Here is a 72089-nt window from a genome sequence, read left to right on the forward strand (position 1 = left end):
TTCCTTGGTCCCCTGCTAAGTCTACTATTTCTACTTACCGTAGGACCTTGTGTTGTTAACAAAATTTTACGATTTATTAGAGAGAGATTTGACACCGTACAACTCATGGTCCTCAGAGCCCAATACCAACCTGTAAATGCTGAAACAGAATCAGACTTATAAGACCCAAGATTGGCTCTAGAGACACCTAAAAAGAAGGGGGGAATGAAAGGAGCTGGGCGCATTCCTCAGCCCTGGGCTCAAGACTCCCTGAGCCTAGTACAAACACATTCCATCCTCCCATCCCACCACATATCGCCATATATCTCTCAAACTCCCTGAGCCCAGTATAAACACCACCTGGAAAGCCTCCGATAAGGAGACAGCCGTTCAAGGTTCCACTGAAATCACGGGAACGAAAAGAATTTCTTTGTTCCCCTGTAACTTTCGGGCTATAAAAAGCAAACGCTCTCATTGTTCGAGGCCCTCTCTTGTATGCTGTAGAATGGAGGGACCAGGTTCGAACTTGTAATAAAGATCCTTGCCGCTTGGCTTTGACATTGGACTCTGGTGGTCTTCTTTGGGGAACAAACGGTCTGGGCACAACAGTGGGAGGGTTCGGTTACGATGTTCCCTCCCAAAGCCCATGTGACGGAGGCACTCTCAAAGGAAGGACTCAGGGTTCTAGCGGGGACGATCGTGAACCCGATGTCAACAACACAGCCCAACCTGGCTACACAGGATTCTGAGTGGAAAGGGAGGTTGCTCCCAAGAGTCTCTCAAGGGACCTATCGGGCCGGGGAGGAGGTCCCAAGCCAGACCCACCTTGGATGGAAAAAGCAACCCGGGTGGCGGTGACATAACTCTTTGGAATCCAACCCAGTCTCTGAGGACCGTGTGACACCCGCCCCCTCCTCCCCCTCGATACCCAAAAGATTCCAGGGCTAGACATACCTTGGGATCTTCTTCATCGGGTAGGGGAGCCCTTGGCCCAACTGGGGCCCTCTGCTGCTTCTGGAGGGTCTGGTCTCTCACGAGTCTGTTTGCCCCACCTTTGGGGTCACGACGTGCCATCATCTTCGTCTCCTGGGCGTTTTATGGCCGCCTTTTTCAGGGGTTGATGGTTGGGTCACCTGAATCACACACAAACACACACAAAGCAATGGTTAAAGACATTGGATATTCACACACCCACAAGAAACCCTCAGCTAATTCCTTGACGGTGTGGTCCTGAGGGGACTTCACCACCCATCGGTCAAATCTGTGGATCACAATGTGGTGTGTGCATCCTCAGATATTGTATGTTCCTCTGCCGTGACTACCTGGTCCAAGAGTAAACCTCGCCTGCCACACGGCCCATGGCCTAGGTATGTGGAGTTGAGATTTCAACCCCAAGCAAACAACTGATTCTGGAGACCGGACTTAGGTCTATCACCATTCACTCCAGTAGAAGACACAATGATTCTCTCTCCCCTGAGGGACAAAAGAATCGAAGCTACAGGGCACGGCCTATGTCACCCCTTGGCAGGTCTGCTTGAAGTCAGATAAGGGATGCTTGCTATCAGGACTTGAATCGCTACTCTTGCCGTTTCACTAGGCAACTTCTAAACACAAATTCATCGAGAGACGTTATCTCCCTCTCTACCACACTAGCAAGTGATGATCCTTCCTGCTGTGTCTTTCTGGCTTTAGCTCCAGCCCCTCTTTATTTATTTTTCTGGTATTTTACACATGCCATATAAATTCATCTAAACAAATGCTGAACAAGTGGCATAGGAATTTCTTACATGGCTAAAGGGCAAACCACCCCTTTTCCAGAGTTCTTTTTCCTTTTACCCACCCATTCAGCATGCTGGAGTAAATTTCTTTTTGCATTTCCATCTGGTTCTTATCCCAGCCACAGAGACGGAAATGTTTTCTCGCTTTCTGTTCCAAGAATTACCGATAAGGAGAACACGTCGTACCCCATCAGTGAGCCCCAGTGTGGTCTGTTTCTTTCAGTCTCCTTTGTCTCTTTCCCCCCGAACCCTCAGGGATTACATGAAACAAACAGTCGTTCAGGGAAACTAACCTGAAATTACAGGCCTACTTTCTTTCCTCGGCTGGCGCTTAGATGGACAGGTGCGCTGGCGCTCAGATGGGCAGGTGCTGGAGCAGCCCTGTTGGAAGCGATGCAGCCTTCAGGAAGCCGGAGGCAGGGGCGGAGAGGGACCTTTGCTTTCCAGGCTGCATTTTGTACTGCCTCTGGACCCCTGACGGGAAATGGACCTAACCTAATCAACTTAATCCAATTACATCACCCGGAAAGGTCTATTTGCCCAGCCCACTCTAAGACAATGTTCACTATGGACAGATGTAGAGGACTGTGTGCTCGCAAACCAGATGTTCCCGATAAGCCCTGCTCTTGAAACAAAGCACGACATTCTTTCTCTGCAAACAGGAAGGACAAAGGAGCCAGCTGTAAACAGCGGGCTCTAGGAACTGATCAATGTTTCTTGATCTTGCGAGTCAACGAAAGGTCAGAGAAGCAACACATGTCCCGTGACTTGGCAACATTCCACAAAGGCTGGACAAAATAGAGTAGAGTGTGCCGTTCGGGGCAGCCGCCATGTATGTCTTGTCCTGTGTTGTCTTGTGTGTTCATTCCTTTGTTTACAAAACACGCGGATCCCAACAGACAGACATTCTGAAACCTACGTGTACAGCTGCAAGCTTTGAAGAATAGATGCTTCCCGTCAGCTATGTAGCACTGGTGCATGTACCCCTGTCTTCTTTTACATCTTTTTTTTTTTTTTTTAAATAAGGTACTAAAATAGACACAGTGTAATTGTACCTTATTTACCCTATTTCAACGTAGGCCTCAGTGTCATCAAGGAGGTTCACCTTGACATGCAATCTCGGCCGTTATCCATCTTCAGAGCTTCTCCTTCTTCCCCACGGTAAGTGTGTCAGTAGAAAACCCTGACCACACCCTCACGGGTTTTCTCCTCCAGGAGGCCCTTGGAAACCACCGTGACTTGGACTGCACTGGGAAACCGAGATGAAGAAAGTCAACACCGCTTTGTCCTTCGGTGCTTGGCTCCTTTTTCAGCTCGTCCTGCGGCTCCAGGCATTATGCCTGAAGAGTCTCCAGGACACCGGTGGGGCTCTATTTCCTTCCCACAGATGAGGACCCAAGCTTTGGGGAGGAAGCTGTCAGAGACACCCAGTGAGCTGTTCAGAGCTGGAGCCACAGAGCAGGTGAGGAGCCCTGGCCACATCCCCGTGTGCACTGAGAAGCTGGGGTGTGGTCATACCCCCAGAGGCCAATGCAAACAGTGTACTGCAGGCCCTCCTTCTGCCTAGAGGATGCTCAGCTCCCAAGGGACCACTAAGGCCTGGAACCCAGGGACGCATGACCTGACCATCATGCCCAGGCCCCCTGGACCAGGCAATGTCCAGTAAAGGCAGGCAGTCTGGGCTTGGGGCCAGGACAGGAGTGGATGGTCCTGCTAGGCAGGCCTTCTTCTCCCTACCAGCTGGGCTGGTTGCACTGTAGTTTTGGTTCTGGCAACATATTGTTGCCCACTTTGGCCACACCAGTCCCCGGCTCCCTGGCTAGGCCCAGTGCTGCCCAACCTACCTACACAGGCCCCACATACCCAGTGCCCACTAGGCTCTGTCAGCCAGGAGGACCCATGCTCATCCCCTGAAGTTTCCGTGGGAGCCTGCATCCCACAGGGACCCACAGCTTAGGGCCAACCTCCATGGGGTCTTGGTTGTGGTGGCAGTTGTGGGGGGTAGTTGACCTCCAGCCCTCCCGTCCTGGCCACTGTATTTTGTGGTGATTGTTCAGTCCTGGAAGCTTCCTGGGGACCCCAGAAGGAAGAGAACAGGGTGGTCATGGCAGCCTCAGCCCCAGGCTCTGGGCCAGAAGTTGATAACAACCAATTGAGAGCAACCGCTGAATTCGATCCTCTTACGGATACACAAGAAGTTGGCAAAGAACTGAATGTCAGCCATTCTATGGTCATCCAGCATTTGAAGTCAATTGGAAAGCTGAAAAATCTTGATAAGTGGGTGCCTCATGAGCTGACCAAATATTTTAAAAATCATCCTTTTGAAGTGTCATCTTCTCTTATTCTATGAAACAACATTGAACCATTTCTTGATCAGATTATGACATGCCCCAAAAAGTGGATTTCATACAATAGCCAGCTCACTGGTTGGACTCAGAAGAAGCTCCAAAGCACTTCCCAAAGTCAAACTTGTACCAAAAAAAGGTCACGATCACTGTTTGGTCATCAGCTGCCGGTCTTCTGATCCACTACAGTTTTTGAATCCTGGTGAAATCATTACATCTGAGAAGTATGCCAAGTTAATCGATGAGACGCATGGAAAACTGCAGCACCTGGAACCGGCACTGGTCAACATGAAGATCCCAGTTCTCCACAATGTGTGACCACATGTCATACAACTAGGGCTTCAAAAGTTGAATAAACTGGGCTATGAAGTTTTGTCTCATCTGCCATATTCATCTGACCTCTCACCAACGAACTACCACTTCTTTAAGCATCTTGACAACTTTTTACAGAGAAAACACTTACACAACCAGCAGGATGCAGAAAATGCTTTCCAAGAGTTCATCGAACCCTGAAAGCATGGAATAAACACGTTTATTTCTCATTGGCAAAAATGTGTTCAATGTAATAGTTTCCTTTTTCTTTTTTTTTAAGACCGAGTCTCACTCTGTCGCCCAGGCCAGAGTGCAAAGGTGCAATCTCGGCTCACTGCAACCTCTGCCTCCTGGGTTCAAGAGATTCTCCTGCCTCAGCCTCTTGAGTAGCTGGGATTACAGGCACATGCTACCACACCCGGCTGCTTTTTGTATTTTTAGTAGAGATGCGATTTCACCATGTTGGTCAGGCTGGTCTCAAACTCCTGACCTCCTGATTCACCCGCCTCAGCCTCCCAAAGTGCTGAGATTACAAGTGTGAGCTACTGTGCCCAGTCCATTGTAATGGGTTCTATTTTGATTAATAAAGATGTGTTGCAGCCTAATTATAAAAATTTAAATTTCACAGTCCAAAACCACAATTACTTTGGCACCAACCTAATAATAGAAGAATTAAAAGAGGCCTTTATATTAGAGAGCCCGTGGATGATAAAATAATAAAGAATATTACAATCTCCATAACCCATAAACTTGGTAACTTAGACCAACTGGATGAATTAAAAGACACAATCTATTAATACTAAAACAGGAGAAATAGGTAATCTAAATACATTGATATCTATTTCAAAAATGAAATCAATACCTAATAACCTTACAGAAAACCTATATATTCCAAAAATCTGACATTCTGTCATGTTATTCTAACTGGTGGGATTCAGGGATTTCCATTTTGATGAGAACATAGGTGAGTCGCACACACTTACTTTTAGTGCTCATTCATCTGGAAACCTATGTCCACTATAGGATATTGCAGAGCGATGCGTCTTGGAGAATGTAGGCAAGATAATATTATTTTCAGATTTAAAGGAAGACAACCTGTTTTATATACAGTAATTCCTCATAATATCACAGGGGATACCATATTTAAACTTTGGGGTATCCCTAGATACAATTCTTATTTGAGCCACATGTGGATTTCAGACACGGAGGCTGCCAAACTTTGGTGGCTTTCAACAGATGTGGAAGGTAATACACAACCTACTTTGTAAAGGCATAAAATTCAATGAGCCCTCATTTAGCATTTTATTTTAAATATTATTTTTGTAAACTTTGCATTTCCAATTAGGTGAAATTTTAAACCTGTTTTAGTTCTTGTCCACTTTTTTTTTTTTCCCCTGAGACGGAGTCTTGCCCTGTCACCCAGGCTGGAGTGCAGTGGCATGGTCTTGACTCACTTCAACCTCCGCCTCCCAGGTTCAAGCAATTCTCCTGCCTCAGCCTCCCAAGTGGCTGGGATTACAGGTGCCCACCACCATGCCCGGCTAATTTTTGTATTTTTAGTAGAGATGTGGCTTCCCCAGGCTGGTCTTATGATCTGCCTACCTCGGCCTCCCAGAGTGCTCAGATTACAGGCCTGAGCCACCGTGCCTGCCCTCTCCACTCTTTTTAGGCAGAAGGGAGTAAGGGTTGCTTTAAGTTAGGAGGGACTCCCGTGTACCCAACCCATCTGTGTAAATTTCTTCCTTCAGAGTTCTTCAAATCAGCATCACCATTGTTAAAGGCCTCCCACATGGTAATAATTGTGCTACAGGGTTTTACGCACATGAAGTTTATGTTTGGCTGAATGAACCTCCTTGCTGTGGCACAAGGGGGGCATAGGTGTTTTCACCAATTATGAAGCGGGTTCACTGTGCAATGGCTACCAACATTTCTGAGTACAATGAGACCAAACACATTCATACATCAATTCCATGAAGTGAATTTATTACTTACAAATGGCAAACGAAAGACAACAGAAGTCTAGGATTCAATATGAACCACTACCACAAGATCAGGAAGGCTACCCAGAGCAGATGGATGGAGTTTTGATGTAAACACTTCACTTGCACTACAACTGAGGGACCCCAGAAAGCAGCCCACCTTGGGTTTTCTCCCATGATGTGGTTGCTGGACACAAGCGTTAAAGGCCATTCTGTTTCGAGCAGGGACTCTAACAGAGCCTGGGCTGTTCTGACCAATGTCACCTGATTATCAGGATGTCGCCTTCCCAGCATATCATACAGTTATCTTGAGAACTACCAGTAAGAAAGGGAGGAAAATGGCCCTGCACCCTTAAAATTGAAGGATCAGGATATTTGTTGTGACAGAAGCACAGACAGTAGCGACAGAGTATTCTTGTGAGCCATCCACTAGTTCTCTTGACCGGAGCATGGCACCTAACTGCTTTTCTCTTTCCTTTCAATGGAAACTGTTTCAGAATATTTTGAATATTTTCAGTTTCTACATCTACAGAGTTGAGGCACATGATCGCTGGCAGTGTAGACTCTCTGCGTGGTTACAGGAAAGAGTTCAGGAGCCCATCAAGCCACATTGGAGGAGACCACCTAATCCTCCGGAGACTGTCACTCCATCTTCCTGGAGTTAGCTCCACATGCAGTAAGGCCATTATGTCTAAGGCCAGCAAGACTTGCAGTCGGAAGATTCGACTTTTGGCATGCTGATAAGCAGCAGTGATAAGAAAAGCCCACACACTCGCTAGGAATTTTTCAATGAAAGCAGCTGAGACTCTTCTTCATATGCTTCGATAGGGGCTAATATCAAACTCTTTCTTCCCATTTTCTTTACTCATCCGTGACTGAACCATGAGGCACCATAGATGTACACCTCATCAGGAGGGTGTATGGTACAGCGGCAAGGGGAGCAGCAGCACAAGAAACAAACAAGGCCACTACTTCTGCCTACATAATAACTATTGTCTTGGAGTGTACAATAATTAATAATGTTCACATGGCTGCCCTAAGCATACAGAGATGGTGACCAGAGTAGATGCAGGGACTACAGAGATACAGCCTGATCCTTGCTAATTAGGACTTAAGTGTCGGCTTATATGCTGCGCTTTTGTGCATTAATAAGCCAGGGCCTCAAAACTGCCTGCTAAGCACAGGCCAAATGTCATGCTGGGGTGCAAGTAAACATTCATGTCTAGGAGATGAGAGCAGTTTAGTGTGGGAGAAGGTGACAACACCTGAAGACCACAAAATGCTGTGCAGACCAAAAGGAAGGCCCATCATCAGCTCACGGTTCTGACTCAGGCGGCTGCTGATGTGTTACGGAACAATCAGCCGACAGCAGGCAAATCAAGTTGAGCAGGTGTCCTTCATGAGGGCTGATCCATTCCATTTGTGTTGCCAATTATTTCAATAGCATCTCATGCACCCCACTGGTAAGGAAGGAATGAGCACCCTACATTTACAGGCACCGTTAAACACATAACATCTATTACTGAACAGATAAGCCAGACATCAGTTATTAATTACATATAGGAGGATGGTGTAAGCTCCCACAGGCCCAAACAGTGATTAACTTAGGAGCAGAGAGTGGTATAGCATGAAAAAAGTGAGGGTGTTTCTTTTTTTTTTTTTTCTTTGAGACAGAATCTCTCTCTGTCACCCTTGCTGGAGTGCAGTGGTGTGATCTCAGCTCACTGTAAGCTCCGTCTCCCGGGTTCACACCATTTTCCTGCCTCAGCCTCTCTAGAAGCTGGGACTACAGACACCCACCACCACACACGGCTAATTTGTTGTATTTTTAGTAGAGGCAGGGTTTCACCGTGTTAGCCAGGATGGTCTTGATCTCCTGACCTCATGATTCACCGGCCTCAGCCTCCCTAAGTGCTGGGATTACAGGCGTGATCCACCGCACCCCGCCGAGGATGTTCCTTTGTTCCTACAGGAGTATATGATTGGTTTGTCTATTGCCTGGTAGGGAACTGAATCTTGTGACACTGACTGGTAAGACTGTAATACTCTAAAATACAGTATATAAACTATCATATCATAATGGTGCAATACTATCTACTACAGTACGAAAGGCATCGATGAGAAGTCCAATGCTATCATATGTGACTGAGAGATTGACTGCTTCCTCCCTTAGATTAGTTATAACATCTTGTCCTATCACAGTCCTCTCTCCTTCATTCAAAGTGAATGATCCAAATAATAGACAGAAATAATAAAGAATAAAGGACAACAAATGCAAAGAACTCAGAAGATGATATTCTATGGTAAAATTTATGTACTTAGGAATTAATACCAACTCATTATTAGCAAAAAATAAACATCTTTACATCAAGAGTAGTTTTTCCTTTAATAAAGAAAGGTGGAATGTGTATAATGAACAAGGGATAATGAAAATTTGCCAAATGAGGCTAGTAAGACAATCCCAACAATTCACAATCATTATTCACTGGTCCATTAATCACAGGACAATACATACAAATGAAACTTACCTGACCGGGTGCAGTGGCTCATGTCTTTAATCCCAGCACGTTGGGAGGCCGAGGTGGGCAAATCATGAGGCCAGGAGTTCAAGACCAGCCTAGCCAATATGGTGAAACCCTGTCGCTACTAAAAATACAAAGAATTAGCTGGACATAGTGGCGGGCACCTGTAGTCCCAGCTACTCGGGAGGCTGAGGCAGGAGAATCACTTAAACCCAGGAGGCGGAGGTTGCAGTGAGCCGAGATTGCACCACTGCACTCCAGGCTGGGCAACAGAGTGAGACTCCATCTCAAAAAAAGATAATAATGAAATAAAAAAAATTAAACTTACCTTCATATTAGAAAAACATAAAAATTCAATCATGAATCCAGCACATTATCAAATGAATAGACAAACATTCTACCAACAAACTTAATATCATTATCTATGAAACTCAAGTACTACTGCTTAAAGAGCATTTACAGAACTCTCACCACAAGGTTTCCCTGGGAAACAAGGTGAAATGCATACTCAAGACTCTTTAAGAATGAGCCACTGATAAAAACAATATACTTGTAACTTGTGTAACATTTCATACATTTTTTCAAGCACTGCACCATAATTAATTTGCATCAGGCTTTCCAAATTAGAAAAGCTTCACTTATAGAACATCTTTCCTGTGGGAGTTTTCACGTGACTTTTCAAGTAAATGTTAAAATTGAAAATATTCTTGCAGTTTCTAAACTATTAGAGTTTTAATCCTCTGTATGTTCTTGTATTTACAAGGTCCAGGGAGCTACAGTGTGCATTTTCATATGTCCTTGAGTGGGTATGAGAGAAATGAAACATTCCCACATTCTGGACATTCATAGGGTTTTTCTCAGGAATGAGCTGATGTCTTATAACGGAACTAACACAACTGAAGGCCTTACCACAAATTTAGATTCAAAAGGCTTTTCTCCACACTGAGTCCTCCCAAATCTTCAAAAACAGGAAAATCTGAAGGCCTGACCACATTTCCTACATTCTTAAGGTTTCTATGCAGTGTGAGCCTTTTCATGTTTATGAGGGAATGGGAAAGAGTAAATGTTTTACCACATTTCTTACATTCAAGGGGCTTTATTTATTTATTTATTTATTTATTTTCTTTAATTTTGAGATGGGGTCTCACTCTGTCACCAGGCTGAAGTGCAGTGGCACAATCTCAGCTCCCTGCAACCTCCGCCTCCTGGGTTCAAGCAATTCTCTTGCCTCAGCCTCCTGAGTAGCTGGGATTACAACCATATGCTACCACACCCAGCTAATTTTTGTATTTTTAGTAGAGACGAGGTTTCACCATGTTGGCCAGGATGGTCTTGATCTCCTGACCTCGTGATCCGAATGCACAGGGCTTTCCCCCAACCCCCCGTGGCTTTTTATGTCCTTGAAAAAGAACTAAGACAACTGAAATGTGCCACCATGCCCAGTTAATTATTTTTTATTTTTATTTTTTTTTTTGAGGTGGAGTCTCACTCTGTCGCCCAGGCTGGTGTGCAGTGGTGCGATCTCGGCTCACTACAAGCTCCACCTCCCAGGTTCAAACCCTTCTCCTGTCTCAGCCTCCCGAGTAGCTGGCTTGAGCCAGCGTGCCTGGCATTATTTTATTTTTTGTAGATACAGGGTTTCACCATGTTGCCCAGGTTGTTTCACATTGTTTTAATCCGGGCTGGTTATGAACTCCTGGGCTCAAGCAATACACACACCTTGGCTTCCCAAAGTGCTGGGATTATAGGCTGAGTCACTACACCCAGCCTCTATATCATGACTTCTTTCATGGTGAGTAAGAGGACTGGAACGAGTGTAGCCTTTACCGCATCTCTTACATTCATAGGGTTTTTCTAGAGTATGAATTCTTTCGTGGAGGTGAAGGGAATTGAGACGACTGAAGGCTTGGTTACATTGTTTACATTCATAGGCTTTCTCTCCAGTGTGAGTACTTGTATGGTTACAAAGGGAACTCAAATGACTAAAGGTTTTGCCACATTGTTTACATTCATAGGGTCTCTCTCCAGTATGAATGCTTCCATGACAAGGAAGGGAAGTGGAACAGCTGAAGGCTTTATCACATTTGGTACATTTATAGGGTCTTTCTCCAGTGTGAGTCCTTTCACGTATCTTAAAATAACAAGAAAATCTGAATGTTTTCCCACATTCCTTACATTCCTAGGGTTTCTCTCCAGTGTGAGTTCGTTCATGTATTAGACAACAACCGGAAACAGTGAACGCTTTACCACATTGTTTATATTTATAGGGTTTTTCTCCTGTGTAAATTCTCTGATGTCTTTCAAATGAATTGAGAAAATAAAACGCTTTCCCACATATCGTACATTTATAACTGGATTTCCACTGTGCATTATCATGTGTCTTCTAACAGCTGGAACAGAAATGAAGAATTTCCCACACTGTTCACATTTATATTGCTTCTCTCCATATGGTTTGTATCCTGAGTGAGCTAGGATGTGCCTATTAAGGAGGGAATGATGTATAAAGACTTTTCCACAAACACTGCATTCACACTGTTTTAATCCAGTAGAAATGTTCTCATTCAGACCAGCACATGGAATTTGGCTGACAACTTGTCCATACTGTGTACCTTCTTTACTTTCACAGTCTCTGTAGCACATGATTTCTGTAAAAAAATGACAAGCACATTATTATTGGTTGGTTTAATAACTTTCAACTTATTAATAGGTCTTGGCCTTACGCTGCTACCAATACCAAGGAAAATGCATTATTATTATTATTATTATTTGCCATGATTGAATTATTTGAAACTAAATGAGTTACTATTGAAAACACAGCTACCACCTGCATGGCTATGACCAAATTAGTAACATTCATATACACAATTTTGTAGTGCTATTTTCAAGTAAACTGTTTTCCAAACACTGACTGCTACACTGAAGTATGTTACATTTTGGGTGAAATTTTTCTGAAAAAAAATAAATTTTGAGTGACTCTTATTTGCTTTGATTGCTTGTTTTTAAGTTCATGACTTGCTAAGATTCCTTCAGAGGACTTTATTTCCTCTTCTCTGTGAAAATTATCTTATCTCTTTCCCAGGTTTTTCAAAGTGATCTTCAATATTCTGGTCTTTCCATTTGTTTCCTAAAATGCAGACCCACAAAATTATCATGAATTATTATGAACTACAGAAACATTACTAGATTTAATGTTCATTGTGCACAGTGCCCATGCCTGATTTCTTCACCAAATCATTCCCTTGCCCCATTCCAAATCACAAATAGCACTGATGATAGGGAAATACTTCTGTAATTAAGCGATATGTGTTGTCATTCTCACCTACAGAAGCCAGGTTCCTGCAGGTTTTCTGCATCACTTCTCTGCAGAGATTCTTCTGAGAAGAATCTAGCAAAGCCCATTCCTCCTGGGTAAAATTCACAGCCACATCCTCAAAAGCCATGGAGTCCTAGAACATTCCACACATGTGGATAGAAGGACGGGTGAGACTGACAGCACTGGGAATCTATACTCAATCCATAAGCTGTTTACATGATTCTAAAATTTCCAAGCATTTATTCTATGACTTGATTGTCACAACTCTTACTCTGTTCACACATACTCCCTCCCACACAGCAGTACTAATGCTGGAATTGAACTGTTCAAAAAAGACAACAGCAAAGTAGAAACACCCATCTCATTAGAGAATCCAGGGAGTAAGATGTGCTGCTAGGAGTTACCTTTTAACTTCACTTTGTACATTGCTAGTATCTGTCATAATAAAGTCCTACCTGATGTGCATAAGGGAGTTTATATTATCAGTCCTGAGACTACTTATTCTTAAAAATGCATGCTCACAAAGTTCCATCTTTGTTTGTACTTGTAACTTACATTTTGAAAGGGATTCCACCAACCCAAGTAAAAAGAGTGACCCACTGCATCTAAATGGTTTATGCAATGTATTTGCCAAAACTTTTTCTGCCGAAGGTCTATTATTTTCACTGCAGTGGTGCTTAGGGAACCAGACACCAAAACACAGTCTGAACACTAAGTGTTCAATGAGTTTCCCTTGTAGACAATATTTTACATGTGCTGTCACTTGTTAACTGGGGAGTTGAGCCCATTCCATGTGATTATACCAAGAGAGAGTAGGCTTATTAAAATTAATTGAGTAGTAAATAAAACCAATAATTGATATTTAACAATACTAATACAACAATTTTTAAAATTTCTATTGCACAATGTCAAGGCAGAAAAGAATAAGAGCAAATACGACACATGGTTTTTAAAATGAGATTAATGTCACCACTTCCAGATGCTATTTCTATGAAATCACATAAATTCCCAAATCATTTTTTTTTAGGTAGGAAAAATTACTTTTTCATGCGTAGTAAAAATGACAAATGTCTAATGCTTTTTCATCATCTAAAAAAAGAGTGATGGCTTGTCTAACATACTTCTAAGATTTTCAATCGAAAATACTCAGGACAGGACAGTATCAGCAGAGAGATGAGCAAGCACAAGCAGACCAAGGGGAAGAAAAGTCTTAATGACCCAGCATTTATATGGAAAGTTGAGGAATGATAGAGTAGGCACTGTAGAATAGAAAAAGAAATCACATGCACTTTAAAATATGAGGCAAACCAGGCTGGCATCTACTTGGGAAAATGCATTGCATCCTTCTCTATTCCATGATCCATAAACAACTTATTATATATTCAAATATGACAGATAAAACCAGAACACTTTCAGAAGTCACAGGAAGATTTTTTTTTTTTTTTTTTTTTTACGAAGGATTAGGCAGAATTTCTTTATGTAAGAAAACAGTGATAAAGGAACAGACAAACTCAAACATATTAAAACTTAGGGAATAAAATGAAAATAGAGTGGGCCGGGCATGGTGGCTCATGCCTGTAATCCCAGCACCTTGGGAGTATGAGACGGGCGATCTCCTGAGGTCAGGAGGTTGAGACCAGCCTGACCAACATGGCAAAACCCCGCCTTTTTGATGTTTGTTTGTTTGTTTGTATTTTGAGATGGTATCTTGCATTGTCGCTTGGGCTGGGGTGCAGTGGCAAGATCTTGGCTCACTGCAACCTCCACCTCCCAGGTTCAAGCAATTCTCTTGCCTCAGCCTCCCTAGTAGCTGGGATTGCAGGTGCCTGCCACCAGGCTCAACTAATTTTTTTGTATTTGTGGTAGAGACAGTTTTTCACCGTGTTAGCCAGGCTGCTCTGGAACTCCTGACCTCATGATCCGCCCACCTTGGCCTCCCAAAGTGCTGGGGATTACAGGCATGAGCCACCGTGCCAGGCCGAAAACTCCGTGTTTACTAAAAATACAAAATTAGCTGGGTGTGATGGTGGGTGCCTATAATCCCAGTAACTCGGGAGGCTGACACAGGAGAATCACTTGAACCCGGGAGGCAGAGGTTGCAGTAAGCAGAGATGGTGCCACTGCAGTCCAGCCGGGCTACAGAGCAAGACAGTGTCTCCAAAAAAACAAAAAACAACACCAAAAAACCCCTCAGATATCCAGATAAGAGGATACAGATGTGTCCACTGTCATAAATTCTTCACCATGCTACAAGAGGGGAACTGATACTTTGGTGAATCTTTGTAAATCATCAATTTATCTATCATACTTTTATTTCACCAGTAGCATTGACAAAGCTAAGTCCTACAATTCCATTTGAAATTACCCTTGAAAAGAACAGACCTTTAAAACTTACTACACTCACTCTGGGGAAGGAATAAATATGAATTTTTAGCAAATTAGATACATCATTTTACCTTGCTACTTTGGAAATAGTACCTTTATCTTTCAAGCTGTACTGACAACATGTATCTTATAGTCAATGAAAAACTGAAACTCAAATAAGCGGACAAGCCTTATCAAGGTAACAAACTCAGGGAGAGGCATTGCTGACTCCAACACAGACCTTTCTAAGTGTCACAGCAGGCCATTCTATTCCTCGGGACACCCAACCTGTTCAGTAAAGCACTCAGTGACCACCTAGGAGGCACTGGCACTGCTCTTTGTCCTCCTGTGTGCCTTAAGTGCATTTTCATATTCAGATTCTTGCACATCCTCTCTGGGGTGGGTTTTCCTTGTCCTTTGGGACAGTTTTTCTCTCTTCACAAGTCTGAGACAATCTAGAGAGCAGAAATCATTTCTGCCTTTTCCTCTCAATGTCAGCATCCCATTGGCAGACCGTCAATGTGTCTCCGAGGAATAAAAACTCCGGCTGGAGGAACAGTTTTAATGACCTATCTTTAATGACATTACGTTGTATTGTCCATTCATTTTAATGTCCTAAAATTTTAATAACCCTAAGGGGTCACCATTTCAGATGAAACTATACCAGGAGATTCCTCTAAGGCAAAGAGCATCCAGTTACTCCCCTGAGAGACTCTACCCCCTACCTCAGGCTGTCCTTGGGGATGAGATGACCTTGGGGCTGATACTCACTAGACCCTCCAATAGACATGGCCACAGTGGGTATCCTGGGTCATCCCCAGACAGTTCTAAAATGCCAGGACTAGGAAAAGACAGGAGGGTGGCTGAGGACACAACACCCTGTAAAGTTTTCACGGGGGGACCGCAACCTAAAGACATTTTGGTAATATGTACACTTAGGAAAGATGAAAAGAAGAGAGGCACAAAGATTTTTTTTACAGTAGAGTGTCAGATGATTTATTCTCCACTTTCCTCTCATGTAAAATGTTTGGAAACAGAAAAATATTCTGGCCAAGGTGGCTCACGCCTGTATTCCCAGCGCTTTAGGAGGCCGAGGTGGGCGATCAGTTAAGGTCAGGAGTTCAAAACCAACCTAACCAACATGGCAAAACCCTGTCTCTACTAAAAATAGAGTTAAAAATAGAGTTAAACTCTATCTCAAAATAAATAAATAAATAAATAAAACAAGAAATAGATATTTATGTCTAAATATATAATTATAATACATAAATGTGTATATACATACATTTATTATAAATTTATTAATATATAAAATATATTTATTTCTGAGAAAGGGTCTGGCTCTGTCACCCAGGCTGGAGTGTAGTGGCACTATCATAGCTCATTGGAGCCTTGAACAGATGGCTCAAGCCATCCTCCCATCTCAGCCTCCTGAGTGGCTAGGATTGCACGCACACACCACAATGCGTAGCTAATTTTAAAATTTTTTGTAGAGACAGGGTCTTCCTTTTCTGCCTAAGCTGGTCTTGAACTCCTGGGCTCAAGTGATCTTCCTGCCTCAGGCTTCCAATGTGTTAGACGTGGGCCACTGCATCTGGTCTAATGCATTTTTTAATTTGCGAGTTTATATTATTTAATATTTTGAAGTACTGAATGTGTTGAACAACCAACTTGCAGAATTCCCGAACCATGGACGGTCAGCTGTCATGTCCTGGTTCAAATCGTCCCAGCACACCAAGGCTAGAAACCTTTCAGCCAACTTCCACTTATGTCTCCCGGGGCAGGACAATGTCACTTGGCCACTCCCCACTAAGAGGGACTCTGGAAAGGCAAGAAACTATTCTGTTCTCTATAATGGAAGGTGACCAGGAAGAAGGCAGCTGGGAGGGCCAGCTGGGCCCTCCAACCAGCAGCGTCCACCATCGACTAACTGCCCTAGAGCTACACCGTGCTGGGCATTTGGGGCACTGTTATGAGCAAGAGTTTCCATTTTTCTTCTCATGGGACCTTCATGCTAGTGGCAAGAGACAATGCTTTTTTTTTTTTTTTTTTTTTTGAGACAGTTTTGTTCTTGTCACTCAGGCTGGAGGGCAATGGTGTAATCTCGGCTCACTGCAACCTCTGCCTCCTGGATTCAAGCAATTCTCCTGCCTCAGCCTTCCAAGTAGCTGGAATTACAGGATTGCACCACCACATCTAACTAATTTTTGTATTTTTAGTAGAGATGGGGTTTCACCATGTTGGCCAGGCTGGTCTGGAACTCCTGAGCCACTGAACCCAGCCAAGAGGGAGATTTTAAATCAATAAGTATAATTGTGATGAATGCCAGAAAGAAGAAAGTGTGTGATGGGTAGGGGACCTAAGTTATTGTCTCATATTTTAACACTTTCATAGGCAATAACTAAACATTTAGAAGCTTAAAACAACACACACCTTTAAGCCAATTTTGGCAAGCTAGGAGTTGAGCACATTTTAGCGGGTCCTGTGCTTGGGATCTCACGCTAAGCAGCTGGGCTGCATCCTCATCTGAGGCTCCGCCAGAGCAGAATCCATTTCCAGGTCCGCTGAGGTTACTGGCAGAATTCATTTCCTCGGATCTGCTTGGCAAGGGCCCAGCTTTTTGCTTCCTTGCCTACGGGGCCCCTCCAAAGGTCCCTTCTCAGCACAGCATCTCCCTCCTGTAGCGCCTGAGGCAGAACCTTTCTCTCTAGTGTGCGAAGGTGATGCACTGTGACAGTGACATCCCATTGCTTTTGCCAGGCTCTATGGGTTAGAAGCCAGTCACTGGTTTTGCTCGTACCCAAGGTCAGGAAGACCATGCAAGGGCATAGGTCATTGGGGGGTCAGTCACTTTAGGGTGTGGCTGCCACCACTGAACTTGGTGAGACTTTAAGGCTTGGTAGGAGCTGGCCAGGTACAGGGGTCAGGCAGGGGTGAGGGCATGGAGGGGGATGCAGAGGCCTGCACCCTGGAATGTCCTTTCACTCCCTGAGGTTTTGTTCTCCTGATCCCTGAGTACATCCCAGAACACGGTGGGGCCCTAGCAGGGGAGAGGTAGGGAAGCATGTGTTGTTCGTCCAGGGACCTTGTTAGGTAAATCAGATTAGGGGCCAGGCTTTCAGGGGTGGGTGCGAGCGTGGGAGTGATGAGTGTGCAGGTGTGTGTGGGAAGAGCGATGGGGATCGGGTCAGCCCCGGCCACCATGAAGACCCTAACTGTGCATCCACCCATCCCCGCAGCTTCCCTGAGTGAGTGCCTTCAGGGTGCAGGTCCTGTTTTACACATGGAAGTGAATCAGAGTGGGACACTGCCTTGCCTTAGAGAGGTCACACTTCTTGTCTTTCTTTTTCTTCTTCCTTTTCTTTTTTTTTTTTTTTTTAATTTGCAACAGATTCTCACTCTGTTGCCCAGCCTGGAGTGCAGTGGTGTGACCTTGGCTCACTGCAACCTCTGCCTCCCAGGTTCGAGCAGTTTTCCTGCCTCAGCCTCCTCGGTAGCGTAGCTGGGATGATAGGCACGCATTACCATGCCTGGCTAATGGTTGTATTTTAGTTTCACCATATGGCCAGGCTGGTCCCAGTCTCCTGGCCTCAAGCGATCTGCCCGCCTCAGCCTCCCAAAGTGCTGTGACTACAGACATAAGCCACCACACCGGGCGAGAGGTCACACTTCATGCCAAGTGGGTGGCAGCCACTCAGACAGCACCCCAGCTGGCGCTGGGAGTGAGGGGTGCTCAGCGTCCTAGGAAGGCAGAGGGCTGCATGAGAGGTTCTGGGAGGAAGGACTGGAGGAGGATTTGAGATTTTCACCTGAGCAGCTGAGTGGATGGAGGGGCTGTTTACAGAGAATCACAAGAATGTGGATGAGCAGGTTAGGGCACTAATAAAGCACTCTGTTTTGGCCTGCGGAAAATTTGAGATGTTTCCCTGTGTCCAGCTGGGGCTTTGGGAAAGGTCAGGGCTGGGCATCTGATGGGATAGATGTCTCTGGCAGGCAGCAGAGCATGTGGATGGTTTGTGAAGCCCAGAAGGGCATGAGATTTCCTGTGGCAGTGCCCACTGCAAATGGAAGGGCATTTGGCCTGAGTCCAGACATATACAATTTGGAGAGAGAAGGGGGTGGGTCCCTGGGACCCACCGAGGAGCAGCTATGGAAGTACAGGAAAACCAAGGGTGTGGGGTCTCATGAAGCAGGAAGCTCAAATAAGATGAGGAAAGACGTTTTAAAGACGATCAGGGCTGGGGACAGTGGTTCATGCCTGTAATCCCAACACTTTGGGAGGCTGAGAGGAGAGGATAGCTTGAGGCCAGGAGTTTGAGACCAGCCTGGGCAACATAGGGAGACCCCATTTCAATAAATAAATAAATACCATTGGTACTTAGCATTTCAGGCGGGGAACGGCAAACACATGAAAGCTCTGAGGCAGGAAAGGGAATTAATTAGTGCTCGTTCCTGGTTCCTTTATCAGACCTTAAAGAGATGCAGAGACATTTCAGGTACTCCTTGGCCGAGCTCCTTCAGGAAAGGCCTAAGTTCGCTTCTACTTCCCATCTATTAATTTTTTTTTTTTTTTTTTTTTTTTTTTTTTTTTTTTTTGAGACAGCGTCTCATTCTGTCGCCCAGGCTGGAGCACATGCAGTGGCACCATCTCAGCTCACTGCAACCTCCACCTCCCGGGTTCAAACGATTCTCCTGCCTCACCCTTCCCAGTAGCTGCAACCACAGGTACGCGCCACCACGATCGGCTAAGTTTTTGTATTTTTAGCAGAGATGGGGTTTCATCTTGTTGGCCAGGCTGGTTTCGAACTCCTGACCTCAAGTAATCCACCTGCCTCAGACCCACAAAGTGCTGGGATTACAGGCGCGAGCCACCGCGCCCGGCCCTACTTCACTCCTAACGCCCACCATCCGTGCTTCCAAATGTTTGCTGAATGACAAGGTGAACGAGTGAATGGGACTACGTGACTTCAGGCAGCAGGCAATCCTATTCCTTGGACCTCAGTTTCCCTTTTTGTAAAGCAAGCCTGTCTCTCGCTCTCTGTCCTAAAAGCCTGAGTCCTGGGCTTGAGATGAGCGCGTCCTGTAGAGCGGACTCCAGGTGGACGTTGAGCTGGCTCTTCTAGGAGGCCAGGATCCGGCCAGGTCTTGGGTCGGGTCCTCCCGCGGGACCCAGCACGCCCAGTCCCAGCGCCGCCCCGCCCAACCTCCCTTTGTTCCCCCAGGCCCCGCCCTCTCCGCGCAGCTCGCTCCCCAGTAGCCGGAGCGAGGGGAGGGCGGGCCCTGGGCTCCCGGCTCCGCTGGGGGCGGGGCGGCGGGAGGCGGGCGGGGCCATGTGCACCTCCGCGGTGTGTTTCCCGGCCGCAGTCCGGCGCCAGCTGCAACTCCTTGATCCAAGCCGGATGCTGAGCGGGGAACACGGGCCGAAGCGGCGGCAGCGGCCCCGCCCCAGGGCTCCATTGTTGAGGCTGCCGCGGCTCTGTTGGCTGCTCAGCTGCGCTCCAGTCGGCCCAGGCGCGGCGGCGAAGAGCCAGCGCTGCGAGGCGGCGGCCTGAGGTGAGAGGGCGCCATGGGCGACGGGGTCTCCGGACCGGGCGGGGGTCTCTGCCCCGGGCCTGGCGGCTCCGAGCTGGGCTCCGCAGGGTCCGAGGTCGGGATCCGGGGTCATTGCGCCTGGACTTTGTCTCGGCCTCGGGTGGCACCGGGGGCTTCGCGTCTGCTGCGATACCGCGTGGGCTCGCGCGGGGGTCGTGGTCGCCCTGCGGGTGGGGGCCGTTCCCTACTGCTCCCCGGCTCCCCGCGTCTGCCGCGGAGGGGACTGCATGGACCCCGGCGCTGGCTTCTGCCCGGTCCCCCGCGGCGTGGCTGGTCCCCGCGTGCGGCAGAGGGGGCCCTACGAGGACCCACTCGTGGGGCGGGGTCCGGGTCACGGCGAGTGGGAGACTCTTCCGCCCTCCCTGCCCTGCCTCGCAGCGAGACTGCTTCGCCAGACTCACCGGGGGGACTGCGTGGACCTTCGGACGAGGGAGTCCGTGACTCTGCGTGGGGGCTCTTTCCCGGCCCCGCATGACGGCTTCCTGAGTGTTTTGTCACCTATATAGGTGGCTGCGTGGACCCTCGCGCGTGCGTCCTGGCCGCCCTGCTAGTGGGGCTGTGTGGCGCCCCGTGGCTCGTCTGGGTCGACCCCGCCTGGGACGCGCGTGTAGTGGGGGTCCGTGCGCGGGGGGCGCGGTTGGTGGGGGCGCGCTGCCCCCGCTCCGTGGTTTATCCTCTCACTTGCCCAGCGGGAGGAAGCGAGAGGCGCGGGCCCAGAGCTATGGCGCAGCGGCCACACAGACCTCACTGACCTCTGCCCTGGCTGGCGGGACGGGGGGGGGGGGGGGGGGGGGGGCGGGGCGATGGGCTGTCACCGCGAGTCCCACAGCCACACTTTCTGCTCTGTCCCTGGGCGGGGCTCTGATTCGAGGGAACAGGGCCCTTCTGACCGGCGCTTCTTGATTTCTTCCGTTAGTAATGGGAAGAAAACAAAATCTGGAAAGCCAGATTGAACTTTGTAGCTCTCAGCGCTTGGAGAGTGGAAGAAACTCTCCCAAGAACTTGGCGGGCTGGAAAATGCGTTTCAAGCAGGAGCATCCACACCCACGGAATGAGGCCAAGGCAGTTACAGTTAGAGGTCAGATTTATGAGGGGAGAGCGAGGGTGAGGTCTGTGGGTGGGGAGACTCCGACCTCAGCTTGATGGGAAGACCTGATGCTGCCCCTCAGACGCGTATTTCTCACCCACCAGAGAAAGTGGAATCACTCCTTAGTGAATGCTTTCATCAAACTTTTGAAAAACCTGTAATGTCCCAGGAAGGAAAATCGAACTGGACAGTTTTCCCCTTTTAAGAGTGTTAAACCTCCCGGAGACAAACAGCAGAAGGCTCAAGGAGTCCAAATACTCAATCTGAAGTTCTTTCTGAACAAGAGATGGTGTATAAGTAACAGGCATAGGAGACAAAACTGAACTAATGACCGCAGCTGTGGCTCCTAGCCCTGTAGCGTGTCATGCAGGCCCTTTTGCCTTCTCTGCCCTCAGTTGCCCAGACCCCAACGCTACCGCACCACCTCCAGTCATCAGCCTCTGCCGACCCATTGCTATGTTTTGGCATTACAGGCGTGAGCCACCGCGCCTGGGCTGCATGAGTGTATTTACTAATTGCTAAGTTACTCTGTTCAATACGTGTCTATTGAACTCCCCCATGTGCCAAGCATTGTTCTGAATACCTTATATGCACGAATTCACTTAATTTTGAGAGCAGCTCTATTATTGTGGCCCTTTTACAGTGAGGAAACTGAACCACAGAGAGGCTGGGGACGAGGTCTAACATCACACAGCCAGCGCTGTTGGAATTGAGGTTTGAACCCAGACAGCTGGCTTCAGATCTCTTAGCTGGTATCATAGATGGCACACCCAAACCTTAGGGCCGCCTCCCAAGCCTTGCCTGAGCTCTGCGAGAGCCGTGTATGTGAGGTTTCTTTCCTCTTTAAGATCACAAGTCTTGGAATTGTCCCAGACCCTGGTAGGACCTCTTGAGGACCAAAAACAGGGATTCTTCAAGCCTGCCCCAAGGCCAGATCTCTGATTTAGCTACTTGGAAGGTAGACGTGGAAGAGAGTAATTTTGCCAGAACAAAAAGTCAGGATGGCTGGGCTGACTCGGCCAGATGCGGTGGCTCATGCCTGTAATCCCAGCACTTTGGGAGACCGAGGCAGGTGGATCACCTGAGGTCGGGAGTTCGAGAGCAGCCTGGCCAACAAGTAGAAACTCCGTCTCTACTAAAAATATAAAAATTAGCTGGGCGTGGTGGTGGGCGCCTGTAACCCCAGCTACCAGGGAGGCTGAGCCAGGAGAATTGTTTGAACCCGGGAGGCGGAGGTGGCAGTGAGCTAAGATTGCACCACTGCGCTCCAGCTTTGGTGACAGACTAAGACTCCATCTCAAAAAAAGAAAAAAATATAAAAGAGGGAAAGGGAATGGCTGGGCTGACTCATCCTAGGGAAGAGGCCCTACAGCAGCCGTAGGACCTTAGCCGCTTGGGTGGAAAAGAAGGAAGGAAAAACTGATAAACATTGAGTCCCCCTACTCCCACTGCGCAGTCTACATGGACATTGTTTCATGGTGATATGATGAGACTTGATCGACTACTTTTGTTCGCTGTAGTACTAGGTAATAATAGCTACAGATAACTCACCTTCAGTGGGCATTTACCACGTGACAGGGTCTGTGCTCCAGGCAGACTACATGAAGTGGGTCTTAAGGCTTTTTACAACAATGCTATGGGTGAACACAGTAATTGTTAACATTTTGCGAATGATAGAATTGCAGTAGAGAGAAGCAAAGCTGCCTGCTCAAACTCATGGCACGATTCCCGAGGGAAAGAGAGAACACTTTTAAAACAATTGTTGTTATAGTCGGATGATTTACGATCATTTCAAGAAATAGTGCATTCAGTGAATACATTTCAGGGTCTGGTACAGTCTAGGAGCTGGTCCTGAAAATGCACTGGGCTAGAGGTAAGGGAGCGGTCCATTGGCCCTGGACCCCTAGTGCAAGAAGGGAGGTCTTGGGTAGAGGGGGCATGGAGAGGAGGTCTCTGAACAAACCTTGCAACATCCATTTCTGCTGAGTCTGGTCCGAGATCTGGTTCTTGACATGTACACTTTTCAGAGATACTTGGTTTTGATTTGTATCATGGCTCAGCTGAGCAGCCATGGTTTCAAACTGCCTGGAGATGTGGTCTGGCAGGCCAGGGCTATGCCCATCCTTCCCGCTCCTGCAGGAGGGGAGTCATCCTGGGACTAGAGGGCTTCGCCTGTAATCAGCTATCTCATAATAAGTGGATTTGATGCTGGTTTCACTAGGTCAGGAAATTTCCTATTTGGAAGGAAAACTGATACTTGTTTTTGGGTTTTGCTGAGGAGCCACAGGGTTTAGAGCAGGGACTGGAAGTTTGTTGAGACACACATGAGTGCACTCAAACATCTTCCATGAAACGTGGAAATAAAGACAGTATTCCAGAGAGGTCCCTGGCTTTGGGATATAAGTATTTCTGTAACAGAATGGTACTGGATATCTGCTGTATCTTTTTCTCTGCTATTTTGGCAAGTTTTATTTGGGTGTGTGTCTCCTGTACAGAAAGTATGACATCAGTTTTTGCCATCAAGTATTTACAGCGATTGGTCCCTCCTATGTGGGTCACTTTTGTGCCGTGGTTTCTTTGGGGGAAATTGTAGGTCTCCTACCGAAACCACATTGCCCATTTCAAGGTGCTCCTGGTTTCTGAACACCTGTGGCAGTGCCTTCCAGGTGGATGAAGCCCGCTGAGAAAGTACCCCTCTGCAGGAGGTGGGGACTGGTGATTGCCTGAGTGAGAAGGCCGGGGATGAGCCCTGGACTAGAACTTGTGAGCGGCTGCTTTTCCTTCCCCTCCTCTCCCTCCTATTTTGCCACCACCCCCACTTTATAAAATTTCTTATTAAAAATAAGCAACTATTTTGCTTTCCTTTATTCGCTATTCCTTGTTAATCGCATGCAGAATGAACCTGGGAGAGTGGAAAGGAAAGTTGTATTTGGCTTCAGGTGATCCTACCAGTCCCGCATTGAGGGGCTTCCGCCAGGCGGCATCGTCAAGTAGCATTGTGGAGGTTCTCTTTTCAGTCCTCAGCGTTAACCAGCAGAGGCAGGTGGTACTTATTCCTGGTTAATGTTGAGGAAGTTGAACTCAAAGTGGCTAAGGGAACTTCCCAAAGCCACATAGGAAGTAGCAGAGTAGAACCAAACACAGATTGTCTCTGAATCAAGCAGGTCGTCTGATTCCAAAATGGGCTCTTAATTTTTGGAGGTCAAAAAGCTGAACAGACACAGATATTTCTTTCTTTTTTCTTTTTCTTTTTCTTTTTTTTTTTTTTTTGAGCGAGGATTTTGCTATGCTGCCTAGGCTGGTCTAGGCTCAAGCTGTCCTCATGCCTTAGCATTCTGAGTGCTGGGCTTACAGGTTTGTGTCACCACACCCAACCGAACAGACATTTCCTGAAGGAAGACATACAAATGGCCAAAAAATATGTGAAAAAAATGCTCAGTATCACTTATAATCAGAGAAATGCAAATCAGAAACCGCGGTGAGGTATCATCTCACCTGTTAGGATGGGTATTATCAAAAAGACAAAAAATAACAAGTGCTGGCGAGGATATGGAGAAAAGAGAGCTCTTACACACTGTAGGGGGGTGTAAACTAGGGCAGCAGGATGGGCGCGGGGCGCACGCTGACATCCCAGCACTTTGGGAGGCCAAGTCGGGCAGATCACCTGATGTCAGGAGTTTGAAACCAGCCTGGCCAACATGGTGAAACCCCATCTCTACTAAAAACACAAAAATTAGCTGGGAGTGGTGGATCACACCTGTAAGCCCAGCACTGTTGGGCGAATGAGGTGGGTGGTTCACTTGAGGCCAGGAGTTCAAGACCAGCCTGGCCAACGTGGTGAAACCCCATCTCTACTAAAAAATACAAAAATTTGCCGGGTGCAGTGGTGGGCGCCCGTAATCCCAGCTACTCGGGAGGCTGAGGCATGAGAACCATTGAAACCCGGGAGGCGGATGCTACACTAAGCAGGCCAATTTGCACCACTGTACTCCAGCCTGGGCAACAGTGAGACTCTGTATCAAAGAGAAAAAAGAAAAAGAGTGAGTAAGCTAGGGCACCCATTATGGCAAACAGTATGGAGGTTCCTCAGAAAACTGCAAATAAAATTACAGTGTGATCCAGCAGTCCCACTACAGTGTAGATACCCAAAGAAAAGGAAATCAGTGTCGAAGGGGCATCTGCACCTCTGTGTTTCCTGCAGCACTGTTCACCATAGCCAAGATACAAAATCAGCCTCGGTGTCCAACAGCAGCTGATGGATAGAGAAAATGTGGTCTTTATACACAGTGGAGTACTATTCAGCCATAACACAGGATGAAGTCCTGTTATTCTCAACAATGTGGATGGAACTGGAAGATATTATGAAATAAACCAGGGACACAAAGTTACACAGCACATGTTCTCTTATGTGGAAGGCAAAAGAGAGGGGATCTCACGGAAGTTGAAAGTAGACAGAGGATCCTAGAGGGTGAGAAGGGTGGGGGAAGAGGGAGATAGGGAGAAATTTGTTAAAGGATACAAAATTACAGCTGGATAGGAATAAGTTCTAGTGTTCTATAACATAGGAGGACTATAGTTAACAAGAATATATAGTTTCAGGCTGGGCGCGGTGGCTCATGCCTGTGATCCTAGCAGTTTGTGAGGCTGAGGTGAGTGGATCACCTGAGGTCAGACGTTTGAGACCAGCCTGGCCAACGTGGTGAAACCCCATCTCTACTAAAAATACAAAAATTAGCTGGGCATAGTGGTGGGTGCCTGTAACCCCAGCTACCAGGGAGGCTGAGGCAGGAGAATAGCTTGAACCTGGGAAGCAGATGTTACAGTGACCTGAGGTCACACCATTGCACTCCAGCCTGGGCAACAGAGCAAGACTTTTTCTCAAAAAAAAAAAAAAAAGAATATATAGTTCCAAATAATTGGAGGAAGGCTATTGAACGTTACCAACACAAAGAAATGATAAATGTCTGAGATGGTGGATATGCTAATTACACTGATCACATACATTACATGTATTATGACATCACTATGTGTACTCCATACGTATGTGCAGTACACAATTATGTGTCAATTAAGAAAGAAAAAGCTGAACTTAGATTGGAATGGCTATGAAGTAGCTAGCTTTTTCATATTTTTGATATAGACCCCAGGCATTTATTTTAAGTAAACTACCCTTGGCTTCAGGCAATGTTTAGTATTTGAATTTTAGCCTTGCATTTTATAATACAGAGAAGTAAAACTGTAGGCTTGCTTTAGATACAGTCACAGGGGTTTGCCGTGATGACTTGTTTATGTAATAACGGGGAAATATACCTTAATTAATAGGCATACACACTCATTTTTCTCCCTCGTACACATTTTTAGTTGTCCAGGCATTGTGATACTTATGTAAACAGTATGCGATATCTTAGGTAGGAATCAGAATTGTAAGGTAAGAATACTTAGAGTTCTATATTTTTCAAGCTTTCAAAGTGGACATTTTACATGTCCATTACATAACTGTAATTAAATTTTCAAAAAGACAATACCTGTCTTTAATATGGGTGATGCTCTAGCATTTTTTTTCTTTTTTCTTTTTTTTTTTTTGGAGACAGGGTCTCACTTTCTCCCAGGCTGGAGTGTAGTGCTGCGATCATGGCTCACTGCAGCCTCAGCCTCATAGGTTGGAGAGATCCTTGCACCTCAGCCTCCCAAGTAGCGGGGACCACAGGTGTACAACACCATGCCCAGCTAATGTTTAAAATTTTTTGCAGAGACAGGGCCTCCCTCTGTTGCTCAGGCTGGTCTGGAATTCCTGGGTTCAAGTGATTCTCCTGCTTCATCATGAAGGCTAGAAACTGGAAACAGCCCGGAGACTGCTCAGCAGCTGAATGGTTAAACAAACTGGTGCACCCAGACCCCAGACACCACTCTGCAGTAGTTAGTGACATCCTTGTTCATCAGTCTTTCAAACTAGAAACCACCATCATGCTTAATCCCCTTTTTTCCATCCTGGGTCTGAGTAGACTTCATTTTGCATTTCTTTCCAATGCATTTTCCCTCTGTCCTTTCTGGTTGCGCCTCATGCCTCATTTGAACTGTTGTAAGAGCCACCGAATTGTTTCTCTGCCTCATCATGGAATCCTTTCTACACTTCATGCCCCGCATTGCCATTGGAACAATCTTTCCAAAACATGAACAAACTAACTTAAAAGAAATATCCCAGGTATCCTTCCAAAAAAGTATAAGCTTTCTGTTAGAAGTTTTCCTTCTTGTCTATAGGGAACCCCAGGACTGTAGAGAGATGGATTTGCTGTCTGCATTTCAAGATCAGGCAGAAATCCCTGGAGGGGCCCATGTGGAACAGTGGCACAAATACTGGTTCTAGAATCCGAAGCCCTCATATCCTGGTTCTAACATTAGCTGGATGTTCTTGGGAAAGTTTTGGTTTCATAACCTCAGAAACTCAATTTCTTAAGAAATGGAGATGAGGAAGCATACTGAAGGGATCACACAAGGCTGCTGGGAGGAGCGGATGAGGGGCATGGTGAACATGCTGTGTAATCCGTGAAGCACGTCGTATATGTGAGAAGTGGAGCTGTGTGAATAGCGGTCCTGGAATCATTGTATGAAAACGATGGAAAGCACATTCGTAGTTCTGCCTGATGATACCACTGGGCACCTGTGTTGTACATGCCTGCAACATGGGTGAGGCCCGGGTCAGTACAGCTCACAGTTTGGTTTTCATGCAGTTAGAAAGGCCCTAGAGGACCCTTCCCCCTCCAGCTGTAGGAAGGAGGTGGCTGTCTCCTGCCTCTATTTGGTGGGATTGTCTGTGGCTCCTTAGGGACAGGAATGCAGGGAGTGGGGGAAGAAAGCCGGCCTGACTGCTCGCTAGTCAGCCTTCCCCCAGGGAGGAGTGGAGCGGTCATTTCATGGTAACTTGCCAAGTGTTTCTTAACCCATCTGCTCTTAGAAATGACCAGCATGACAAGTAAAAGACCCGTTAGAGACAGATGGGCTGTGTGTCCCGTGCGTTTATGGCTTTGTGGCCTCAGAGCTGCCAGAACTGGATAGCTTTCTGGGGAATGCTGGGTCAGCCAAGGGGCTGAAAATAGTGAGAGGGAGAAAACTCCCCCTCGCTGCTCTGGTCTGGAGTGATTACTGAGGAGAGCAGCATGGAGGGCCCAGCCGTGGGGTCCCTGTCAAGCACACCCTCACTGCAGTGGGAATGCGGGTCTCAACCTCCCTAGGCCTTCGTGATTTTCATCTGTCACATACTCACCTCCAGCAGGGACGTCTATGCTGATGAGATGAGGGAGCATCATAGCACATGTGGCACTTAGTAGGCTTGCAGTGAGTGGACGCTGGCGTCAGTGGAACAGGAGACTGGGCGCTGCGTGTGGACGCACTCAAGTGCTGGTGGCATGGGTGGACAGAGGAGAGAGGGATGCTCTGCCATTCTCGTGTTGTTCTGTCACCCCGCTGTTGTGAGCAGAATCCGTGAGTGTCTTCTGTTGCCCCAGTCAACTTGGTAGGCTGATTGCTCAATTTTCTGCTTCCACTTTTGATTTCTTATGAATGGGAAAAGGAATACTTCAGTTACTTTTCAGGTTGATGGCATATATTCCTTGATATCACCTTAATGCTTTTTAATTTCTATGTATTTTGGATGCTGGAGCTTGCCTGACATCTGTGTTTTTATGCCTCACCCTCTCATGTAACTGTTGGCCACACCAGGACCCGAGAGAAGTGATCAGACCGATTAGTAGCAGGGCTAGGACTGGAATTCCCCAGCCTTTTGGCACCCAGCAGGCTCTGTTTTCTGTATGGCACTGCTCTTCCCTATTTCGACCCCTGTTAGGACAGTGGGTGTGAAATGTAGCTGGGCGCTTTTGGGGGTGCGCTAGGAGTGTGGCAGATGCCTCAGACTGGCATTTTCCCCTGATTCTGAATTCTTATGGCTCAGAGTCAGTCTCTAGGCTACTGACTGGGAAGATACAGGAAGTTGTTTTGTGTGGCAAACTTTGCCTGGGCATTTTTTTCACCCGGCCATTTATTTGGTTTGGACTGGAATAAATCTCTGATGTTGGTTTGTTTGCCAATATTATTAGGGAGTGGAGCCTGACTTGTTAACTTAGCCCGATTCATAGTGCTTAGAATCTCAGTGAGTGTGTGTTGAACTGAACGGAAGTGTGAGAGCGTCTTGGACAGTGGTTTGCAAACCTAGCTGCATCTGGGGGGCTGTAAAAAAAGCATGCGTGCTTACTCCCGACCAGTTGAAATAGAATCTGCAGGAATGGAGCCTGGGCAGCTGTAGTGCTGTTAAAAACCCCCAGGTGGTTCTGATATACCGTAAAGGTTGAAATCCACTGATCCGCAGTGAATTGGAGTCCTGGATCATAGACATGCCTTATGCTTTCACCAGCTTAGAATGGTTCTTGTGCTTTAGAACTGTGAAAAAAAGTGTTATGCAAACAAATGTGGAAATAGCCTAAATGCCACCTTCTGTTACTACCTGTCATGAAGTATATTTACCAGTTATTCACTCTATTCTGATCTCTACCCATTCCACCTTTTCTTCATGGAACAATGATTTGACAATTGGTTGTGCAGAACCAGAGTAAGTGTAGTTTGATTGGTGGGAAACGATTTTGGGTATGAAGTACCCTTTAGGCATTTATTGAACTCTTGTTTGTACCACTGCTGTGCTGGACAGTTTATAAATATTACTTCTTTAAACAAGGCCTATGGAGTCGGGCTGCCTGGGTTTTGCTAACTGGCTGTGTCATTTGGGGCAAGTTTTTAAGCTTATATAAACCTGACTTTCATCTATGAAATGGGATGACAAGGGGTCATTATCATCTCAGAGGATCGTGCAAATGTGTGTGTAAAGTGCTTAGTTTGGTGCCTAACACATCGTACCTACTCAGTAAAGTTATTATTACACCACCATCATCATATTTAAATGTAAATATTAAGAGTTAATAAATTTGTAAAAGGTAGTATACCCTTACCCCTTGAACCAAAGACTACTTTAGTTTTAAGTGGTTGGGGTAATTTAATACTTAAATATTGGCCACTGGAATACCTTGAATTTCAATTGAACGTAGCCAGAGGATTTCATAATTGGACCGTTGCCTCTGGAACTTGGAGCTTTGTTTGTTTGTTTGGTTTCACTTCCTACACTAAGCATGTGGCTGTACCTTTATGGTGACTTCTGGTACTGGGGAATCAAAGCTTCATTTGCTTCTTTGGAGGAGATGATCTTATGCCATATGAAGCACTCAGACTTCGTTAACTATGTACCATCCAGACAAGACCAGGTGCTTCCCATGGCAGCCTGTCCTTTTCTTAGCTCTCTCATCAATCTAGCCTGTTCCTTCTGTTCCTCTTTATACTAGAACTTCTCTTTGAACAAGGAATGTTCTTTTGTCACTACTAGGTCCCCAGCAATTAGTAATGCCCAGCACATACTAGGTGCCTCCTGAATGTTAATAGGTGATAATCTAGCAGAACACAAGATAAATCTGCAGGTTGAGATTTAAGCTGTGTGGTATGAATGCTGCATTGGCAAACTTATTAAATCAACTTTGTTAATACAAGTTTAACATATCTTAGTAACTGACTTAGTAATCATTTACTGAGTGTCTTCTAGGCCAGACATTGGGGACAGAAAGGTAATAATACATGATCCCTGCCTCATGCGCAGGAAGTCTAGTGCGATGGACAGACACGTGCCAATGGCTGCCATGGAATATGGTGAGTATTAAGATAAAGGGGCACCCTGTGAGCGCTTGGAGCATAGAGCAGGTCTTGTGTTCTGGGAACATGGGCTCCATGTGAAAACACAATTTAAATTAATTTTCTTTTTTCTTTTTTCTTTTTTTTTTTTTTTTTTGAGACAGAGTCTTGCTCTGTGGTCCAGGCTGGAGTACAATGGTGTGATCTCGGCTCACTGCAATGTGCTCCCCCCCAGGTTCAAGTGATTCTTGTGCCTCAGCCTCCCAAGTAGCTGGGATAACAGGTGTGCGCCACCACGCCTGGCTAATTTTTGCATTTTTAGTAGAGGTGGAGTTTCACCATGCTGGCCGGGCTGGTCTTGAACTCCTGACATCAGGTGATCCTCCCGCCTCGGCCTTCCAAAGTTCTGGGATTATAGGCATGTATGTGTTCATCCTTTTAAATATCAGTGGGTAGCACTTAACTTTAAATGGGTACTAATTAAACTATTGAATGACTTTAGTATGGATTGAATGACTTTGCTCGGGCCTCGTTTTTAATTTCCTTCATTAGAGGAAAAAAAAAATGCCGGTTGAATATCCCTCATCCAAACTGCTTGGAACCAGAAGTGTCTCAGATTTTTTTGCATTTTTGATTTTTGAATATTTGTATTATATTTGCTGGTTGAGCATCCTGAATTCAAAAATCCAGAATCTGAGCTGCTCCAATGAACATTTCTTTGAGCGTCACGTCGGCACTGAAAAAGTTGTGGATTTCGGAGTTTCTCGTTAGGGAGACTCATCCTATATGGGTTCTGGATTGTCGCAGGAGTTGTGGACCAGAGGTTGGGTGTCTAGGCTTTGGTTTTCGCTTTGTTACTAAACAGGCTGTTTTCTTCCATAAGCTCAGCTTTAGATCCCCCGGTTGTCAAAGAAGGGGATGGGCCATCTGATGTCTGAGGCCTCTGTTAGTTCTGACTTGGAGACACCTGGCTTCAGTTCATCTTCCTTAAGAGTGGACAAAGAACATGGGAATTTTGAAATTGTTAGTCAACATCTACAGGGTCGTTGCAGCCTGGTTTTGGGTAAGGTCATCTTTAGTGAGCCCAGGGAGAAGCACTGGTTTAGCTGTCAGCTGAGAGGGGTAAGCGGTCCTATTAATTTTCCTCTGTGTTAGTGAAAGCATTGTTAAGGGTCACAGCGTTAGTGGAGCTGGCTGGAAAGAGGAGGGGAACTCACTGTTACAGGTTATATTGAATGTCTTTTCAGTCACTAAATGCTTTTTATGATATGTTTTTCAGGATTTCAGTGTTGTATGATTTCTCTGTGTTAAGCACAGGAAATTTAACATCAGCAAAAAAGAATGCTCTTTTTTTTTTTTTTTCTTTGAGATGGAGCTTTGCTCTTGTCGCCCAGGCTGGAGTGCAGTGGCGTGATCTCAGCTCACTGCAACCTCAGCCTCCTGAGTTCAAGCGATTTTCCTGCCTCAGCCTCCCGAGTAGCTGGGATTACAGGTGCCCGCCAGCATGCCCGGCTAATTTTTGTATTTTTAGTACAGACGGGGCTTCGCCATATTGGCCAGGCTGTTCTTGAACTTCTGACCTCAGGTGATCCTCCTGCCTCGGCTTCCCAAATTGCTGGGATTACAGGCATGAGCCGCCACACCTGGCCTTGAATGTTCTTTCTATGGGAATCTACAAAAGCCAGCTTTTGAGCCTAGTGGCAGAAAACCTCTTCTTCATTGTTTAACTGTGCTGTGAGCTTGGAGGGCTTCAAGTCCGGCTGAAAAAGCTGTAGTGTTTTCTGTCAGTGGCTGTCTTGGAGAACTTAATGAGCACTGGGCTGGAGTGATACTGTCGGAGTTTATGAGCTGTTTGAGGCTCTCGAAGCCTAGATACTGGGGTTGCCCAAATACATCAGCTGGACTCACTATTTCTCTCGGGAGTCGGGGGATGGAAAATGCTGTGGTCTTAACTCTGTTCTTAATTTTACAGTGCTGTTATTAATGGCAAGAATGATTTCATACGTTTGTATTTTGCTTCGTAATTCACAGAGAATTTAAAAATCCATTATCTGATTTTATTCCCTCAGCAGTTCTGTGAAAAAGGCAGAGCAGTTTTCATATCTTCTGTTTTCCCGTGATTCTCTTGTGGCTCACAGAAGCTAAGAGCCTTCACCAAGGTCATAGGGTGAATGAGTTGCAGAGCTGGGTGTAGAAGCTCAGGCTTCCATGACCCTGTTTCTTCCTGGATAGCTCGCTCTGGTGGCTCTATGCTCAGGTAACTGTGCACGCTCGGTGTGGTCTTTTGTAAATCCCTGCCCCACAATTTTTTACAATTTTTTGTAAATCCCTGCCCCACAATAAGACATGGAAGCCTGTTTATGGCAAGCTGGCAAATTCAGCAAAACATGGAAAAACCTGTTAGCACAGTTAGCACGTGTGCGGGCACAGAGCAGCCAAATAAACACACACGTTTTCCTGTATTTTAAAAACTCTGGAAAAAATAAAAAAGACATTAAACCATTGCCCAGGTGGCTTACAGAGCTAGAACTTTTTCCTTGAAGTATATGGGTATGGCTGTCAGACATTTGAAACCCGAAGCCATCTTAAAACATCATTTTGATGCTACCCCCTACCCGCCGTTTTTTTCCATTTGTAAGGGACAAGGATCCAGGAAGGAAAGTATCAGCTTACAAAGGCTTTTGTTACAATTAATCGTTCATGTTCTTTCTTTTGGTATCTTATTCTCTGTTTACATTTTATTTTTATTTTTACTTTTTTTGAGACAGAGTCTTGCTCTGTCACCCAGGCTGGAGTGCAGTGGCGTGACCTCAGCTCACTCCAACCTCTGCCTCCCAGGTTCAAGTGGTTCTTGTGCCTCAGCTTTCTGAGTAACTGGGATTACAGGCATGTGCCACCATGTCCAGCTAATTTTTGTGTTTTTAATAGAGACAGAGTTTCGCCGTATTGGTCAGGCTGATCTTGAACTCCTGAACTCAGGTGATCTGCCTGCCTCAGTCTCCCAAAGACCTGAGATTACAGGTGTGAGCCACCGTGCCCGGCCGCTGTTTCCATTTTGTGACGATAGCGTCACCTCAGTGTAGGGTGGCTAGGGGTATTCTTCTTTCCTGTTTCCTGGTGTATTTTCCTCTACAGCATTGATCCCTCTTTAACACACTTTTTGGTTGTCTGTCTCTACCTACAAAAATATATGTTCCCTGTTATATCACCAGTGCCTGGCACGTAGTTAGTTAGTCAATATTTGTTGAATGAATGAATGAATGGGCTGAAAGAACCTTATTCTTCTTTCTTCTGTCACTTCACACCAAATGCTTTTGGAAAATGCTATGTGAACAGGGATCATAAGCAGGAGAGGTTACACACATTGCTGTGGGATAGCCCATCATCCTCAGATACTTGTCTGGAAGGAGGTGGAGTACTTGAGTAGAAATGATACAAGATAACTTCTTCAGGAAATCAGACAAGTGTCACAGCTTTTCACATAGGCATGTGATGTTTGTGTATGTGTGTATGAAGAGCTGTTGTGGCCTAGAATCACGGGCCTTTAGATCCCTTGTACAGATAGAAAAGTAAAGGCCGAGGCTCAGGAGTGCTGCAGGCCACCGAGGTAGAGTCCCTGTCTGCCCTTCTCAGTGCCCGGTCACTTCTCACTGCACTCCATTCATCCATTCATCCATTTATCCATTCATCCATATATCCATCTGTCATCCATCCATCCTTCCATCAGCCATCTACTCACCTCCTGTTCATCCTTCCATCCATCCATCATTCATCCATCTATCCGTTTATCCATCCATCCATCCATCCTTCCATCATCCATCCATTCATCTGTTCATCCTTCCATCCATCCATCATCCATCCATCTGTCCATCCATCCATCATTCATCCATCCTTTTATCCATCCATTTACCCATCTATCCATCCATTCACCTGTTGTTCCATCTATCTGTCCATTCATCCTTCCATCATCCATCCATTCACCTTTTTATCCTTCCATCCATCCATCATCCACATATCCATTTATCCATTCATCTATCCATCCATCATCCATCCATGCTTCCATTATCCATCCATCCACCTGTTCATCCTTCCATCCATCCATCATCCATTCACCCATCCATTCATCCATCCATCCATCCTACCATCATCCATCCTTTCTCCCTTCCATCCATTCACTGTTCGTCCATCCATCCATCATTCATCCATCCACCCACCAATCTACCTATTAATCCATCCCTCCATTCATCTATCTGTCAGTTTGTTTATCCATACATTCATCTATCCACCATCTATCCGTCCATATGCACATACATCATCTACCCTCCACCCATCCATACATTATCTACCCACCCATACGTACATACAGACATACACACATCATTCCACCCATCCATCTATCCATCCATCCACCCATCCATCCACCTACCCATCCGTCTATCCATTCATCCGTCCGTCCATCCATCCATCCATCCATCCCAACATTAATCTATCCACACACTCATCCATCCATCCATGTGTCTACATCTCCTCATCCACTCATCCATCCATCCACTCATTCCTAAGCCACTGCTGAGCACCTGTTGTGTGCCTTTTCCCTCCCTCCAATTGGTTCCCTCACATCCTCCCCCAGTGGCCAGCATCTTCTCCCTGAGGGCAGAGGCGCGGCCCCTCACAGTGCCCAGCACCTGCTGGTATACAGCACATGCTCAAATAATGTGACCACTCAGTTAACACACAGAAGAACTTGCTCCAAGCGACACGTGGCACATCTCCTTACAAAAAGAATCTGTCATAGTGGCTGTTTTCAGAGGCTTTCCCAAACACAGTGTGATCTGGAACAAATTGTGAAGCCCACGAGCCTGGTGAAGCTTTCATTATTGAGCACCTGCTGTATACCTCCTTGAGTTGAGGAGAGGGATCAAGAGCTCATGGCCAAGAGGGGACCAGGCCCACCCACAAACACTGCTGATGTGGCAGGGATGTGGCAACGCAGAAAGGAGCCAGGGGATGGGCTCCCAGCAATCTGGGGGCCACGGAGACTGGTTTGAGTGCAGAGGGAGTGGGCTAGGGCTAGCCCTGGTGGTAGGATTCACAGGTGTCGGGCTCCTGGGCTGCAGCTGCTCAGTCACCTCCTGGCACTCAGGTGCATCAGTTCATTGTCCTCATGCCAGTGGTGGGGGCAGCCCTAATGCACAGGGTCTGAAAAATGCTCAGATGTACCTGTAGTGTGTGAGAGGAAGGAGGATGACAAACGTGGGCGTGGCCACCTCGCCAGGTGTGGGTCTTGAGGGAACTTCTGTCTCCTTTCAGGTGGCACAGAATGTGGTCCTGTACACAGGCGACCCCAACCTGGGGCTGGAGCTGTTTGAGGCAGCTGGAGACATCTTCTTCAATGGGGCCTGGGAGCGGGAGAAAGCCGTGTCCTTCTACCGGGTGAGCTGGCCTGTGGGCTGATGTGGGTGGGCCTCAGGGAGGCACCTGGAGGGCTGAGGCACAGGTGTGGCAGGGCAGAGGCCTCCCACCTGGAGGCAGGGCCACCCATGCACATGCTAAGTTTCCAAGTGGTCTCACCGGGAATGATATTGACCGTGCCCCTGCCTGGGACAAATGCTCGGGGCCTGGATGTGACAATGGCTCTACCCTTGTACCTGATTATCTCAAGCAACCATGAGCGGGAAGTCCTGTCCCCATCTTTCAGATGAGGAAACTGAGGCTCAGAGAGGCACAGGGACATGTCAGAGGACACACAGCATGTCAGTGGGAGGCCCAGGTCTGCATGCACCCCGAAGTGGGATGGCTTCTCCCTTCCTCTGAGCTCACGGTGTGGCTCAGCCCTGGGCACAGATAAATGTGGTGTTTTTAGAGCAGAGAGGAGTGCTGGCTTCCCCCAGTCAGACCCCCGGTGCCCAGGTGGGAGAGGCTGGTCTGAGGCTGCCGGGTGTAGCTGGATGGGCCTCAGGTGACTCTTCATCCCCCAACTTGGGTGTCTGAACTCTGTGTTATCCCAGAGCACAGAGCTGTGTGGAGGTGCAGGGGTAGCTGGGCCGTGGGAAGATCCAAGCACATGTTTGAGCTCTGAGGAGGGCGCTGGGCATGGTGGGTGCTGCGGGAAACCTGACCCCTCCTGCCTGTGTGGTAGGACTGGGTCCTGGCCCTGGCGGTGACTACGGGCAACCGCAAGGTGGAGCTGCAGCTACAGCTGTGCAACAAGCTGGTGGCACTCCTGGCCACACTGGAGAAGCCCCAGGAGGGCTTGGAGTTTGCCTACGTGGCCCTAGCACTCAGGATCACTCTGGGTAAGTCCCCTGAGCCCCCATCCTGCCAGGACCCACACTTTGCCAGAGCCCAACCTCCAGGTCTGCAGGGCAGGAGCTGAAACAGCTGCTGGATTTTCCTGGTCTCCTGTCCAGGCAGGCAGATCTGCCCAACTGGCTTCCCCGTCTGGCTGTAGGGCACAGCCCGAGGTCTCTCACGCAGTGAGCTCTGTTTCCTCTGCCTGTTCCCGCTGCTGACCACAGGGGCTGCCCAGTGTGCCCTCTGCCTTCCAGACATGCCAGGCATCTCATTGGTCCATGTATGTGCCAGACTGAGTGGCACATTCCCTTTCTCTTGTGCCCTTCCCACCCTCATCAACCACATGGCTATCTGGCTGATAAAATCCCAGTTCCCCTTCCAGCAGTCTGCCCCTTAAGGCCGGGCATCCCCTGGTGCTGTGCCAGGGTCGTCTGTCCCCCTCCAGAGACAGGGAACCCTAGGCAGGCCGCATGCCCCAGCGCCTTGTGCCCTGTGGCCCAGTACACAGTAGGTGTGCAACTGACTCCCCAAAGTAGGGGGCTCTGATCGTGACACACCCAGGAGGAGTCGGATGTCACGTCTGTGGGTTGCCTGGAGCCGGGGTGCCCGGGAGCACCCGGACTACATGGCTTTTGGGCTCCCCTGGTTAAAACCAGTGAGCAAAGGCAGGTGGCTATGTGTAGGCACAGAGCTGGGCCATCCAAGTCCGACTTTGCCAAAACCTCACAGTAGACAGGGGCAGGCCTTATTAGTTCTGCTTTGCAGGTGGGAAAGTGAGTCTGGGAACCCGGAAGGGACTGGCCAGAGCTGCCCAGGTGACCGCAGGTGCCTGGAGGCAAGCCAGGTGTGCTGCCCGGGGTCTGCATATCTGCTCCTGAGGGGCCTGTGCCCTCCCTGCCCCAGAGAGCCACGTCCTCACACCTGTCCCTTTGGCCTGCACCCCAGGGGACCGGCTGAACGAGCGCGTGGCCTACCACCGGCTGGCCACCCTGCACCACCGGCTGGGCCATGGCAAGCTGGCGGAGCACTTCTACCTCAAGACCCTGTAGCTCTGCAACTCGCCGCTGGAGTTCGACGAGGAGACCCTCTACTACATGAAGGTGTACGTGGTTCTCTGTGACATCATCTTCTACGACCTGAAGGTGGGTGGGGAGGGGCAGGGCTCGGGGTGTTCTCAGCCCCCTTGGAGTGGGATCTCCACCCAGACCCCAGAGGCCTGGGTTCCAGCCTTCCTTAGGAATGGCCCAGTGGCCTCCCTGGAGCTCTGCACGTGGCTGGAGAAGCCGGCAGTGTTAGCAGATACAACCCAGCTCCCAAGCTGGCCAGGCCCCACCCTCAAGAACTCAGTCTCAGCCAGGGAGGCTGACACATGAGTGGGCAATGGTGGCCTCTGGGTAAAGAAGGAGGATTGTAGTCAGGGGGACCCTCCTGGAGGAGGTGACACCAAAGCTGAGTCTTGACAGTCGAGTGTCAAGTTGCATGTAACAAAGAAAACAGGGTCGGGAGAAGGACATTTCGGAGGATGGCATCATCCTCACATTGAATCCACGTTGCAAGATCCAACCCAAATCCTGGCACCTCCTCTAGGAAGCCTGCCCAGGGTGCCAGCCTGCACTGAGCAACTCCTTCCTGGAGTCCCGAGACACCTTGAATCTTCACATCACCCAGGAAGGGTGGGGTGGGACCAGGGTCTTACCATCGGGTTCACAGATGGGGAAACCCCAGCTCACGGCAGGTGCAGTGGGGCGGGGCCCCAGCCAGCCAGGCTGAGGCCTTGCTGGGTCGGGTCTGTCTGGAGGGGAGGTGCTGTGCTCCGTCTGCCCCCAGCCCTGCAGGGGTGGAGTGCTGGGACTGGCAGACTCAGACCTGGGGTGTCTCCACCCCTCTGCCCCGCAGGCACCGCCCTTCCTCAGCATCGCACCAGCACCGTGTCAGTGCTCCTTATGGGCTGAGGGGCCAGGGCACTCCAGTCCTGGGGCCAAGATCTTGGGGGCCTTAGAACAACATGAGGAGCTGGGGCAGCCCTAAGACCCCGCCCCATATCCCCCACCGCAGGCCTGGGGCTGCCCGGGAGGCCCCCGCCCAGTGCTGTTGACACCTGGTGGTCAGAAGTGGTCCCTGTGGCCTTGCAAGTCCCAGCCAGACAGGGAGGTGCCACGTGTCAGACCCAGAGGGACGCTGCTCACCGCTCAGGGGCTCCCCTGGGACCCAGGGGGACGGGCCTCCCAGAAGAGGCCTTTATCTCTTTTGGTCAAGCCTGCCGCCCACTCCACCTGTCCAGGAGGAAGGAAAGGGCCAAGTAGTACCTGAGAGGCCAAAGTCCATGGTTGGGGTTGAGAGGCAGAGGCCTCCTTCACCTCCTTCCCATGCACAGCCCTCTGGGCCTCATCGTGACTATGCTGTCAGCGCAGGCCAGCTTCCCACAGGGAGGCCCCCTTGGAATTCCCCAAGGGTGGCTGTCTTTTCAAGGCTACGCCCTCCTCCTTGTATAGGAGGCTCTGGACCCAGGGCCCAGAGGAGTGGGAGAAACAGCCGGGCTGCATGGAGCCTGGAAGGCTGGCAGAGAGGCAGGGGTAAATGGGCATCTTGGCCGATTGCCCTAAAATGGGGTCCCCTTTAGTCTCCACATGAGAGCGAGCCCTGGAATAGGGAGGATTAGGTGTGTCCTGGCTCAGCCTGCCACTCACTAGCTGCTGCACATACTACAGGCACGTGGAAATGCACACGCAAATGCACACGGGCACAGGCACACGCACAGACACAGGCATGCACACAGGCACACGGACACACACAGGCATGCACACAGGCACACGAACACGCACACACAAGCATGCACACAGGCACACAGACACGCACACACAGGCACACGCACAGGCACACGCAGAGGCATTGGCTGGCTCCTTCCAGTTTAGTTGGGATGCCCCCACCCCTTCAGGAAGCCTTTGCCTTCCACCCCCGGCTGAGTCTGGGGCCTCCTGGGCCCCCCACAGGCTCCTGGGCTTCCCTCTGCCACAGCCCGGGCCACCCTGTGTGGTCAGTGTTCACTCCCAGGTCCCTCGGAATAGGAGCAAGGACGTTAGGCTCAGCCACGCACCCAGCACAGAGTCCAGTGTTCGGCTGGGCCGGGGGCATTGGATGAGCAGTGGCGGTGACTCGGGGCCTTCTCACGCCCCTGCTCCGTGTGTGGGGTGGGGCAGTGGGGGAATGGACTGCTGCATCTTGGACTTTGTCCTTGGCCCTGGGAGCCATCTTGAGATGGTAAAGAGGGACAGGCCAGGCATGGGTCTTAGAGAGGTTCCTTGGGTGACCCCCATGTGGAGAAGGCGCCTGGGGAGAAGCTGGTTGGGGATGGGAGGGTCAAGCAGGAGGTCTGGGAGGCGGCATCCCAACCCAGGGATGGTGAGTTTGAGCCAAAGATGCATTGAAAATGGGAGTGGATGTCTGGGGAGTCACACTCTGTCAATATTTCAGGGAACATTGCCAGAGAGGACACCTGTGAGATGGTTTTGTACCTGGCCTGTCCCGTGGAGGGCCTGGAAATGGTCAGCATGGACAGGGGCCAGAGGGGAGCCTGGGTCACTCAACGCTGTGCCCCTGCTGTGGCTTGGAGCCACGGGTCCTGCATGGAACTCTCAGAGCAGGCAGGATCTGCCCTGACCTCAGCCCATGGGGAAAGCAGCCACTGCCTGCAGAGAGGGTGGCACTGGGGCAGGAGGCTGGGGGTGAGGGGGTGTAGGGGCAGTCAGGAAGGCTTCCAGGGGTGTCAGGGTCGTCCCCACCTCCTGCAGCTGAGACCACAGCAGTGTCACAGGCTTCGGGGTTCATGGGGTAAGCCAGCATTGGCTGGACATGTGGAATGACCTGGAGACAGGAACGGCCTCTGGGAAGACGGGCTCCGAGTCCCCCTTTTGCTGAGCATGACCTGTCCCCTTCAGGACCTGTTTGATGTAACCGGGTACTACCAGCTGGCACTGGCAGCCACCGTGGACCTGGGCAACAAGAAGGCACAGCTGAAGATCTACACGCGGCCGGCCACCATCTCCCACAACTTCCTCCTGGACCGTGAGAAGTCGCTCCTCTTCTACCAGAAGGCCAGGACCTTCGCTACAGAGCTCAGCGTCCGCAGGGTCAACCTGCCGCCTCTGCCACTCTGCGGGTGGACCCCCTGGTTGGCCCCAGCCACCCTCGCTGAGGACAGCATCCAAGGGAGTGGGTTTTGTGCAAGGAGGACGGTCTCCTGCCTCTCCTGGTGTCTCCCGTGGCTCATTTTCTGGGAAATGGAGGCATGAAAGCAGGGTTCAAATAGCAATCAATGTTTTTTTTTGCAATAACCTACTGAAGTCCCCAGGTTATCCTTCCCTGTGTGCTTCCTGGGCTGTGTCTAAGGGCCATCTCCTTCCCTGGTGGCAGCCCTCTGATCTTGGGGATGAGAACTACTGTGAGTCCAACAGACCTGGGCCAGGTCACCATGAGCCTTGGTTTCCTTGGTGGCCAGAGGGGAGATGGTGGTGGAACTCTCTGGGCAGCTCCCTGCTCTCCCTGCTCAGAGCTCTTGCTGTAGGTCTCGTGCCGCCCTTGCCTTTAACCTTCAGGCCACTGCGCCCGGATGTGGGGGCTGCTAGTGTCCCTGTTTGCCATTGAAGAAATAGAGGCACAGAGAGGTTAGGTGTCTGGCCCACTGTCACACAGCAGGTAGGGGTGGAGACGCAGAGTCCAGTACACTGACCACCACACCACCCTGCCAGCCTGCAGCCAGGAAGGTGTCCCCCATGAGGACCCAAGGTCAGCTCCTGGGCCTCTCTTGTGGTGTCAGGAGAGCCACAGGCCAGTGAGGGTGGCCCCGGGGATCCGTCACTCAGTGTCCTCTGCTCCCAGACTTGGTTGGGCCAGGCCTGGCCAGTCCCACCTCTGGCCACTGGTCAGCCCTGCAGGAAGTGAGATGCAGGGATCTCCGCCTGTGTAGACGCTGCTACCCAGTATTGAAAGCCTTATCTGGGCTGCCCCCCAGCCGTCCCCACATACCGCTCCCCTTCCGGCCCCCGGCCCTCATCCCAGTCCCAGGAATCCCAGGTTTTCCTTCTTGGAATCTCTGGGCCCCAGGAACACAGCTCACACGGTCTCTTTGCCAGTTTACGGCAAGGAAACCGAGGTTCAGAGACTGCGGGTGTCCCACGTGATTCTCACATACACTGCACTCTCCCAGGCCCCTCTTTTAAACACTTTAAATGAGGTGACATTCACATCGCATGCAATGAACTATTTCAACGCAAATAATGTGGTGGCATCTGTGCATTCACAGTCCTGTGCAACCACTCACGCCATCTAGTTTCAAAATGTATTCATCTCCCCAGAAGAAACCTCCCATCCTCACTAAGCAGTTAACCCTCCTTGGTATCCCCCAAGCCCCTCATTTAATGGAAGGGGAAACTGAGGCCCGGAGAGAGACTTGCCAGTGGGCGGAGCTCTGATAATAAGGAATCAGGCAGCCATCTGCTGCTTCAGTCCTGGGTTAGTTTTCCACCCAGCAGAGGTGACAGAGCCTGGAGGTTCTGGGACCCCATGCTTGCTGCCAGAGCCCTGTCCCGAGCCTCCCCAGCAGGGGGCAGCAGAGAGCTTTCCAGAACCGGCCGCGGGGCTGGCTGGAAGCAGCGGGTCAGAGCTGCTGACAAACCAGGTTGACCCCAGATCGCTGTCTCTGTGGGTTGGGCTTGGGAATTGGAGAGGAGGCCGCATGACTGGAAACATGAAGACAGCACGGCCTGGCTGGAGGAGCCGGAAGCGCCGTCACGTTGACTGAAGACACAGACCTCCTGCCCGCTGGGCCGGGTCTGCAGCCATTCTTCTCGGGGTGGGGTCCACAGGTCCAGCTTGCTCTCGGTCCCCGACCTGCCTCAGAGTCCGGGGGTCTTTGGATCTGTACCTTCTCATCTCCACCCACCCTGGCTGGTGCCTTGAGGGGCCTGGATCCTGGGATCCTGTTCCTCTTGGGCAGCAGACACTGGGGGACCAGAGGAGATGATGGGTCTTCAAGCCCCACATTCAAACCCCAGCCCACCACTGACAGTCCAGGGGTTCAGGATGAGGGAGTTGATGTCTGTGAGCCCCAGTTTTGTCACCACTAAAATGAGACCAACATACTGGGGCAGAGTGCCAGTCCCCGGGCTAACAGAGGCCTGTTTCCTACTGACAATACCTCTTACTCCTACGAACAGCTCCAGCAACCACACACTAGAGAACACTCAACCCAGGCCAACTTGTCAGAGGCACGTGAACCAGAGCGACTCCATCTTGAATGGGGGCTGGGTAAAGGGAGGCTGAGACCTGCGGGGCCGCATTCCCAGGAGGCTAGGCCTTCTTCGTCACAGGATGAGATAGGAGGTCCCCACAAGATACAGGTCATAAAGACCTTGCTGATAAAGCAGGTTGCAGTAAAGAAGTCAGCCAAAGCCCCAAACCCGAGATGGCCACGAGAGTGACTTCTGATTGCCCTCACAGCTCATTATGTGCTAATTATAATGCATTAACTGCTACAAGACACTCCCACCAGCGCCAGAACAGTTTACAGATGCCATGGCAACATCTGGAGGTTACCCTACATGGTCTCAGAAGGGAGGGCAGAAACTCTCAGTTCTGGGAATTGCCCACCCCTTTGCTGGAACACTCATGGATAGTCCAACCCTTGTTTAGTGTATGTTCAAGAAATAACCATGAAAATGGGCAACCAGCAGCCTTTGGGGCGACTCTGCCTATGGAGTAGCCATTCTTTTTTTTTTTTTTTTTTTTTTTTTTTTTGAGATGGAGTCTTGCTCTGTTGACTGAACTAGAATGGCATGATCTTGGCTCACTACAACCTCCGCCTCCTGGGTTCAAGCGATTCTCCTGCCTCAGCCTTCCTAGTAGCTGGGATTACAGGCACCTGCCACCACACCGTTAATGTTTTGTATTTTAGTGGAGACAGGGTTTTGCCATGTTGGACCAGGCTGGTCTCGAACTTCTCACCTCAGATGATCCACCTGCCTCGGCATGCCAAAGTTCTAGGATTACAGGAGTGAGCCGCTGCGTCCGGCCAGAGTAGCCATTCTTCTATCCTTTTCTTTCCTAATAAAGTTGCTTTCACTTTATGGACTCCCCCCGAATTCTTTCTTCTGTGAGATCCAAGAAACCTCTCTTGGGGTCTGGATCGGGGACCCCTTTCCAGTAACAAACTTGCTTAACCTCTCAGACCCCTCGTCTCTTCATGTGTAACCAAAGACAAAGTCTCCCCCGAGGTTCCAACAGTGAGGAGAGAACGCATGGGAAACGAGGGACACAGAGTTGGTGTGCAGAACCAATATCACAGACTGGGTGCCAAGCCACTGTCATACTGGAAGTAATATCATGCTCTCCCCTACAAGTTATGAGGAGCAATATCACAGGGGGGTGTGTACCTTCTCTGGTAGTGGGAGTAGTATCATCATCTCTTCCTTTAGATGACAGGAACAATATGACAGGGTGGATGTACACCCCGTGTGTTTTTGAAAGCAATGTCATTCTTCTTCTAGGTTTTATGATTCATATCACAGGCGGGGTGTACACATCATTCACTCACCCCCTGGATATCAGGAACCATATCACGGAAGAGTTGTCCACCCCCTTTGATATTGTCAGCCATGTCATCTTTTTCCTGCCTGGATATTAGGAATGATACCCCGGGGTTGGGGGCGGTGTATACCCACTGCGATATCGAAAGTAAAATCAGCCTCTTTCCCGTTGGATATTAGGAACTATATCACAGGTGTGTGTACACCTTCTGGGATATTGGGAGTACTGTCAGCCTCCCCCCCCCCTACATATTAGGAACAATATACAGGGGACAAGGTGGTTACATCCCCTGCGACATTGAGAGCAATATTCTTCTCTTTCCCCTGTACATTAGGAACCACATCACAGGGGTCTGTACACCTTCTGCGATATTGGAATTAATGTTATCCTCTCCCCAAGCTGAAAGTCAAAAACGATATCACAGAAGGGTGTACACCCCCTGCGATATGGCCAGTAATATCATCGTCTCTACCTTTGGATACTAGGAACAGCATCACAGAGGGTGTGTATACTCCCCTGCAATATTGGGCATAATGTTATCCTCTCTTCCCCTGGATATTAGGAAGGATATCCCTGGTGGTGGGAGGTGGAATACATTAAGAACAACATCAGTGAGTGGGTGTACACCCCCTGCGGTATTGGGTGTAGTATCACCCTCTCTTCCCTAGGATATAAAGAACAATATCACAGGAGGGGTGCACAGCCACAGCCCCTGCGTTATTGGGAGTAATGGCGTCTTCTTCCACTCTCGATATAAGGAACAATATCTTAGGGTGGGTGTGCATCCCCTGCGATATTGGGCATATTGTCGTCATCTCCCAACGTGGATATTGGGCGTAGTGTCCCAGGGGGTTGTACGCCTTCTTCGATATTGGGAGTAATATCATCCTCTCCCCTCAGGAGTGTAGGCAAAATATCGAAGGGGTTTTACACTTTGTACGATATGGGCAGTAACATCATCCTCTCCCTACCTGGATGTAAGAAACTATATCACAGGCGGCTGTGCACTTCTTGCCATATTGGGAGTCTTATCATCCTCTCCCATCATGGATATTAAGAAAAATATTACGAAGGAGGTGTACACCCCCTGAGATATTGAGAGTAATATTATGCTTTCCCCTTCGGGATATTGGGAACAATATTGCAGGAGGTGTGTACAACCCCTGCGATATTGGGAGTCATATCATCCTCTCCCCGTGAATATGAGAAACAATATCACTGGAGGATGTACCCCCCCTGTGTTATTGGGAGTCATATCGTGTTATTCGGAACAATAGCACAGTGGGTGTGTACAACCCGTGCGATGTTGCCACTAGTATCATCGTCTCCCTCCCAGGATATAAGGAAAAATATCCCAAAGGGGTGTACACCCCTGCGATATTGGCGGTAATATCTTTCTCTCCCCGGCTGGCTATTAGGAACAATGTCACAGAAGGGGTGTACACCCCCTGCTTTATTGGGAGTGATATCATCCTCTCCGTTCCTGGATATTACGAACAATATCACCAGGGAGTGTACACCTCCTGCAATATTGAGACTGATATCATCCTCTCGCCATCTGGATATTAGGAACCATATCACAGCCACTGCGAAATCGGAAGAAATATCACCCTCTCCCACTTTGGATGTTAGGGAAAATATCACGGTTGAGGTCCACGCCCACGGTGATATTGTGAGTCATATCAACCTCTCCCACCCTGGATAGAAGGAACAAGATGACCGACGGCATGTACACACACTGCGGTAGTTTCTATAATGTCATGCTTTACCCCCAGGCTACTAGGAATAACATCATAGAGGGGTGTACACTTTTCGCGACACTGGGAGTAATATACTCTCCTGACAGGATATCAGGAACAAGATAATTGATTATTAATATTAATAAATATAAAAATTAATATTAATCACGTCTTAAAATCACAATTAAGATACTAAAAATGAATGGGGTTAAAAAGGTTAATGATTAGTATTAATAATTAATAATATTAACACAATTAATAATAAAATAATGATATCAACAACTAATGTTATTTAAATCAATACTAAGGGATGTTGGCAAAAAAATAATAATTAATATTAAGAAATAATAATGATGATAAATGATATTAATATTGAAAATTAATTTTTGGAGATCATAACCGAATTAAAACAATTATCAGTAATTAATAGAAAATTATTAATTCACATTATTACTGATAATTATTAAAATAGATCATTGATATGTAATAATTAATTATATTATTGTTCCCAGACCAATAAACTGAGGGTGTACATCGGTCTGTGAAACAGTTCATTATTTCCAGAGAGGCAGATGATACTACGCAAAATACAGTAACCAGGCTGTGAGTCCACCATGGCTCCCAATAGCGGGAGAGGGGGTGGCTATTGGTCCCCACCTCGCGGGGGGTGGCTCACCCCCCTGCGAGGTGGCTCCCAATAGCCAAGGGGGGGAGAGGGGGGTGGCTATTGGTCCCCACCTCGCGGGGGGTGGCTCACCCCCCTGCGAGGTGGCTCCCAATAGCCAAGGGGGGGAGAGGGGGGTGGCTATTGGTCCCCACCTCGCGGGGGGTGGCTCACCCCCCTGCGAGGTGGCTCCCAATAGCCAAGGGGGGGAGAGGGGGTGGCTATTGGTCCCCACCTCGCGGGGGGTGGCTCACCCCCCTGCGAGGTGGCTCCCAATAGCCAAGGGGGGGGAGAGGGGGTGGCTATTGGTCCCCACCTCGCGGGGGGTGGCTCACCCCCCTGCGAGGTGGCTCCCAATAGCCAAGGGGGGGGAGAGGGGGTGGCTATTGGTCCCCACCTCGCGGGGGGTGGCTCACCCCCCTGCGAGGTGGCTCCCAATAGCCAAGGGGGGGAGAGGGGGTGGCTATTGGTCCCCACCTCGCGGGGGGTGGCTCACCCCCCTGCGAGGTGGCTCCCAATAGCCAAGGGGGGGAGAGGGGGGTGGCTATTGGTCCCCACCTCGCGGGGGGTGGCTCACCCCCCTGCGAGGTGGCTCCCAATAGCCAAGGGGGGGAGAGGGGGGTGGCTATTGGTCCCCACCTCGCGGGGGGTGGCTCACCCCCCTGCGAGGTGGCTCCCAATAGCCAAGGGGGGGAGAGGGGGTGGCTATTGGTCCCCACCTCGCGGGGGGTGGCTCACCCCCCTGCGAGGTGGCTCCCAATAGCCAAGGGGGGGAGAGGGGGTGGCTATTGGTCCCCACCTCGCGGGGGGTGGCTCACCCCCCTGCGAGGTGGCTCCCAATAGCCAAGGGGGGGAGAGGGGGTGGCTATTGGTCCCCACCTCGCGGGGGGTGGCTCACCCCCCTGCGAGGTGGCTCCCAATAGCCAAGGGGGGGAGAGGGGGTGGCTATTGGTCCCCACCTCGCGGGGGGTGGCTCACCCCCCTGCGAGGTGGCTCCCAATAGCCAAGGGGGGGAGAGGGGGTGGCTATTGGTCCCCACGCGGTCATATTGGGAGTAATATCAGCCTCTCCCCTCCATGGATATTAGGAACAATATCCCAGGCTGGGTGTATGCCTTCTGCTCTATGGGGTGTCATATTATCTTCTCCCTTCCAGCACATTAATAACAATATCACAGGGCGGGTGATCACAACCTGCCATACTGGAATTATTATCATCCTCTCCCCCTCCAGATACTGGGAAGCATATCACAGAAGAGCTCTACCCTCCCTGCGATATTGAGAGTAATATCATACGCTTGTTCCGTGAATATTAGAAGCAATATTTCCAGGTTGCTGTCCATTCGTTTTTATGTTGAAAGTCATGTCATCCTCTTTCCCCCTAGATATTAGGATTAATATCACAGCCTGAGTGTACACCTAATGCGATATTAAAACTAATATTATGATGTCAGTTTTTGGATATTAGGAACGACGTCACAGGTTGGTGTACCCCCCTTGCGGTATTAGGAGTAATAATATGATTAATTATTAAACATCAGTGATCGATTTTAATAATTATCAGTGACACTATTAATTAAAAAGATATCGTTATTAATTTTGAATAATATTTTACATATATGATTGTACACGTTTAAAATTAATTATTAATATTAATGTCATTTAGCAATATTATTAGTTCTTAATATGAATCATTATTTTATTACCAACGTCTCTTAGTAATGATTTAAGCAACATTAATTGCTGATATCATTATTTTATTATTAATAATGATATTAGTATTAATTATTAATACTAATCATTAACATTTTTAACCAGTATCAGTTTTTGCTATCTTTTCTTTGATAATTAATATTTATTATTAGTATTAATTTTTATTATATTTATTAATATTAATTATTAATAGACTTGTTCGTGATATCTGGCGGGTAGAGGATGATATTACTCCCAACATCGAATAAAGTGTACACCCCTCTATGATTTTATTCCTAATAGCCAGGGGGTATATGGTAACATTATTGAAACTATCGCAGTGCGTGTGTATCCCCTCGATCGTCTTGTTTCTTATAACCTGGGTAGGAGAGGATGATATGACTCCCAATATTGCAGGGGGTGTAGACCTCCCCCGTGATAGCGTCCCTAAGACGCAAAAGTGGAGAGGACGATATTTCTTCTGATTTCGCAGTGGGTGTACACCACCCCTATGATATGTTTCCTAATATCCAGGGGGCGAGAGGATTAGTCTCAATATTGCAGGAAGTGTTCACTTCCTAGTGATATTTTTCCTAATATTCAGGGATAGAGAGGATATCACCCCCTATCGAGCAGGGGGTGCACACTCCTTCTGTGACATTGTTCCTCATAGCCAGCAGGGAAGAGAAAGACATTACTCCCAATATTGTAGGGGGTGTACACCGCCTTGTGATATTGTTTCCTATATCCTGGGAGGGAGACGACGATACCAGTGGCAATATTGCAGGTGGTGTACACACCCACTGTAGTATTGTTCTGAATATCCAGAGAGAAAGAAAATGATATGACTCCCAATATCACAGGGGGTGTACATCCTCCTGTGATATTGTTTCTTATATTCAGAGGGAGAGGATGATATGACTCCCAATATCACAGGGGGTGTACATCCTCCTGTGATATTGTTTCTTCTTCTTTTTTTTTTTTTTTTTTTTTTTTTTTTTTGAGACGGAGTCTCCCTCTGTCGCCCAGGCTGGAGTGCAGTGGCCGGATCTCAGCTCACTGCAAGCTCCGCCTCCCGGGTTTACGCCATTCTCCTGCCTCAGCCTCCGGAGTAGCTGGGACTACAGGCGCCCGCCACCTCGCCCGGCTAGTTTTTTGTATTTTTAGTAGAGACGGGGTTTCACGGTGTTAGCCAGGATGGTCTCGATCTCCTGACCTCGTGATCCGCCCGTCTCGGCCTCCCAAAGTGCTGGGATTACAGGCTTGAGCCACCGCGCCTGGCCAATATTGTTTCTTATATTCAGAGGGAGAGGATGATATGACTCCCAATATCACAGGGGGGGTACATCCTCTTGCGATATTGTTCCTAATGTTCCGAAGGGGAGAGCATAATATTTCTCTCAATATCGCAGGGGGTGTACACCTACTTTGTAATATCGTTCTTAGTATCCACGATGGGAGAGGATGATACGACTCCCAATATCACAAGAAGTGTACAGCCACCTGTGATTTAGTTACTAGCATCTGGGTGGGGAGAGGATGATGTTACTGCCCATACTGCTCGAGTTGTAAAACTCCTTCGATATTTTGCCTGTAATTCTGAGGGGAGAGGATGATATTGCTCCCAGTATCGAAGAAGGCGTACACCCCCCTGTGACACTATGCCCAATATCCACTTTGAGAGACGATGACACTACGCCCAATATCGCAGGGGATGTACACCCACACTGAGATATTGTTCCTTATATAGAGAGGGGGAGAAGATGCTATTACTCCCAATAACACAGGGACTGTGGCTGTACACCCCTCCTGTGATACTGTTCTTAATATCCTAGGCAAGAGAGGATGATACTACACCCAATATCGCAGGGGGTGTACACCCAAAGAGTGATGTTGTTCTTAATGTACTCCACCTCCCACCACCAGGGATATCGTTTCTAATATCCAGGGGAAGAGAGGGTAACATTATGCCCAATATCGCGGGGCAGTGTCACACCCTCTGTGATGTTGTTCCTAGTATCCAAAGGTAGAGACGATCATATTACTGGCCATATCGCCGTGGGTGTACTCCCTTCTGTGATATTGTTTTTGACATTCAATGGGGGAGACGATAACATGAATCTCAATATCACTGAAGGTGTACAGACCCGTGTGATGTAGTTCCTAAAGTACAGGGGAAAGAGAAGAATATTGCTCTTAATATCGCAGGGGGTGTAACTACCCTGCCCCCTGTATATTGTTCCTAATATGCAGCAGGGTAGAGGCTGATAGTACTCCCTATATCCCAGAAGGTGCACACACACCTGTGATATAGTTCCTAATATCCAGTGGGAAAGAGGCTGATTTCACTTTTGATATCGCAGTGGGTGTACACCGACCCCAACCCCGGGGTATCGTTCCTAATATCCAGGCCGGAAGAAGATGACATGGCTGATAGTATCGAAGGGGGTGGACACCTCTTCAGTGATATGGTTCCTCTTATCCAGGGGGTGAATGGATGATATTACTCCCAATAAAGTAGGAACCGTACAGCCACCCTGGGATTTTGTCCTCAATAACAACAGGGGAGAGGTGATATTACTACCTACATTGCAAGGGGTATACACCCCTCCTGTGATATTGTTTCTTGTATCCAGGAAAGGAGAAGATGGTATTAGTACCAATTTTGAAGGGATATACAACCCCCATGGTATATTGTTCTGATACAGGTTGAAAGAGGATGAGATTCCATCCAATATAACAAGGTGTGTACACCCCGCCTGTAATATGAATCATAAAACCTTGAAGAAGAGAGAATTACATTGCTTCCAAAAACACACGAGGTGTACACACACCCTGTGATATTGTTCCTGTCATCTAAAGGAAGAGATGATGTTACTACTCCCAGTACCGGAGAAGGAACACACCCCCTGTGATATTGTTCCTCATAACTTGTGGAGGAGAGCATGATATTACTTCCAGTTCGCTGCAGGAGGGTCCTTCGTAGCAACCACTTCTTACCCTTCGTCTTGACTTCAAGTGCAGCTCAGGTGGAGACAGAGAGAACAGAACCGACCTCAGCAACAAGAAGGAAGGAGATGCAGGGTCAAGCAGCCGTGTGGATCCATCACATTCAACATTCACACCAAGTGGAGCACAGGCAGGACCAGCCCGGGGGGGCTGAAGTGGAGGCTCTCTGGGGTGGGGGCCCTCTGGGTGGGCAAAATTCTCTACGTAAAACTCACACAGAAGATCTACACAGCAGTAGTTACAGAAAACACACGTTAAGAAAAAGGCCAAAATAAAAATAGGACACCAAGTTTGGCCAACCGGGTCTCACAAGCCACTAGGTAAGAAAGCCCAGGAGGGCCCACCAGAGGCGCTGGGGGTGGGTTCCTGCCTGCAGGGGGCCTGGGACACCCCATTCCCACGGAGGAGGACCCAAGCTTTGGGGAGGAAGCTGTCAGAGTCACCAGTGAGCTGTTCAGAGCTGGAGCCACAGAGCAGGGGAGGAGCCCTGGCCATGTCCCTGTATGCACTGAGAAGCTGGGGTGGGGGCACACCCCCAGGGGCAGATACAAACAGTGGACCACGGGCCATCCTCCTGCCCAGAGGATGCTCAGCTCCCAAGGGACCACCAAGGCCTGCAACCCAGGGACACACCCCCTGACCCTCATGCCCAGGTCTCCTGGACCAGGCGATGTCCAGTACAGGCAGGCAGTCTGGGCTTGGGGCCAGGACAGGGGTGGGTGGTCCTGCTAGCCAGGCCTCCTTCTCCCTACCAGCTGGGCTGGTGGCACTGTAGTTTTGGTTCTGGCAACCTATGGCTGCCCACTTTGACCACACCAGTCCCTGGCTCCCCGGTTAGACCCATTCAGGCCCTTCATAAACTAACCCTGAATTATTTTTCAGTCTCATTTCCTGCAATTGCACCCGATTTTTTTCCGTTCTGCAATCTGCTATTTTAGACAAAGCTTTCATAAGAAATTACTTAATGACAAGTAATTCCCACATTCCCTAGATATATACTTGGATTTCAAATGCCATAATTGTAATATTCCTCCAAAGAAAAATGCACGATACAGGCTTCATTCCATCAAGAGGCATATGAGGTAAGTGTTGTTATACACGCGTCCAGCAGATGGGAAAACCACGGAAGTGGAAGGGAATCAGAGACGCATTAACAGACCCTCAAACAACCATAATGCTTAACTCCTCTTGTTCCAATCTTGACTCAAAATTAGGATTATTTTGATTATTTGATGATTGTTTTGATAGTATAAACTCCATATCTGCAACCTCAGTTATCTACAAAACTGAAGTGCAAACATTGAAAAAGAACTCTCACCAACCAAGGATTGAAATTGTAATGCAAATAGAAAGGGCTCCGCTTGAGTGCACAATCAGAAACCGAAGAGAGTTGATCAAAGAGAAAATTCTAGCTGAATTGTCCTATTTTTAATTCCCCAGGGATCCCACTGTCTATGACACATTAACAGCGGTGTGAATCGTTTCCGTTACATCACATACTCTGTCCTCTCGTGATGCGGGTCTTCCCCAATTGAGTATATACAGATAATCAATGACTTTATCTGGGAGGGATTGGAGCTATAGAACAATCTATCTGACCAATCTGATGGACCATTTGCAAGAGCTGATTGCCAAATTGGATCTTTATTTGACAAATAAATACTAGAGCTGCAGAAAGTAAAGTTTACTCCCACCCAATTAATCATTAATTCATCCACAGGAAAAATACGTTTTCTCCACATGGAATATTGATTTTTCTACGAATATTACCTCCACATTGAAAAACGACTGAGTCACTGCAGTTAAGCCAGTGTACCTTGACGTTGAATTCCCTGAAGAAGATACAGTTGTATTTACATTCCCTTAGCAAGAATTTGGTTAAGTGATAAGCACTTTTCTCTTCCCTCCCTCCCTACCTCCCTCCCTTCCTCCGTCCCTCCCTTCCTTTCCTTCCTTCCTTCCTTCCTTCCTTCCTTCCTTCCTTCCTTCCTTCCTTCCTTCCTTCCTTCCTTTCTTTTTTCTTTCTTTCTTTTTTTTTTTTTTTTTTTTTTTTTTACCGTGTCTCTGTTGCCCAGGCTGGCGTGCAGTAGCGCAATCTTTGCTCACTGCAACCTCTGCCTCCCAGGTTCAGGCAATTCTCGTGCCTCAGCCTCCTGAATAGCTGGGATTACAGGAACGTGCTACTACTCTTGGCTAATTTTTGTGTTTTTTTTTTTTAAGTAAAGATGAGCTTTCAACACATTGGCCAGGATAGTCTTGAACTTCTGACCTCTTATGAGCTAATCATACCACTTCTAACTAGATTTTTTATTAATGTATAAGGAGGGACTCCACTACTAAAGTTTGTTTTACTTCTCTGGTAATTTACACAGAACGCTGGCAATACATTAAGGCTCACTAATGTGGACCTAAGTGGAATTTCTGAGAGGTTTTGAATATGTATGTGCAAACTGTCCTATTTTCTTTATATGCTCTCTTAAATATGTATGTATGTAAATATGTATATGACACATATATATATTCCCAGACATCTAGTGTTTGCTGTTGTTAGTAACCAAGAAAAAGTAGTTCTTTTGTGCACGTGTGAAAACATCAAATTAGCAATTACCATAGAAATGTATTTCATTGAATAACTAGATTTTGTTTGTCTGTTTCAGGGAAATATAAAACAATTATTAGATGTTATTGTGCCTCTTCTTGTGTTGATATGTGTATTTGGGTCAAAAGTGCAAAAACTTTTTTCTACAATATACAGTTATTTTGGCTTTTCCCAGGGGAAGCAACAGTTTTAAAAGCACAAATTGATGTAAAATATTTTGACTCTTATAATAATGTGAAGAAATTTTATTTGCATTAACCAATAATGTTCATGATCATTTTGTAGTAAGTATATTTTAAATGGTGTAATTTGTATGTTTATGATATGTATTCAATTATTTAAGTTAGGTATCAATGTATTTTTAAAAAACTGTTCCCAGGTGAACAGAACTTCGCTTTTCTTCTCCATTCTGCACAGGACGAGCATTATTCAGTTCATACAGTCAGCTCTCACTACACTTCAACCGAATGGCGCAAGTTAGTATTTGAATTCTGTCATCTTTATCTAAGGGAAGCAAAATTAACCATTTAATACTAGATTATCTTTAATGGTTATTAAAAGAATGTTATTGACCAAAAAGACATATTTGGAGATTAATAAAGATGTATTAGACTATTCAAAAGTGGATGCGTGCAAAAGTGGTCCTAATCTAGAAAGGTTGTCATTTTTGTATGTTGCTTGGGAGGTAGGCAAGTTTGTTCTCTTTCCTGACCTGCTCCATCTGCAACTTGTCAGCTCATTACCAGCATGGGGGTGTGAAACGAGGGAGGATTTGCGCCGACCCTGCTGTGGCTCTCATGCCACTCAGAGGGATGCAATCTTGCAGCAGATGGTGCCCTGGTATGGCGCAGCTTGACGGCTCCTCACCTGTGATGGAAGAAGCTACTCCGTCTCCCTGAGCATCAGTTTGGCCCTCAGGTGGCTGCTTGAAAGGCAAAAATCATGACAAATAAAATTCACTCTGTGCTGACCTTTTGCAAGAATCAGTGAGACCTCAGTCCTGTGCTTTGTACTCTGCCAGAAACCTCCCAGTTTAAAACCATTGCTAGTTATTGTCTTTAGAAGCCATCCCTTCTTTCATCTTTGTGCTCCTTTTCTATTTTTGAAATATCTAAGCATAAATTCGGTTTTAAAATTATATATTTAACAGATGTATAGTGGGTTTTACAGTTTTCTCAATGGGTAAAATCAGAAGGAAACTGTCAACGTCAGTACACTTCACTCCCCACCACATCCCGGATGCAGGGCACGGAAGATAATCCCCATGCAAGTGCACGTGTGTGCAAGGAAAAGCAGCAGATGCTTGGGATACCAGAAACCTTCAGAGCCACTGACTCTGAGAAGGAGTGACTTGCAAAGCCAAGAACCAGATCCATATGCTTCTTTCTGCATTCCTCCACACACACCTGCGTTTGCATTCCTCCAGACAGTTGTCCTATGCATCCATCCAGATCTTTGTCACACCGCAGCCCACTCAGGTCCCATCTGCAAAGAAATGCCCCTGATCCCACAGCTCCATGTTGATCTTCTCCCCTTTCACCATCTACAGCCCTTTGCATTTAGGGTATTTTACAACACTACTCGTTTTACACCTTTACAATTTAGCAGTTAAAAAACCATTCTGCATCAGCCACAAGTTTTCCCTTATGTCTCCACCAATTTTTTGTTAAGGGGGATAGTTGACCAAGGCCATTCCAGCTCCAGTCACTTTTCTACCTAGCACAGTCATCCCTCCAGATCCCTGGGTTCCACCTCGGTAGATTCAAGCAATATTTGAAGAAAGGAGATTGTGTCTATGCTAACACGTACAGACATTTTCTCTTGTTATTATTCCTTAAACAATAGAGTATACCAACTACTTACACTGTGTGATGTATTATAAGGAACCTGAAGATGATTTAATGTCTAAGGGAGGATGTGTCAGTAATGTGCAAATGCTGTGCATCATTTCTATATCAGGGACTTGAGCATCCATGGATTCGGTATCTGAGGGTGTCCTGCAACAAACTGCCCACAGATATCGAGGGACCACAGTATTTTTATCCTCCATGTCACCCCCTGCCTTGACCTCCAGAAACAATCATTTGCCGTTTTAAAGCACGTACTCTAAATGAGCAACAGAGGAGCTCTCCCACCCACCACCGACTGCCCGCCTGCCTTCAGCCTTGTGGGGAGGAAGAGCCCTGGCCCTGGCTGATGGAACTCAGCTCCTGGGATCAGCTGGCAATAGAGGGTCATGTCCCAGCTTCATTGACTTCCTGCATCGTAGGTCTCCTTTTAGGAGATAACCTCTCCTTTCAGGCCCTTAGGACCAAGTGCCCTCTCTCCACCTTCTCTGAGACCTCAGGTGTGAAGAATAAGCTTTTATTTATTTGCTAGATTTCTGTTTGAATACTGATGAAAACTAGTCATGTGGACTTGGTCCTCGGGGTTAATCGCCCAAGTGTAAAAATGAAAACCACCAGTGAATGATGTTTGACCATCAGTTACAAGTTTTTCTTTCTCTTGCAATGAAACAGCTCACAATAACTGAAAATGAAGGGCGTGGTAAGTTGAGATAGAGATATCCCTTCCTTCCCAACACCCCACCCCTGAAAAATCAGGGTAGGCAGACCTCTGTTAGATCTCTCTTGTTGCAGAAGAGAACTCACAGCCACTTTGAAGTGAACCCCACCCATCTTTGAGAGACCAGGGCCCTCACAGGGTTCACCCAGGGAGACTCTGCATTGAGGGGAGGGTGGGAACAACCCCACTCGCCAGCAGCTGCTCGCAGCTGTGAACTTGAGCCCCCAAGATGCTGCCCAGGAGTGGAAGAAACCTGACTTGGAATAGCCCCAGATGTCGCGCTGAGCCTGAGCCCTGGCCTGCCTGCCCGGGAGGCTTGGCGACGATTCCTGTGTCCGTGCTTGGCATAGAGTGAGTGGAGCTGCCACCTTCAAACTGCATAGGGGGCCACTTCCACAGGCCTGGTTCTTGCTGCGTGGGAGAGCACTGTCCCCACCCCAGAGGCAACTAAAAGCTTCTCATTAAAACAAATGTAGTTGAGCCCCAAAGTTCCAGGAAATAAGATGACTCCAGGAGAAGGTGATTGTTAGGGTGTCTGACTCAACCCTATACTCCTTTCTTTGGCTAAGGAAGGAACTTCGGTGTGATGGATAAAGTGACCTGCACACCCCACACGGGTAGAACTCTCCTGCTTCGGGGGTAAGAAGCTGTCCCGAAGCAACCCTCACCCATGCCATCTTGTGAGCTCTCAGCCCTCAAAGAGGTGGTCTGTGAAGAACTGGAGTTTTTCATTACCATATCATCTTGGGACTCAAAATATGTAACCACCCCGAGAAAGGGACAGAAAACACAGGAACGGAAAGAGCTTGTTTCCCTATCGTTTTAAAGACTTCAATTTTAAAAACTGCCATTTCTTTGCATTTTTTTGTTCATCAATTTCTGAAGAATTCCTATAGGCAAGGGCCTTTCCAGGCTCTGCTGGAGATTTTATGGGAAAAAAGTTCAGTGTCTGATCTTGGAGAATTTAAAATTGGCAGGACAGATAAGAGGGGCACAGTTCTCTCTTTCTAGAATGTGATTCCACTCCTCAGTTGACCTGACTTAATCACGCTTCCATCTCAGCTTCGACGCACCTTTCCGAGGTAAGCCTTTGGGGCCCCCACCCCGATACAGAAGAGACACTAAGTTATTTTCCTGCTCTGTGGTCCCGGAGTTACGTGAATTTCCTTTTGAAACTCATCACGCATATTTATTTATTTAAGCATATTTCTCTGCGAGAGTATACCTGTCACCATGGCAGGGGTTTGTCTGCCTCTTTCACTGAAGTACCTGCATAGTGCTGGCGCTGTTGGGGGTGCCCGGTAAACCTGGGTGAACGAATTTTTACCTGACTCTAAATGAGGGTGCTCAGAAGTAGCAGTGAACACTGGGACCCTGGGGGAGGAAGAGGGTTATCATAAAGGAGGTGACACAAGGCTGGACCTCACAAGATGAAATCTCAGTAGGGCAGGAGAGCAGGGAATTTGGACAATGGCAGAGAAGAAGTGAAGCTCAGAGTAAATTAAGTAAATTGATGATGATGACAATGACAGTACCATTTATCATGTGGTCACTTTATGCCAGGAACTCTTACATTCGTAGCAACGTTTATATGTTACACCAACCATGAGGGGCAGGTACCACTGAGCCCCATCTAGTGATATGAAAACCAGGGTTCATAGAGGTTAAGTTCCTTGCCACGGTCATATGGATGGAAAGTAAAGACATTGAGCTTTGCATTTGGACTCGGATCTAAAGTTGTTCAAACCCTAGTTCTGCTCACTCCACGGAAATGTGGGTGTTTTGAGGGGAGTACAAGTAGAGGAAAGTGGAGAAGTGGATTGCAGTTTTATTCTTAGGGGCCAAGTATGCCACCGGGGGATTTAGACTTTAACCTAATCACACGTATTTATTTCTTCAAATGCTAGAGAGCCTTGGAACGTTTTTGAGCATGTGCTTTGGAAACATTCCTCTGGAAAACGGAGAAGGGGAGGGAGGGAAGGGGAGGGTCTGAGATTTGAGGGGTCTGCAGCAGCAGGTTGGGAGACATAGTAGGGAGCTGGGACAGCAGATCTAGAAATGAAACTAGGACACGTCCAGACCTCAGGTGGAATTAACTAGAATCTGGTTAGAGAGCCAGAAAGAACAAAGAGAAAAAATACCTCCCAAGTTCCCACCTGGCTGCCCAGGAGGCTGTCATGCGCTTAACAAATAAAGCCTGCCCTTTAACAAATAGAGGAGGGAGGAGGTGTCTACAGGGAGGCCTACAGACCAAACGTGGAACGAGGCTGCCCTCTGCTGGACAATGAAAGCCGGATGCGGAATCAAAATCCTCATATGCCCAGGACAATTTATTATTATTATTATTTTATTTTCAGAGACAGGGTCTTGCTGTATTGCCCAGGCCGGAGTGCAATGATGCAATCATAGCTCACTGTAACTTCGAACTCCCGGGCTCAAGCGATCCTCCTGCCTCAGCCTCCTGAGTAGCTGGGACTATATGTGTGTGCCACTACACCCAGCTATTTTGTTTGTTTGTAAACAGGAGGTCTCATTATGTAGCCCAGGCTGGTTTCAAACTCCTGGCTTCAAGCGATCCTCCCAACTTGGCCTCCCAAGGTGCTGGGATTACAGGTGTGAGCCATCACACCCAGCCATCAGCACGCTTAAATATACATCCTTATATATATTTAAATACATATCTTATATATACACATATACATCCATACAGAACCGACCAATGCTGAGTTGATACTAACTAGTCAACCAACAAACAACTGGTAACTAATGACTTGGTAACCAGGTAGGAATTCGGACAAATCTGGTTGTTCAGGGAGAACAAGGGTCTGTCAAACAAGTTGTTACATCTTGTAATGCATCCTATTTCAGACTCGGGAGCAGTTTATATTTTACACGGTCTCTCTCTCTAATTCCTTCAGACTTATCAAGCACAAGAGAAAACCTACGTAAAAAATAAATAATAAAACACTCAAGAATATCTCAAATGAAAAAAAGAGTTATAATATCAAATGTTGTTGCAGATGTGAACAAGATGTGGAAAAACTTGAAACTCCACTAATAGAAGATACTGAAAAGCCAGACAGCAAGGACACAGAGAGGGAGACAGAGCTGAGCTAAAAGTCCAATCTAACACAGTACACTACGACCCACCAATTCCACTGCCAGTGTAGACCAGATAAAAAGAGTTCTATGTTACCAAAATATATGTACGTGTATGTTCTTAGCAGTACTTTTCATTCTAGCCCAAACCTGGAAATCATCGAATTATCCATCAACAGTAGAATGGACAAATGTATTTATATAAGTGTATTCATATAATTTAATGTAATAGAGCTATGGGAATTTACTGCTACCCCGAACAGCAAAAGTGAATCTCACAGGCGTAACTTAAGTGAAAGAAGCCAAACCAAAAATCGTATATATCATTCCATTCACAAATTTCAAAAACTGGCAAAATTTTTGTATGGCGATGGAAGGCAAAATAGCAGCTCCTCAGGATACGGGCTGGGTAATGTTCTGCTCCCAAATCTAACTGTAGATACAGGGGTGGGTCACTGTGTGTATACATGAGTGTGTCACTGTGTGAATTCAGGAGTACACACTTTGATATGTGAGTTTTTTACTTTGTATTTTATCTATATATATATATTTAAGAGACGGGGTCTTGCTCTGTCTCCCAGGCTGTAATGCAGTCCAGAACTCCTAGGCTCAAGGGCTTCTCCTGCCACAGCCTTCTGAGTAGCTGGAGTAGCTGGGACTATAGGCGTACACTACCACCCCTGGTGGTATATTCAGCTTTAAATGAATTGGCTGGGTGCGGTGACTCACACCTGTAATCCCAGGACTTTGAAAGGCAGAGGTTGGAGGATTGCTTGAGGCAAAGAGTTCAAGACCAGTCTGGGTGACATAGTGAGACTCCATCTCTAAAAGATTTTTTAAAATAAAATGTACTTAAAATTTAGGAAAGATTTCAGTTGCAAAGGCTAAGTTGAAAAGACAGGAGTAAAAGGGTAATAGACAATTTAGAATATATGGATATATGTCATTTGGTACTTTAGTATATATTATCGTTTTTTAATTATTTAATAGTCCATGAGTAGGTTAAATTCCATGAAGACAAGAACTGTACCTCATTCATCTTTATAGCTCTGGATGCCCAGGGTACATTATAAAGTAGCTATTCAGAAAATATATATTTAAAAACATTGTGAATGTTCTGTTTACAGCAAAGTTCTCTAAACTAAATATAGTGATTGAATACCTTTCTACAATAAAAAAATTAGACAATAAAGACAAAAGGCATTTCTGGGCTTATATTGGACAAAATAGGAGCAAGAATAGAGGCAAATTACTCTGTTTCTGTTATCTTAGGATGAAAAGAGTTTACTTCGATTTATCCAAAATCTTTGTTCTCATCCAAATATGAAAATATTATAAGGCAAATTTTCAGCAACTAACATTGTATTAGTCCATTTCCATGCTGCTGATAAAAGCATATCCAAGACATGACCATTTACCAAAAAAAAAAAAAAAGAGGTTTAATGGATTCACCATTCTACAAGGCTGAGGAGGCCTCACAATCATGGTGGAAGGTGAAAGGCACATCTCACATGGCAGCAAACAAGAGAAGAGAATGAGAACCAAGCAAAAGGGGTTTCTCCTGATAAAACCATCAGATCTTGTGAGACTGATTCACTACCATGAGAACAGTATGGGGGAAACCACCCTATGATTCAATTATCTCCCACCGGGTCCCTCCCACAACATGAAGGAATTATGGGAGCTACCATTCAAGGTGAGATTTGGATGGGGACACAGCTAAACCATATCAGACATATTATCTATTGCTACATGACAAACTATGCCCCAAACTTAGGGCTTAAAATCACATCCATTTTTTTTTCTTCACAGTTTCTGAGACTCAGGGATCTGGAAGTGACTTAGCGGGGGTTCTGACTCAGGGTCTCCCAAGATGTTGGCTGGGGCTGCAGTCACCTGAAGGCTTGACTGGGCCTGGAAGGTCCACTCTTCAAAAGGCTCACTCACATGGCTATAGGCTGGAGGTCTACTCACAACTCTCCCCAGAGCAGATCATCCAAGAATAAGAGCAAGCCAGAAAACACCATCACTTTTATGACCTAGTCTCTGACATCACACACAATCACTTCTACATTCTATTTACCACAAACGAGTCACTAACTCCAGCCCACATTCAGGTGGAGGGGAATTATGTTCCATCTTTTGAAAGGAATACTAAATAATCGGTGGATGTATTTTAAACCATCACAGTCCATCATCTGGCTACAAATTATTTCTATTTCTCCCACATGTAAAAATACTCTCATTCCTCTCAACTCCTCCCAAAAGTCTCAAACTTGTACAGGATGTCCAGGTTTGAAGTCCAGGATGTAATTATTTAAATCAGATCCCAATACAGAGAAGTCTTCTCAGGTGTAGTTCTTTTTTTTTTTTTTTTTTTTTTTTTTTAATTGAGACAGAGTCTCACTCTGTTGCCCAGTCTGGAGTGCAGTGGTGCAATCTCAGCTCACTTGTAGCCTTGACCCCTTGACCCCTGGACTCAAGCAACCCTCCTGCTTCAGCCTCCCAAGTAGCTGGGATGACAGGCACACACCATAATGGCTGGCTAATTTTTTGAAAATTTTTTGTGGTGATGGGGTTTCACCATGTTTCTCAGGCTGTTCTCAAACTTTTGGGCTCAAGCAATCATCTTGCCTCGGCCTATCAAAATGTTGGGATTACAGGCATAAGCCACTGTGCCTGACCAGGTGTAGTTCTTTAAGAATAGATCTTCAAGTAGAGTTCCTCTCTGTCTAAAGTCTTGCAGACTAAAGAGACAAGTTATCTGCAATGTCTATCAATTATCTATCACTGTGTGACTAATTACCCCCAAAACTCTGTGATTTAAAACAACATTTATCTCAGTGTCTGTGGGTCAGGAGTTCAGTGGTTTTGCTGGATGAGTCTGACTCAGTGTCATTTCACAACGTTGTAATCTTTGTGGGATGCAGTAATCTGAAGGCCTGATTGGGGCTGAAGGGTCTGCTTCTAAAAATCCCTCACCAGCATGGTTGTCGGCTGGTGGCCTCCGTTCATTACCATGTGGACCTCTCCCTGGATGGCTTAAATCTTCTCACAACACACAGTTAGTTTCCTCCAGAGAAAATGATCCAACAGGAAGCCAGCAACATGGAAGCCATGATGTCCTTTATGACCTAACTTTGTGACATGCCATCACCTCTGCTGTGTTCTATTGGTTACTTGGAACAACTGTGATATGACACAATAGAGGACTAGACAAGAGCATTAATCCAGGAATTTAGGGCTCATGGGTGCCATCTTGGAGACAAGCTAGCACACCTGTAATGCTAGAAGCTGAACCCAGGAGCACCATCAGAGGCTGTAGATTCTGGTGATGTCTCAAACACTCTTCCTGTGATCTTGATACAGTAACAAAATTTCTGGGTACCCCGAAAATGGAAATAATAAGTTTCTACCAGGTGAATGATTAGGTGATGATGATCACTTTGAAGTAACGTGAGCCTGGCTGTGTAAATCCAGCAATGTGTTCTTGGAAAAATATCACTGCCCTTCTCTAGGCCTTGGTTTCCTCAGCTTCAAAAAGTGTATAATAATAGCTGCTTTGGGCTGGGCGCAGTGGTTCATGCCTGCAATCCCAGCACTTTGGGAGGCCGAGGAGGGCAGAGCACAAGGTCAGGAGTTCCAGACCAGCCTGGCCAATATGGTGAAACCTGTCTCTACTAAAAATACAAAAATTAGCCAGATGTGATGGCTTGCACCTGTAGTCCCAGCTACTCAGGAGGCTGAGGCAAAAGAATCACTTGAACCCAGGAGGCAGAAGTTGCCATGAACCAAGATCGTGCCATTGCACTCCAGCCTGGGCGACAGACTAAGACTCCATCTCAAAAATAATAATAATAATAATAATAATAGCTGGTTTGGTCAGTTCTTACAGGGGTTCAAGGTTACATATGTAAGATACAATTATTAAGCAATTGATAAATGGTAACTATTTTAAAGAATATTGCATATTGGCCGGGCACGGTGGTTCATGCCTGTAATCCCAGCACTTTGGGAGGCTGAGATGGGTGGATCACAAGGTCAGGAGATCGAGACCATCCTGGCTAAGACAGTGAACCCCTATCTCTACTAAAAATACAAAAAAATAGCCAGGCGTGGTGGCACACACCTATAGTCCCAGCTACTCGGGAGGCTGAGGCAGGAGAATGGCGTGAACCCAGGAGGTGGACTTTGCAGTGAGCAGAGATTGCACCATTGCACTCCAGCCTGGGCAACAGATCAAGACTCCATCTCAAAAAAAAAAAAAAAAATGCATGTTTTGTGATATTGCCTGGTAACCATCTGAGTTGATAGATGTATTTCAGTTTTTGGAAAGAAATATTTAAATTAGTAAGAAGGTAAACATTTCTCATTTAATAACTGATATACCGTTTTTCATAAAACTAAGAAAATAGAAAAAACCATCCATTGTCCTACAACTCTAAAGCAAAGTCATCACCGTCTTTCCTTCCAGCTTTCTTTTCCACGCATTTCCCATAACTGAAGTCAGAGTGTACATAAAAGTTTGCTTTTTGCTTCTTTCTCTTTATATCTTAATATAGAAACTTCTAACAGAGTTTGACACAGACACTTGCCCCAGTGTGTCATGCTCAGAGGAATGACCCATGGGTCCTAATGAGAGGTAAGCCCTGGAAAAGGAGGGGAAATTCCATAGGTCAGCAAGGCTGCATCAGGATCAGCTGAAGTTCTGACAGGAGATCTCATGGAGAGAATCAAAAGCTAACTAGGGGAAACAGTAGGAGTCACTAAGAGATTCTGGAAATTGTGTAGGGATGAAAGTTGCTTAACTACTCTCTGACTCAGTTCATCTTCTATACATCAAAGATGTTACATGTCCCTACCTTTATAGGGCTGCCAGGAGGATTCATCAAGTTCCTGCATGTAAAGTTCCAGGCACAAAGTAAATACGTTGCTATTAAAATGGTAAGATGTGGCTGGGCGCAGTAGCTCATGCCTGCAATCCCAGCACTTTGGGAGGCCGAGGCGGGTGGATCACGAGGTTAGGAGTTCAAGATAAGCCTGGCCAAGATGGTGAAACCCCATCTCTACTAAAAATTAGCCAGTGTGATGGCGGGTGCTGCTCGGGAGGCTGGGACAGGAGGATTGTTTGAATCCGGGAGGCAGAGGTTGCAGTGAGATGAGATCGCGCCACTGCACTCCAGCCTGGGAGACGAGGTGAGACTCTGTCTCAAAAAACAAAAAACAAAACAAAGCAAATGGTAAGATGCAATGCATCAGGGTCTGGGATATTCCCAAGTGTTTAGCAGCGTAGGAATTCTCAACAGACTTCTGAAACATAATTTATGCCCTCAAATGTTGATGACTAATATCTATGATATAGGAAAGTCTGTCTGGATATCAAGTCAGTGTGGGTTTGATCATTCATTTCAACCATTGGAAACAAACCCCAATGTCTCGAGGAGCCAGGTGAGTGACCTAAGGGTGCAACGGCAGGAAGGTGTACCACCTAGAGAGCACAAGCCCTCCTCAAAAGAGAAGCTGTTACTGGGTTCATTGTTGCCCTATGTAAGTGTGGACCAGGGTTGCTGTTTGACGTCTACAGAGCATTGTTTCAACATTCATCAGATTTAATGCACTATGCCACATAAGTGAGGTGATGCTACTAGGGTAGGTTTTGGAAATTTACACACACACAAGTCTGCTAAGGTAGTTAGGTTGAAGGATTCCTAGCTCTGGGAGAAAGGTTACATTTTCTGCCTTATCCCCAGTTCCCCAGCTATTGGGGTTATTTGAACTATTTAACCTTGACCTGTTGGATTAGTCCATTCTCACACTACTAATAAAGACATACCTGAGACTGGGTAATTTATAAAGGAAAGAAGTTTCATTGACTCACAGTTCTACATGGCTAGGGAGGCCTCAGAAAACTTACAATTATGGTGGAAGGGGAAGCAAACATGTCCTTCTTCACATGGCAGCAGCAAGGAGAAGAATGTAAGCTGAGAGAACGGGAAAGCCCCTTATAAAACCGTCAGATCTTGTGACAACTCACTATCATGAGAATAGCATGGGGTTAACCACCCCCATGATTCAATTACCTTCCACCAGGTCCCTCCCAACTCACATGGGGATTATGAGAACTACAATTCAAGATGAGATTTGGGTGGGGACACAGCCAAACTCTATCACCTGTATTTAATTTATATAATAAAATATATTTAATTTATAGATTATGTTAAAAGTACACATTGACACATGAAAGGTTTCAAGAAATCCTATACTAGAGCAAAGAAACCCATTTAACTGTATTCAGCCCCTTGTTTCTCATAATATTTCATTCAAAAGCTTTATTTTCCATATAAAATGTATGAATACCTTACAGAGCACTCTTTGGAAAAGGATGCCCACCTTTTAAAAAGAAGACCCAAACAAAGCAGTCAACAGAAACGGAGTGCTGCTCTGGTGCCATGCCCGAGACACCTGCCAATAGTCTTCTGCCACTCACCATCCTTGCATCAGCATCTGGGACATGGTCATTACACTTGACGGCTTGTCACTCCACTTCTCCTCACTCCTCAGCTCACAGAAAAGAAATCTGTGAAATACCAGCTCTGGTCTTGGCAAATATTTGTTTCCCCTGGCACCCTGGAAAATGCATTTTTAAAACTCTTCCTACACTTGCGGTATGGCAGCAGCTTTATCAGTATGTGAAGATAGAGCGATGATGTGGCTTGGATACTTGACATTTTGTATTGTTGCAAAGTGGCAAATTGCACTGAGTTGTAAATGCACTGTAAATGGTGTTGTGCTGAATTATAAGGACAATTAGCATATTTCTTCCTTGTTTCTCATTTATCTTTTAGTTTGTAAACATGGAAAGCAGAGTGCGGTAAGCTTTACATGCCTTATCTGTAAAATGAGCCCAGTGATACTTATGTTACAGACTTTTGTAAGCCAGAATTTTAAAAATGTTAAACTACCTAAGATAGTATAAAAAACATAGCAGCATCCAATAAATGACAATTCTTAGTATGACTTCCACGCCTCCTGTTAACATTAAACTCTTGGAGGATGGAAGAAAGCGTGGATGTGAAGCACATACAACCACTAGAGGAAATCAGAATATTGCAATGTTTGGGGTTCCTTGAAAGTTTTTAAAGCGTGCAAGGGTCCTTAGACATGATCTTTTACAGATGAGAACAAGATGAAATGAGATTGATAAAAATTAATCAATTTGCCCACGTTTTGCACAGGAGCATAAATTACCAGCAGACAACATCTGGATTCCATACTAAGAACAAGCATCTCACTACAAAGTTACAAACTGAACATGCCTCATGCCTAAAGTGCACACACCTATCAATCTTCACTTTGCATGGTCCCAAAGATTCTGTAACCTTCACAAATTTGCATATTGAATAACAAATTTGAACTTTTGGGCTACTGAGTCATGTGCTGCAAATGTCACCGGTCCTTTGTTTAAGTCTCTGCGTGTATTTCAGTCAACGGGTTTTCTTCATTACGCACTGTTTTCTGTCCATCAGGCAGCAAATCATCAGCGCATCCCACCACCAGATGGCGCCAGACCCACTTGCGGAGGCTCTAGGGGCGCCATCAGCTTGGGACTAGAAGCTGATGAAAAACGAGAAGTTTCATTTCCAGGTTCCATTTAAACGTTCATCCTGGGCCATAAAAGCAGATGAATTAGATATGCCATTATCCTGCATATATATATTTATATTTTATTATATATATATACAGAGAGAGAGAGAGAGAGAGAGACACGGAGTCTCGCTCTGTCACCCAGGCTGGAGAGAACTGGCGGGATCTCAACTCACTGCAACCTCCGCCTCCGGGTTCAATCCATTCTCCTGCCTCAGCCTCCTGAGTGGCTGGGATTACAGGCACGCACCACCATATCCGGCTAAATTTTGTATTTTTAGTAGAGACCGGGTTTTACCATGTTGGTCAGGCTAGTCTCGAACTCCTGAGCTCGTTATCCACCCGCCTTGGCCTCCCAAAGTGCTGGGATTACAGGCGTGAGCCACCGCGCCTGGCCTATCCTGCATATTTGAACTTATTTGAGTTTAATAAAAACCGAGCAGAAAGAGAAATGGCTGGCAGACCAGCAGCTCTGAGCTCTCTCATGTAAGGCTTAGCGGAGAATCCTGACCCAAGTCCAATCTCCAAGCTCTACACATCTCACCAACAAAACAGGAAGCCAACACATTCTGGATCTTCTTTCCAAGATAAAGGCGACCTTTTATGGTATTTTTTTTCAGAGACAACGGAAGCTGAAAAATAATTGCTGAGAAAGGAGGAACTTTTCTAGAAGAACTTAAATCCAAAAGGCTATGGGATAGTAATGAGAAGTGGAGAACAAAAAAGGCATGGAAAGTAAAATCAGGAGGCAAAACAAACGTTTTAGAACAGCCAAGTGTGGGGAGTTGGAAAGTGAAGCTCTGAGTAGAAACCAGAGTTACAAAATTTCAGAGCTGGAAGGGGCCTTATAAGGAAGCAGAATTGGGCCCGAGGACTAAATATTTGCCAAAAACCACACAGGCAATTAGTGGCAGACAAGAGAGGACCTTCCTTTTTGCTAACCTGGGCTCTTTCCATCGAAACATGTGGCCCTCTCACTATCTAACTAAAAACCTTTCACAAAATCCAAGTAAACACAGAGAAACATCCTCTCTTCTGTCTTCACTGCTTTCTCTGCCCACACGTGCACATGTGCACACACAGCCACAATTGTAACAATACAGGAAATTGAAGGAAGCCATCTGAAACTTCAACGTCGGGCACGGCCGCCACAGATAACATATCAAATGCAAGGCTAGAAATCAGCACTGTTCACATTCACACAGGAAGCCCGACTCAAGCTGTTTGACCCTATTTAGTAATCAGTTCCATACTCACAAAAGAATGCCAGAACAAAAACAGAAGGAAAAGAAAAAAAAATAACTCCAACCATCCTTTTCCTTTGGAAGAGGATTTATACCAAGAAGTTTAAAGAGAGGCCCAGCTGGTTTATAGAATTTTGCAGGAAATTTGGGGACCTCTGTGATGCCATTGTCTTCCCTGGCCCAGGAAAGTAGCCATACCAAGGCGGTTATGGGGATAATTCAAACAAATCAAAGCCATATTTCACCTCAATTGTGCTTACACTTTAGGCAAAAGTATTTTGGACCTAAATATTTCCGATAATCATCAGATGCATCCTGGTCTCATGGGAAATGCTGAGAAAACCTATGGGGCTATTATCCACTTACTAGCTCTGTAACCTCGGGAAACTTACTTAACTGTTCTGAGCCTCTTCCTTCCTCTACCAAAATGAGATTGATCAACTATTGCCTTCCAGAATAGTTCTGAGGTGAAAATGAGAGTCAATGTTCTATGGCACGAAGACACACCAGGAAATATTAGCCGTTTCTTTCAGACGTATATATACACATTTAGTAATAAATATATATTTAGTAAATATTAAATATAATTTAATATATATTATATATTAAATTATATATAATATTATGTATAATTATATAAAATCATATATAGTAAATATTACATATATATTTATGTTTTTATATATACATACATACATATATATATATATATTTTTTTTCCTGAGACAAGATCTCCTTCTGTCACCCTGGCTCGAATGCAGTGGCAGAATCATGGCTCACAGGAGCCTCAACCTCCCTAGGCTCAGGTGATCCTCCCACCTCAGCTTCTCTAGTAGCTGGGACTACAGTTGTGCCACCACACACAGCTAATTTTTGTATTTTTTGTAGAGATGAGATTTCACCATGTTGCCCAGGCTGATCTTGAACTCCTGGAGTCGAACGATCCACCTGTCTCAGTCTCCCAAAGTGTTGGGATTACAGGGATGAGCCACCACGGCCGGTCCATTTAATTTTTCTATTTTGTTTAATTTGTGTGGACTTGGGCCTCAAAGAGAAAAGTGAGAAGAAAATGCCTCGTGTACAGTGGAGCCACTGGCGAGTTCTCTTAGGCCTAATCTACATCTGAAGTTCTCAAATATTTTGGTCTCAGAACCCACCTACTTTCTTAAAAATTGAGGATTCCAAATGGCTTTTTAAGTGTGGCTTATTGATATTTACTATATTCACAAATAATACTCAGGGTTGGGCACGGTAGCTCACACCTGTAATCCCAGCACTATGGGAAGCCGAGGTGGGCAGATCACTTGAGGTCAGGAGTTCAAGACCAGCCTGGCCAACATGGAGAAACTCCATCTCTACTAAAAATAAAAAAATTAGCTGGGCATAGTGGTGCACACTTGTAATCCCACCTAGTTGGGAGGATGAGGCAGGAGAATCGCTTGAACCTGGGAGGTGAGGTTGCAGTGAGCTGAGATTGTGCCACTGTACTCTAGCCTGGTTGACAGAGTGAGACTCAATCTCAAAATAAAATAAATAGAATAATAATGCTGAGGAAGTCTTAAATATTCATATAAAAGTAAAAGTAATATATTACATGTTAATACAAATAACACAGTTGATGAAAAATGTATTTTGCAAAACAAAACAAAAATGTGGTGAGGAGAGTGATGTCATTTACAGTTTACAGATCTCTTTAATGTCTAGCTTAATAGAAAACAGCTGGATTCTCATAGCCACTCCGCTTCTACACTCAGCCTGTTGTAATAACTTGTTTTAGTGGAAGTTCGTGAAGAAAAATCAGCCTCTGTGTACGGGAGAAATATTTTAATAGCTTTGTCAGGTATTGGTGCTTATGGTATGACACTATACCTAAGTTCAGTAAGTACTAGTTTCTCAGAAGTTAATTTCAGTGTGGAATCTGCAGCCTTAACAATGGAGTTTTGTGCAACTTTAACAATGGAGTGTTCCTCTGTTACAGGGATTCCACTGATTTATTTTGCACTTTGAATACATTTTATCTACGTATGATTTTGTAACATTTGGAAGATACTGGTTCACTGAGTTATATAGATCTTCCAATTTCAACAAATTTTATTATACAACATCAAAAATCATTTTTTAACAATATTACCACCAATCTCATCAGAATAGTCTCTATAAGGAAACTGTCAAGCTCACTGTGATAGACATAAGTTTTCTATAGTTCTTATTTTCTCTTGAGTTCAGATTTTATCTTTGGCAACAAATACTCTTTGTTATTTTACTTGAGGTGACAATCTCACTTTATTCATTTTTGAGAAAGAATTTCTGAAATATCTAAGTCTAAAATAACCGTAGTTTGTCTTACATAATTTAAAGTAAAAACAGTGTTCCAAGAAAAAAGAAATGGTTAGGTTAACTCACAATTCAATTACCAAGTGTTTTTTTCTCAAGAAAACTAGCATACTTCACTGTTCAGCAGAACTGCTTTTGTGCCCTTCCCACGTGGTCACACAGAATATTAAATGGATACGAACATAAAGGTCAAGGCTTAATGAAATTAATTTGTACTGATGTACCAAGGACATTCTTAAGTGAAACTGACATTCATTTTACTATAAGTATGTGGTAATAATTTGGTGCCATGCTAAAATGACAGCAGTTTTACTCCCTTTTGCTTTGTAAAATATATATATTTTTATTTTTTTTTTGATGCTCTGCGTGCTCAGAAAACTATACTAATGAACTATAGAAATTACCCCAAAAGTACAGTCTTTGCTTCTGCACCATCCGTGGAGATGTAAAGAGAGTGAAAAAGGCAAATAGTATCCTAATATTATTATGAAAGTAGTTTTGACCTTACAGACTCCCTGGAATGGTCTCAGGGATACCACCTCGCAGTCATCCGAGGCACAGTTTGAAAACCACTGCTCTCAGCTCCCTTTTATACCTTTGCATGCCTCTTTACTCAGTGTCCAGCTCCTGGTGAC

At 46.6% G+C, this 72089-nt stretch overlaps 2 protein-coding genes and 1 pseudogene across 7 annotated transcripts in view; 1 reads left to right on the forward strand and 2 right to left on the reverse strand.

The window, feature by feature from the left end:
• LOC119625742 (protein FAM90A3-like) overlaps positions 1-2265 on the reverse strand; it is a 12491-nt gene extending 10226 nt beyond the window's left edge. Inside the window, exons 1-2 of the mRNA XM_073018631.1 lie at positions 2051-2265; positions 934-1112 (exon numbers count right to left, since the gene is read on the reverse strand). Of these exons, the coding sequence (XP_072874732.1) occupies positions 934-1056 (123 nt within the window). The 5' untranslated portion in view covers positions 1057-1112; positions 2051-2265. The remainder of the gene's footprint in view (positions 1-933; positions 1113-2050) is intronic.
• Positions 2266-9325: 7060 nt separating this feature from the next.
• LOC140712292 (uncharacterized) lies at positions 9326-12930 on the reverse strand (annotated as a pseudogene).
• Positions 12931-20038: 7108 nt separating this feature from the next.
• LOC119618916 (SH3 domain and tetratricopeptide repeat-containing protein 1-like) lies at positions 20039-44406 on the forward strand. 6 transcript variants are annotated; one of them, XM_073017944.1, is made up of 4 exons: positions 20039-20145; positions 36302-37287; positions 38231-38387; positions 41221-44406. In XM_073017944.1, the coding sequence occupies exons 2-4, from the start codon at positions 37085-37087 to the stop codon at positions 41572-41574; spliced, it is 714 nt and encodes a 237-aa protein (XP_072874045.1). In that variant the 5' UTR covers positions 20039-20145; positions 36302-37084; the 3' UTR covers positions 41575-44406. The 6 variants fall into 6 exon arrangements, with proteins under 6 accessions (XP_072874045.1, XP_072874043.1, XP_072874048.1 ...); XM_073017942.1 differs by having other exon boundaries at positions 36302-36424; positions 37131-38387; XM_073017947.1 differs by having other exon boundaries at positions 36302-36424; positions 38231-38427.
• Positions 44407-72089: the final 27683 nt, after the last annotated feature.

Source organism: Chlorocebus sabaeus, chromosome 8, assembly GCF_047675955.1.
Source record: "Chlorocebus sabaeus isolate Y175 chromosome 8, mChlSab1.0.hap1, whole genome shotgun sequence".
NCBI lineage: Eukaryota > Metazoa > Chordata > Mammalia > Primates > Cercopithecidae > Chlorocebus > Chlorocebus sabaeus.

Coding starts and splice junctions, on each gene's coding strand:
- LOC119618916 (XM_073017942.1), top strand. CDS start 37,857: ATGTCACGTCTGTGGGTTGCCTGGAGCCGGGGTGCCCGGGAGCACCCG. Junction 38,388..41,220: donor ACCCTCTACTACATGAAGGT/GTACGTGGTTCT, acceptor TGTCCCCTTCAG/GACCTGTTTGATGTAACCGG.